A 55,604-nucleotide genomic window follows, 5' to 3' on the forward strand; every position below is an offset into this window, starting at 1 on the left:
ATCTGGCCACCTGACTCTACACCAGAGAACACACACAGGAGAGAATCCGTATAGCTGTGATCAATGTGGGAAGAGATTTGCTACATCTGGCCACCTGACTCTACACCAGAGAACACACACAGGAGAGAAACCTTATAGCTGTGGTCAATGTGGGAGGAGTTTTAGTCGATCTGGAGATCTGACAGTGCACAAGAGAATACACACAGGAGAGAAACCTTATAGCTGTGATCAATGTGGGAAGAGATTTACTCAGTCACACAGCCTGATACACCACCAGAGAATACACACAGGAGAGAAGCCTTATAGCTGTGATCAATGTGGGAAGAGATTTGCGACACCTGGCCACCTGACTCTACACCAGAGAACACACACAGGAGAGAATCCGTATAGCTGTGATCATTGTGGGAAGAGATTTGCTACATCTGGCCACCTGACTCTACACCAGAGAACACACACAGGAGAGAAACCTTATAGCTGTGGTCAATGTGGGAGGAGTTTCAGTCGATCTGGCGATCTTACAGTGCACAAGAGAATACACACAGGAGAGAAACCTTATAGCTGTGATCAATGTGGGAAGGGATTTGCTACATCTGGCAACCTGACTCTACACCAGAGGACACACACAGGAGAGAAACCTTATAGCTGTGGTCAATGTGGGAGGAGTTTTAGTCGATCTGGCGATCTGACAGTGCACAAGAGAATACACACAGGAGAGAAACCTTGTAGCTGTGATCAATGTGGGAAGAGATTTGCTACACCTGGCCACCTGACTCTACACCAGAGAACACACACAGGAGAGAAACCTTATTGCTGTGATCAATGTGGGAAGAGTTTTAGTCGATCTGGAGATCTGACAGTGCACAAGAGAATACACACAGGAGAAAAACCTTATAGCTGTGATCAGTGTGGGAAGAGATTTACTCAGTCACACAGCCTGATACACCACCAGAGAATACACACAGGAGAGAAACCTTATAGCTGTGATCAATGTGGGAAGAGTTTTAGTCGATATGGAGATCTGACAGTGCACAAGAGAATACACACAGGAGAGAAACCTTATAGCTGTGGTCAATGTGGGAAGAGTTTTGTTCAAGCTTGCCATCTGACTGAACACCAGAGAACACACAGGGTTGAAATCTCATAGCTTTGACCAGAGATAATCTGATAAATGATCTCTGATCAAATATTAGAAAATACATACATGAAGTAGTTGTTTCATGATTTCAATTAATTAATGTCACAATGTAGAATTTTTAACATTGTAGTAGGAGTATTGTAATGATTTCACAATGTAGAAGCCTAAACGTGTGCCCACTTATGAATTGATAGCAACATGTTATGGATATTAGCCTCATGGGGAAAAATCCAGGCTCTGAATTGGAAGAGTACTATTTATGTGATTTAACAAAAATTGACAAACAAAAAAATAGTTTGGATCAAATCAAATTTATTTATAAAGCCCCTCTTATATCAGCTGATATCTCAAAGTGCTGTACAGAAACCCAGCCTAAAACCCCAAACAGCAAGCAATGCAGGTGTAGAAGCACGGTGGCTAGGAAAAACTCCCTAGAAAGGCCAAAACCTAGGAAGAAACCTAGAGAGGAACCAGGCTATGAGGGGTGGCCAGCCCTTTTTTGGCTGTGCCGGGTGGAGATTATAACAGAACATGGCCAAGATGTTCAAATGTTCATAAATGACCAGCATGGTCAAATCATAATAATCACAGTAGTTGTCGAGGGTGCAACAGATCAACACCTCAGAGGTAAATGTTAGTTGGCTTTTCATAGCCGATCGTTAAGAGTATCTCTTCCGTTCCTGCTGTCTCTAGAGAGTTGAAAACAGCAGGTTTGGGACAGGTAGCACATCCGGTGAACAGGTCAGGGTTCCATAGCCGCAGGCGGAACAGTTGAAACTGGAGCAGCAACACGGCCAGGTGGACTGGGGACAGCAAGGAGTCATCGTGCCAGGTAGTCCTGAGGCCTGGTCCAAGGGCTCAGGTCCTCCAAGAGTGAGAAAGAAAGAATTAGAGAGAGCATACTTAAATTCACACAGGACACCGGATAAGACAGGAGAAGTACTCGAGATATATCAAACTGACCCTAGCCCCCTGACACAAACTACTGCAGCATAAATACTGGAGGCAGAGACAGGAGGTGTCAGGAGACACTGTGGCCCCATCCGATGATACCCCCGGACAGGGCCAAACAGGAAGGATATAACCCCACCCACTTTGCCAAAGCACAGCCCCCACACCGCTAGAGGGATATCTTCAACCACCAACTTACCATCCTGAGACAAGGCCGAGTAAAGCCCACAAAGATCTCCGCCACGGCACAACCCAAGGTGGAGCGCCAACCCAGACAGGAAGATCACGTCAGTGACTCAACCCACTCAAGTGATGCACCCCTCCTAGGGACGACATGAAAGAGCACCAGTTTGCCAGTGACTCAGCCCCTTTAATTGGGTTAGAGGCCGGTTCCCCTCTCTCCCAGTGGAGAGAGGGGAACCGGCCAGGCAGAGACAGCAAGGACGGTTCGTTGCTCCAGAGCCTTTCCGTTTACCTTCACACTCCTGGGCCAGACTACACTCAATCATATGACCTACTGAAGAGATGAGTCTTCAGTAAAGACTTAAAGGTTGAGACTGAGTCTGCGTCTCTCACATGGATAGGCAGACCATTCCATTCAAATGGAGATCTACAGGAGAAAGCCCTGCCTCCAGCTGTTTGCTTAGAAATTCTAGGGACAATTAGGAGTTGTGTTACACTTACCACGTTGGTGACCCACTTGAATCAAAATGCAACACTTCAAAATGTGGCGTGCTGTTTTCTACAAATTGTCCTCTAACCAGGGATGTACTCCCAGGGATGTACTCCCAGATTCCGTGTGGTTTTTGAGCTGTTAGTTTTAACAGGACGTGCAACCTCATCTCTCTCCTCTCTCACAATTTTTTTTAGCATGATATCGATGAGTGATGGCAAATAAGTGTTGCATTCCCTTGTTTAGCGACCCCTAAATTTAATGCATCGCTCCCAAATGTAGCTGACTCTTCTGCAGGTTGTCCCCTAACCAGGGAGGTAAAATATATCTCCCATTTCCATGTGTTTTTTTTGTTGTGTCAGTTTCAACAGCACGTACAACCTAATTTCCCCCCTAATCGATATCAGTGATTTATTGCTATTTGTCAAAACAACAGCGTTTCTGGTGCTTGTGCAGTTTATAAGGAGCTTGTTTAAAAAATACAAGTAATATGATTATTGTGGCAGATGTTTGTGTAAATAGCACATGTTATGTTTAGGTTTTCAATTTATCCACAAACTGTTCCTGCATATTGGTTATTGATTTGGACACGTTAAAACTGTGTTTTGACATTGGGCTATCCCACCAAGCAAAATTATATTGAAAAGACGTTGAAAATATGACTATGCAATCAAATATTTCATATTTACATTTCATGTAACATTTGGTAGTGATATTTATTCATGCAACCAACATGACAATTTTTTGGTACAATTATATTGACATTGTTGCCCTGTTTTTAGAATATCAGGGTTAATTCTCACATGTGCCAAACCAAATGTTCTAGAGCATGATATTGGGGACTGGGCCCAGATCCAACAACATGCCTATCTAGTGAACCCTGAAAAGAGAGAGAAGCTCCGCAGTGAGGTGGAAAGTTATTACGGATATCGCAGGAGTTTCCTCTTGAAATCAGTCCGTGGTAAGGAAAACTTGGTTGCTGATTATCCCTGGGGTGGGCAGTCAGAAGGATTTGTGTTTTGCGTTGAGCCAGCGTGTTTATTTGGAGTTTTATCTCTTATTCTTTTCCGTATTGAAACTGCACTGTTGGTTAGGGGCTCATAAGGAAGCATTTCACTGTTGTATTCGGTGCATGTGACTAATACAATTTGATCTGAGTTTTGTTTTGGCTCGTTCCAAGAGGACGAGAGTTCTAGAAGCAAGTGAGTTGTAGGAAGACGAGAGTTCTAGAAGCTAGTGAGTTTTAGGAAGACGAGAGTTCTAGAAGCTAGTGAGTTGTAGGATTCTATAGAAAGAAAAAGGAGAAAAAAATAACATGATTGTTTATTATTATTTAGGAATAGGTGTTTTTTCTTGTTTTTAATTGTTGACAGCCAGTAGACACCATGTTTATATTGGTGAAGGTGAAGCATTGTAGTTGATTATAATGTGAAATGGAAGTTGTTTTCTGTTGGTGGTGAGCAAACGTGTCCAACAAAAATATAGGATATGTTTGTTGTCTTAAGGGGGAAGGTGATACAGGCTTTGGTTTTTCCATTTATGTTTTGAGGTTGGACTTTAGCACGTCTAGCTCGTTAGCACGTAGGACGCACTGATTGGTGTCACCTCGTTAGTCAGTATGTGTTACACCTGTGCTGGCTTGTCCATCTCGTTAGTGAGAAGGTTTTTCACCTGAGCTGGTCCAGGTTCTATTTAAGAGTGTCTGGCCCAGTGCTCCAGTTGTCTTGATAGATGTGACAAATCAACACCTTTAGAGAGTCAACACGTTTGCTTCCTGTTTTTAAGCTTGTTGTGGGTTTTTCTTTTGTTTGCCTCTTCTTGGGCAGATTTAGTGGGTCTCATGGTGGGTGTCTTTTAGGTCCCAGTTGTTGTTACTAGTCAACTTTCAGTGGACACTGAGAGCAAAACTGCAACATTATGTTATTGTACTTTTATTGTATCAAATGGTTGTTTTATGTAACAGAATAGAGGGTTCTTAGAACTATTGTGTCTGTGTTCTACTGAGGATGGGCTTCTGGGAGAAAACACTGACAGGAGATTTACAATGTTTTTGGGGTGATTTAAAACCTAAAGAGGCAGTATTCCAGATTATGAGTTAATGTTTCTGTTCTATATGTTACCAGGGAGAGATGACCCCAGGGCCAGACCCTGGTTTCTACTCAGAGTACTGTTTTTACAGCAGATGCTGTCTGCTGAGAATTATAAGTATCTTTCATACAAATCTTAACCTTGTGACCCGTTCTATACATCTGTTGTTGGTCATGTAGGTTGAAAGGGGTTTATCTTAGCTATAAAATACCTTTTGTACTTTTGTCTCGTGGCTCTCAACGAATCATCTGGGGGTGATTTGTTGACCAGCCAATATTATTGTAGAGCACTCAATTGATTAACTTTATGTGTGTGTGTTGTATTGACCTGCTCCCTTATTAATAAGTGAATAAAGATTTAGTTTAAGAATAAATCTGACTTGTGTGATAAGTTTGTTTCTCATTTGATATTAAAGAAATTAACAACCACATTTGGCAATGTGAATCTTGACTTGGTGACCGCTCCTGACGACCTGGGTAAATCGTCCTCGATCCTTTAGGGGTTCTTCAATTTGAAACTGTGGGGGAACCCCTAAAAGTTATTTGAAAAACCTTTTGTGAGAACGTCTAAGTTCTTTGACGAACCCCTTATCATGGTTCCTCAAGGAACCTTTTGGGGTTCCTTTTTTAACTCCCTGTCCACCCTCCCTCCATTATAAAAACATATAATAATATTGACAATATTGACTTAAATAATGAATTGTTTATTTAGTGGCACCACAAATGTGAATTCATATTTACAAAACAATTTACCAAACAAAACAGATTACAAAACTGCAACATTTCTGCAGACATGTCAGACCATAATAAATCATACATTTACCTCATATAGTGCTTTTCATGACATTTAAAAAATATATACAAATGTGAATTAATATTTACAAAACAATTTACCCAACAATTTTTTTTTAAAATGATGATGTACAATAAAAACAACATACATTAAAAATGAATCATAGGTAAACTAACAACATTGTAGACTTCATAATAAATGCAGATTTTTCAGCTTTAGTGTGTATATCATATTCACCTAGTTATGTTAGGAAGTTTGCCATCTTTATGACCGGCCCTGGTAACTTCACCCAACTTCTCCTATCCCCAGAACACAGTAACTTAATAACATAAGTGTTTTTCTGACATTTTGAGAAATTTAAGGGAACATTTTTTTTTTAAAATACAGCCGAAGCAGAGCCCCAAGTCCCATGGGGACGTCCTCGAGGGCGTGGATGTTCTCCCCATCAAAGGCCAGCGGGATTTCACTCTCATGGTGAAATGGATTTCCACCGATGTGCAGTAAAGGAGTGAAGAGCGGTGAAATCTGTGTCAACAAAAGTAAGAAAAGATTAATACACATACAACTAACAAAGACCATAACAAATGTTCAGCTGTAGTTTTATATAAGCGTGCACACCTATGTTTATGAAGAAACAGATGAATGGTGCATAAGCATACCATGTCACGGACATAAAGGCCACTCGGGTCCTGAAGAGGTAGGGCAAGAGCAGAATCGCTGCTGTGGTCTCCAGTCCTAGTAAAGCATTGATCTTACTACACTTGCTAATTTTATTACAAAATACATTAGAGAAAGGGAAGGAATAAGAGCAAATCCCTCTTCTGTATTTTCCTTCAGGGACTGTCAAAATAGCAGGATGATGTCCTCACCCCTGCCTCGCCTCTCTACCTCTGCTAGTCATTGAATTCTCTTTTTGTCTATATCCATTCCATGGCCTTGATTCATTTCTGAGAAGTTCTGAAAAGATAATTAAGATAATTAACGCGGACATGTAACGTTTCCAAAATGGGACAGTATTGTCCATGTAACGTTTCCAAAATGGGATAGTATTGTCCATGTAACGTTTCCAAAATGGGATAGTTTTGTCCATGTAACGTTTCCAAAATGGGATAGTATTGTACATGTAACGTTTCCAAAATGGGATAGTATTGTACATGTAACGTTATGCCCCCTTGTGAGTTAATAGTATTGCATGCTGTAGCAGGCTATATAAAGAGAAAGACCTCCATTGACGGTTCAGTTCGTTGTAACATCTCGTATTGTTGATTTCAAAATTTTTCATCTTCAACAAATGCACTAAATGTAAACTTTTTCATACTAAGATGGAGCATGAGTCGATTGGTTGGTCATTGGTTTCATTTATTTTTGCAATATGTTCAAACCAAGCTTGAATAATACAGCACATTTCAGACATGGATGCAACGCAATGCATTTCACAGGAAGAATAAATAAAACATACACAGCAAACAGAACTGAAAGACTAATGACTAACAAGAACTGGATGCTACAACCCAAAATATAAGCTTGTTTTACTACATTGTTTGTTACATTCCCCAGCAAGAAAACCATAAACGTCACTTAAAAAGAAGAGGGAACTAACAAAGTCACTGACAACAAAAACTAAACAGGTTTTAGGAGGGATTCTGAATGACACTATGATGGTGTCCACTGAAAGTTGACTAGTAACAACAACTGAGACATAAGACACCCACCATGAGACCCACTAAATCTGCCCAAGAAGAGGGAAACAAAAGAAAAACCCTCACCAAACTTACAGACAGGAAGCAAACCAAAAAGGTGGTTAAAATAATTTATTACAATCAATACCATTCATACTATTACAAAATCATAATTCTCATTCATTCTTAATTAATTGTATTTACAAAAACATCAAACAAAAACAAACCTCAGGGGAGCATCGTCCCTCCCCGTCATACCTAACCAATACCTAACCCTTTCCCTATCTCCCCTTCCCTAATCTATCCCCTTACCAAACTCACTCTAACACTCCCAGCCCTAAACCCCCTTTCCACCTCTCCCGTGCCGCATGCTTCCCCCACTTCCTCTCCTCCCTCTTCATCTTCCCCCTCAAATCACATTCCACCCTTCTCACTATCCCTTCCACCCCCCAATCTCTCCCTGTCTTGACTAAATTCTGCCTGGCTTCCCACAGTCCCTTTTTAAAGAGACTCATGAGAAGCCAGAGCAGAAACCTGTCCCTATCCGTTCCCTTTGCTCTCCCTACGCCTCTCTCTAGCCTAGCCCATGTCAAAACAATGGGGATCTTGGACAGGTGGGAGATTGCACCAAACTATACCGGTACAAGATGGCACGTACCGGCAAGCACTTATGGAGGCCCAACCAATTCAGGTCCTTGAGCCTATTGTCCAGGCCCCGCGCCTGCACTCCCTCCCAGACCACTGACGAGATGCCCGCTACAGGCGCAGGACTCCCTGCCTGCCTGACCTCCTCGTACAGGTGCCTGTGGTCTAAACCTACTCGGGCAACTTCAACCTCGGGGTGCGCACGCGGCCAAAATGCCACGGCAGCTGTTCCGCCCGAGGACCCGCGTTAGACCACACCATTACGCTTCTCGCCTTATACGAGAAGAACACCCGCAGGAGGTAACCGGACGGGTGTATAACCGGACGAGCAAGCTCCGTCAACAAGAAAGAAACAAAAATGGCGTCCAGCTTGAGGGGGAAATGTGGTACCCCCCTACCTCCCTCCCCGATGGGACAGATCATGCGTGCCCTGGCGACCCACTCGCACCTGCCACTCCACATAAACTGAAACACAAGCCTCACTAGAGGCCTCCTCAGACAAGCCGGCAATGGATAGATGTACGCCACATACAAAAGAGACGGCAACACATCCACCTTTAGGACCAGGACTTTGCCCATAAAAGACAAATACCTAGCCTTCCACATTGCTAGCTTCCTCTGTACCACTGCGATACGCATGTTCCAGTTTAGCGTCGCTGAGCCGGAGGTCTCAAAATGAACCCCGAGAATCCTCAGGGCCCCTTCACAGAGAGATAACCCCCCAGGCACATCCGTTCTACCGCGCCATCTTCCGAAAAACTTGACGGAAGACTTTGCATGGTTCAGAACTGCTCCCGACGCTCGGGTGAAATCCCCAAAGATGGCAAGGGACCTTGTCAGGCACGAGTCCTTGCACAACAGCAAGGAAGTGTCGTCGGCGTACTGCGTCATCTTAACACGCAGCCCACCGCTTCCAGGGATCAACAAGCCTTCCACCCCTGTGTCTGCCCTAATGGCAGCCCCCAGAGGCTCCATGTACAGAACGAAGAGGAGAGCCGAGAGTGGGCATCCCTGCCTGACCCCAGACGAGAGGTCAAAAACGTCACCTAAGTGACTATTTACACTAACTCGACACCCCGCTCCGACATATAAAGTACGAATCCATCCTATAAACTTCTCCCCAAATCCTAATCTACCTAACACCCTGAATAGAAAAGATCTATTCACGCGATCAAAAGCTTTCGCCTGATCTAGCGCTGCTACCATTAAAGGCAGCCCTCTATCTTCAACCCAAGCGATGGAATCCCTGATCAACTGTAGGTTCCATCTTATAGAGCGGCCCTCTACCCCGCACGTCTGATCCTCGTGGACGACGTAGGGAAGGGCTGTGCGCAACCGGTCTGCTAAAACCTTTGCAAGAATCTTGTAATCTACGCACAGCATGGTCAATGGCCGCCAGTTGCCAAGGTCAGTTGCTTCCCCCTTCTTATAAAGAAGTGACAGCACACCAACAGCCATTGATCCCCCCGGGACCCCCGTCTCAAGGATGGCCTTCAAGACTTCGAGAACCACTGGTCCAAGCATACCCCAAAACTTGAGGTAAAACTCAGCCGGCAGCCCATCCATCCCAGGCACCTTCCCTTTTCCCATCCTCCTAAGAGCGCTCTCAACCTCTTCTAGTGAGATCTGGGCCTCCATCACGTCTCTAATGTCCTCTGGCAACCGCCGGGACAAGTGTTCTAAAAACACATTTCCCTGCTCTACATCTATTTCCCTTTCCTTAAATAAACCTTGGAAATGATCAGTTGTCACCCTGACCATTTCCTCTGGTTTACTTACTATACTACCATTTTCTTCCCTAACTCCCTTCATTACCTTCCTACTCTGTCTGGCCCTAACCGACTTAAAGAACATAGCGGAACAAGTCTCATTATGTTCTAGAAAGCCACTATGCGCACGCTCCAGGAAAGCTCGAGCCTTCTGCTCCTGCAGCTCCCTGAGCTGCGCCTTTAGGGCTGCGAATCTCTCCCAGTCAATCGACCCGCCGAGGTTGCCTGCCTCGTACTCGAGTTCAATTAACCTTTGGATACGATCCACCTCCCTCCTTTCCTCCCTTTTTTTCCTTCTACAATATCCTATTATAAAAGCCCTTATCCTCCCCTTGACTAAATCCCACCACTCTAACACCCCCTCGCACATGGACCGGAGGCCGTCAAGCCTCCGAAAGAAACAAAAAAATTTGTCAACGAAAGCCTGCTCCTCCAGTATATCCCGATCTAACTTCCAGTACCCCCTACCGAAGAGGCAGACTGGCGACCCCACCTGCAGGAACACCCCGTCGTGATCCGTGAAGAAAACAGGCAACAGCCGCCCAGACAACTGACTCAAAGACCTGGATACAAAAATGTAGTCGAGCCTCCGCGCAACCCCCCTGGAGTTGCGCCATGTAGGACCGACCATTGCCGGAGTAGTGTGCAGGCCACCATCAACCAGACCATGGCAAGCCATTAGCCCAGAGATGGCACCTGCACTGCTATCACCGCCTAACCCTAAATCTATATTAAAGTCTCCTCCTATCACCAAGTGCCTGTTTGTAACACACAGGGGCGCCAGACAGTCCACCATCTCCCTCCTGTCTGCCGCCACCTGTGGCCCATACACCCCAATTAACCTATATCTAGCTTCTCTAAACTTAACATCTATCCCCAAAACTCTACCCTGCATTATTACAAAAGTGTTCTCTATTTTAACCTCTCTATGCCCACACAAAATCCCTACTCCTGTTGAGTGCACCCCTCCTATGCCCCAAAAAGATTCCCCCTTATCCCACTCCCTCTTAAATCTACACACATCCCCACCATCCCTCAGGTGAGCCTCCTGTAAAAAACAGAAATCAAACCCCACACCCTCTAAATAACAAAAAACCGCCCTCCTTTTAACATTATCCCTTAACCCCCTAACATTTAGACTAAAAAAAGAAACAGAACTATTCATTTAATTATTTACAACAAATAAAAACCCCAAAACCCAAAGAAAAACCAGGAGACTCACCCGATGCTCCCCTGGTCCATCTCCACCGGCGGGGACGTCCTCTCCTCTCCTGACGCCCCCCCGTCCTCCATCCCAACCCATGATCCAGGCAGTGTGTTGGGTCCTCCCTCCCCACCCACCATCCCCCCCTCCCTGTTTGCCTCGGGGCTGCATATAGGGGACCCCATCTCCCCAAACAGGAGTTGGGATCCCTCTAGCAAACAACCCACCGACCCCTCACTGGAGTCATCCACTAAAATGCAAGGGGCTGAGGCAAACCGGGAGGACAAATTACCCTCCCCTCCCCCTCCACACCCCCCTCCCTCTCACTTCCTGCCAAGCTCCCCCTCTTTATCCCTTTCTTCTTTGGTGAAGGAGGTAGCGGGGAGACACAACGTCCCATCCCCACTAACCCCTCCACCAAATCCCTCATTTCGACCTCGAGGAAGCCTGGCAGGCTGTCCCCCCACTCCTTCCCCCCATCTCCCCCCCCCTCCCACCCCCTCCCCTCCCACATCCACTCCTCCCTCCTTCTCCTTCACTGTCCCCGTTCCCTCTTCCACTCCTTCTCGTACCACTGTCCCCGTTCCCTCTTCCACTCCTTCTCGTACCACTGTCCCCTTCTCCCTCTTCTCAGCTCCTCCACCTTCTTCTTCTTCCGTCCCCTTTTTCTTCTCTCCTTCTGTTCCATTCTTTTCTTATCCTCGCCTCTTTCTTCTCACCTCATCCTTCTTCCCATCTTCTTCCTGCGCCGTCTTTTCCCCTGTGCCATCCATGCAATCCGCACGCGTCCTTTCTTTCCTCCCCCCATCCCCCGCTCCCCCCCCAGCTGCAGACGCGTATGACCTGTGACGAGCCGGGCAATCACGCCACAGGTGTGCTCTTGAGCCACACCCGTGGCAAGCCTTGGGCTCGTCACACTCCTTGGCCTCGTGCTCTTCCGACCCACAAAAACGACATTTCTTGGCGCTGCACGAGGCCAGGATATGGCCGTAGGCCATACAACGCCTGCAGAACGGGGGCTGACGTGCATAGTAGAGTGTTCCCCTGTCAGCCCCCAGGGAGAACATCGCCGGAGGATGGAGGTAGCCATCCACACTCTTCGGGGACTCCCTGAGTAACGCCTGGAATCCTCTCCTCCCGTTCCAGAAACCCAGGGAGTCCCTGAGGTACCTCGCTGAGGAGACATTGTCCATGTACCTCCCCAGAAAGGCCCTCACCTCTTCATCTTTCACATGCGGATTGTACATGGTTACGGTGACCACCCTGAAGTTGTTCTTCGCCAGGCTGGTCACCGCATAATGGCACAGGGGTCCCGTTTTCTCCGCTTCCTTTGCCATCTTCATTACTTCATCATGTTTTTCTTCTTTGTGAAACGTCACATCGAAAGCCTTCTCATTCGGGTTCCCTTGAAGGCAGAGCACTTCCTTCACCTCTATCCTGAGGCATCCCATCAATATGGTCCTTCCAAAAGTTTCCCTGCCCCAAGGTTCCATCTCCTTTTCAGTCCATGAAAATCTTACGGTATTTGCTATACCAATCCCCGGAACCGACCAGGTTTGCTTGTTTGTATTCATTTTTTTTTTTTTTTTTTTTTTAAGAAAAAAAGCTCTCTTCAGAAAGAAGCTACAACCTGAAGTGAAAACATCTTTAAACCAAAACGGTGGAGCAACTGAAGGTGTTGACTCTCCACATCTATCAAGACAACTGGAGCACTGGGCCAGACTCTTAAATTGAACCTGGACCAGCTCAGGTGAAACGCCTTCCCACTAACAATATTTACAAGCCAGCACAGGTGTAACACATACTGACTAATGAGGTGACACCAATCAGTGCACCCTACCTGCTAACGAGCTATACCTGCTAAAGTACAACCTCAAAACATAAATGGAAAGACCAAAGCCTGTAGCACCTTCCCCCTGTAGACAACAAATATATCCTATATTTTTGTTGGACACGTTTGCTCACCACCAACAGAAAACAACTTCCATTTCACATTATAATCAACTACAATGCTTCTACAATATAAACATGGTGTCTGGCTGTAAACAATTAAAAACAAAACAAAAACACATTTCTAAATAATAATATAAAATTGTAGTATTTTTTAAATCATTTTTCTTTCAATAGAATCCTAAAACCCACTAGCTTCTAGAAGTCTCGTCCCCTTGGAACGAGCCCAAACAAAACTCATCTCCAATACGGAAAAACGTGCAGTCAAAATAAATTGTGATCCATGGCAACGCACTGGCTAAATGCAAAACTTGTTGACTGCCGACCCTTGAGAGAATCAGCAACCAACTCCTGCAATATCCGTAGTAACTTTCCACCTTACTTCTCGCTCTCTTTTTAGGGTTCACTCGATGGGCATGTTGTTGGATCGGGCCCAGTCCCCAATGTCATGCATTTGGGTTAGCACATCTGAGAATGAATCCTGAAATTCTAAAAGCACTTAATGGTGAGGCATGGAATAATAAAACATGTATATTTTGTCAGGCTGAATGTTTGAAATATGAGTAGGTGATTTGAGTCATGCTTCTTCAGTAGTGGAACAAAGACAATTAGCACTATAATGTTGTCAAGAAATACTGGAGTGATGTCAGATTGTTAATCAAATTGATTAGAGACCAATTTATTATACTGCTTTCATGTGTGAAAATATAAACATCTGCAACAATTACTATATTACATGTATTTTTTTAAACAAGCAGCTTTTTCAACTAGTAGAAAACAGCTAGCTACATTTTGAAGTGCTACATTTTGATTAAAGTGGGTCACCAACACAGTAAGTGTAACACAGCTCTTTTTTTGTTAGTCACTTTTTGTTAAATAATACTCTTTCAATTCAGAGCCTGGATTTTCCCCGAGGCTAATATCCATATCATGCTGCAATCAATTGAACAGGGCAAACGATAAGGTAGAACATCATTAAAATACTCCTACTACAATGTTAAAACATTCTACATTGTGACATCATTAAAATACTCCTACTACAATGTTAAAACATTCTACATTGTGACATCATTAAAATACTCCTACTACAATGTTAAAACATTCTACATTGTGACATCATTAAAATACTCCTACTACAATGTTAAAACATTCTACATTGTGACATCATTAAAATACACCTACTACAAAAAATCTACATTCTGACATTATTTCATTGATATCTTGAATCAACTTCTTCATGTATGTATTTTCTGATGTTTGATCAGAGATCTTTTATCAGTGTATCTCTTGTCACATTGATCACAGCTATGAAGTTTCTCTCCTGTGTGTGTTCTGTGGTGTTCAGTCAGACCGCTAGATTGAACAAAACTCCTCCCACATTGATCACAGCTATAAGGTTTCTCTCCTGTGTGTGTTCTCTGGTGTAGAGTCAGGTGGCCAGATGTAGCAAATCTATTCCCACATTGATCACAGCTATAGGGTTTCTCTCCTGTGTGTGTTCTCTGGTGAACTGTCAGACCTTTAGATGTAGTAAAACTACTCCCACATTGACCACAGCTATAAGGTTTCTCTCCTGTGTGTGTTCTCTGGTGAACTGTCAGACCGCTAGATGAAGTAAAACTACTCCCACATTGACCACAGCTATAAGGTTTCTCTCCTGTGTGTGTTCTCTGGTGTCGTGTCAACTGGTCAGATCGAACAAAACTCTTCCCACATTGATCACAGCTATAGGGCTTCTCTCCTGTGTGTATTCTCTGGTGCAGAGTCAGATGGTAAGATCCACCAAACCTCTTCCCACATCGATCACAGCTATAGGGTTTCTCTCCTGTGTGTGTTCTCTGGTGTCGTGTCAGCTGGTCAGATTGAACAAAACTCTTCCCACATTGATCACAGCTATAGGGCTTCTCTCCTGTGTGTATTCTCTGGTGCAGAGTCAGATGGCAAGATCCACCAAACCTCTTCCCACATTGATCACAGCTATAGGGTTTCTCTCCTGTGTGTGTCCTCAGGTGTTGAGTCAGAGAGCCAGATGTTGTGAAACTCTTCCCACATTGATCACAGCTATAAGGTTTCTCTCCTGTGTGTGTTCTCTGGTGTAGAGTCAGGTGGCCAGATGTGGCAAATCTCTTCCCACATTGATCACAGCTATAAGGTTTCTCTCCTGTGTGTATTCTCTTGTGCACTCTCAGATCTCCAGATTGACCAAAACTCCTCCCACATTGACCACAGCTATAAGGTTTCTCTCCTGTGTGTGTTCTCTGGTGTAGAGTCAGGTGGCCAGATGTAGCAAATCTCTTCCCACATTGACCACAGTTATAAGGTTTCTCTCCTGTGTGTGTTCTCTGGTGAACTGTCAGACCGCTAGATGTAGTAAAACTACTTCCACATTGACCACAGCTATAGGGTTTCTCTCCTATGTGTGTTCTCTGGTGTCGTGTCAGCTGGTCAGATTGAACAAAACTCTTCCCACATTGATCACAGCTATAGGGTTTCTCTCCTGTGTGTGTCCTCAGGTGTTGAGTCAGAGAGCCAGATGTTGTAAACCTCTTCCCACATTGACCACAGCTGTAAGATTTCTCTCCTGTGTGTATTCTCTGATGAATTGTAATGCCCGATGAGGTGAATCTCTTCCCACAGTCAGAGCAGCAGTGAGTTCTCTTCACTGTGGGTCTCTGCAGGTGTTTATTGAGGTGTTCTGATCTGGAGAGACCCTTCTCTCCCTCTTCAGCATCATGAGGTTGTTGAGGCTCCCCAGAGGATCCACGATAGTCCCGTATCTCTCCTGTGTGAACAACAAAGTCAGACAGATGATTAAAGGCCCACAACAGCAGAAGTCCACTGTAAAAGGTGATGCCAACAGCGTAGCTATGATGTTGTACAGCAATTGACGTCTGTAATGAATGTTAACATTATTTGACAATTGTCTTAAAATTAGCAAGAAAAGTCATAATTTTTCTTGTTTTCACATTAGTAGTAACATCGATGATTGTAGGCTAGAAATAGGATATTCATGTTGTTGAAACTCTAAACAGTGTGCCAGACGACTTTTGTTCTCCAAGGCCCCCTTCTGTGTTTGTGGCACGAGGGCAATTTGATTGCAGAAACTCCTCCCTGCTAATGAGGAAACCGATAGTTATGGATGTACTATATCTGCCTGGAACAAAAATGGCGAGCAAAGATTTTAGTTTTTCACAATGTATTCTGCATTTGGGTGTTGTCAATAAAGTTACGATTTAATTTTTTATTTCACCTTTATTTAACCAGGTAGACCAGTGAGATATACTTCCTGTACTACCTGCTGGAGCGCGTGATATGGGTGGGTGTTGCTATGGTGACCAGTGAGCCGAGTTAAGGCGGCCTAGCAAAGACTTATAGATGACCTGGAGCCAGCGGGTTTGGCGACAAATATGTGATAGCAAACTGGATGCAGTCTGAGTAGAGTGTTGGAGGCTATTTTGTAAATGATATCGCCGAAGTTAAGGATAGGTAGGATAGTCAGTTTTACGAGGGTATGTTTGGCAGCGTGAGTGAAGGAGGCTTTGTTTCGAAATAGGAAGCAAATTGTAGATGCTTAATAGGAGTCTGGAAGGAGAGTTTACAGTCTAACCAGATACCTAGGTATTAGTAGTTGTCCACATATTCTAAGTCAGAACCGTCCAGAGTAGTGATGCTAGTCGGGCGGGCGGTTGCGGGCAGCGATCGGTTGAAGAGCATGCATTTAGTTTAACTTGCGTTTAAAAGCAGTTGGAGGCCACAGAAGGAGTGTTGTATGGCATTGAAGCTTGTTTGGAGGTTTGTTAACACATTGTCCAAAGAAGGGCCAGATGTATACAGAATGGTGTCATCTGACTAGAGGTGGATCAAGGAATCACCCGCAGCAAGAGCGACATCGTTGATATATACAGAGTCGGCCCGAGAATTGAACCCTGTGGTAACTCCATAAAGACTGCCAGAGGTCCGGACAACAGGCCAGGTTGATGAAGACGGCTGCACAGTACTGTCTTTTATCGATGGCGGAAATTATATTGTTTAGTACCTTGAGCGTGGATGAGGTGCACCTGTGACCAGCTCGGAAACCGGATTGCACTGCGGAGAAGGTACGGTGGGATTCGAAATGGTCAGTGATCTGTTTGTTAACTTGGCTTTCGAAGACTTTAGAAAAGGCAGGACAGGATGGATGTAACAGTTTGGGTCAAGAGTATCACCCCCTTTGAAGAGGGGGATGACTGTGGAAGAGAGGTTGAACAGACTAGTAATAGGGGTTGCAACAATGGCGGCAGATAATTTTAGAAAGAGGGTCCAGATTGTCTTGCCCAGCTGATTTGTACGGGAACAGGATTTGCAGCTCTTTCAGAACATCAGCTATCTGGATTTGGGTGAAGGAGAAGCTGGGGAGGCTTGGGCAAGTAGCTGCGGGGGGTGCGGAGCTGTTGGTTGGGGTAGCCAGGAGGAAAGCATGGCCAGCCGTAGAGAAATGCTTATTGAAATTCTCGATTATCATGGATTTATCGGTGGTGACAGTGTTTCTTAGCCTCATTGCAGTGGGCAGCTGGGAGGAGGTGCTCTTATTCTCAATGGACTTTACAGTGTCACAAAACTTTTTGGAGTTAGAGCTACAGGATGCAAATTTCTGTTTAAAAAAGCTAGCCTTTGCTTTCCTAACTGACTGTGTGTTTTGGTTCCTGACTTCTCTAATAAAGTTGCATATCACTATTCGACGCTAGTGCAGTAGGCCACAGGATGTATTTGTGCTGGTCGAGAGCAGTCTGGTCTGGAGTGAACCAAGGGCTATATCTGTTCCTAGTTGTACATTTTTTTAAAGGGGCATGCTTATTTAAGGTGGTGAGGAAATTACAATTAATGAACAATCAGGCATCCCCTACTGAAGGGATGAGGTCAATATCCTTCCAGGATACCCGGGCCAGGTCGATTAGAAAGGCCTGCTTGCAGAAGTGATTTTGTCTACAGATTTAGGGTTGTTCCTGGTGGGTTCCTTGAAAATGTGTGTGAGATTGAGGGCATCTAGCTTGGATTGTAGGACGGCCGGGGTGTTAACCTCACTAGGGTAGGGGGCACTATTTTCACCTCCGGATGAAAGTAAACTTGGTAGATTTGGATAGAAAACACTTTAAATTTTCCAAAACTGTTAAACTAATGTCTGAGTATAACAGAACTGATACGACAGGCGATGTTCTATGTTCTGATGGCTAGCATCTGATGGAGGTTCTAGCTATAAGGTCTAACAAAAACAGCAGATCCATATCATATTGGGTGAGGCAGGTTGCCGGAAGGTATATTTAATTTAAAAATGAAAAGGATTGAAATATATTGCAATATATACAAAAAAAATGAAAAAAACATACCATTTACAACAAACACGTCTTAATGCTACGCCATCTTGGATTACAAAATGACTCAGTTAAAAACCATTGGATCTAGCAAACTCAAACTATTTAGTATTTTTGTGCCCATGAAAACTGTTTTCCCAGCGTAACATAAGGAACCACTAAATTATATATAGTTCGAGTGCATTTCAGAATACAAAAAAAAACTGTCAGACAGAAAGATCCCGTATTTAAGTTGAAGTTCATCATTTGACAAGAGCAATGTTATGACTATAACTACTGTTCCCTGAAGGAGGGAAACTAGGTGCAACATACTAATAAATCCACACGTTATGACTATAACTACTGTTCCCTGAAGGAGGGAAACTAGGTGCAACATAGTTTTGTCAATTTATTCATTGTCTTTCATTTGAAACACTCCTGTCAATGTTGAGTAAGGACGCACACCTGATTACCCATTTAGAAGTAGGATTAATCTATCTGGCCTGCACACAAATGTAGGCCTATAAATGTGCCCATTTGGGGATGTCCGATAGTATTTCTGATTGTCTTAACGCACCAACACTAATGAGTTGTGGAGCTTCTCAAAGTAATGCTTTATTCACCTCAAACAGCAAGTAAACAAAGTCTAATCAGAATCAATTGCAAATGACAGTTCCTCAAAGTATTTTTGTAAAATATTTCTAGCTCTCGCCCTTTCAATAACCACTCGGCATAAAAGGGAAAAATGTAATGCTCTGATCCAGTGGAAATGTCATAAAAAACCTGATTTACTTCTTATCCTTTTCACAAATAGCCTACACCTACTGTGTCTGTCCAGAACTCATTGGAGCAGGAAACTGAGGGCCTAGAATATTGTATACAATGGTGCAAGCTTGCTATATGAGTTTCCTGACCCAGTTGATAGTTGATACAATGTTTCAAGTTTGTTGTAGACAGGCCATTTGCAGCCAATGTGATTTCTTGGATATTTATTTTAATCAGGATATTTTCTACCTGCAGAAAGCAATGTTTTTATTTGAGATACTATTATAAATTAAATGAAACTGTTCCACGAAAATGTGCATATGAAAATCATAACTGGCACACAGATTGGGAGAAATCGTCAGATAAATTGGCACTCCAACTGGAAAAGGTTGCATACTGCTGGTGTAGTCTATTACTAGTCTATCTGTAGTCTATTAGTCCATTACTGCAAACTTCAGGAGCAGAACGGCAGAATTTACAAAGTCCAGCAGCGGAGGGGGGGCTCCCTCCGGTCAGGTTCTGTTGACGAGCGGCTCCCTCCGGTCAGGTTCTGTTGACGAGCGGCTCCCTCCGGTCAGGTTGTGTTGACGAGCGGCTCCCTCCGGTCAGGTTCTGTTGACGAGCGGCTCCCTCCGGTCAGGTTGTGTTGACGAGCGGCTCCCTCCGGTCAGGTTGTGTTGACGAGCGGCTCCCTCCGGTCAGGTTGTGTTGACGAGCGGCTCCCTCCGGTCAGGTTGTGTTGACGAGCGGCTCCCTCCGGTCAGGTTGTGTTGACGAGCGGCTCCCTCCGGTCAGGTTGTGTTGACGAGCGGCTCCCTCCGGTCAGGTTCTGTTGACGAGCGGCTCCCTCCGGTCAGGTTCTGTTGACGAGCGGCTCCCTCCGGTCAGGTTCTGTTGACGAGCGGCTCCCTCCGGTCAGGTTATGTTGACGAGCGGCTCCCCCCGGTCAGGTTGTGTTGACGAGCGGCTCCCCCCGGTCAGGTTGTGTTGACGAGCGGCTCCCTCTGGTTATTACTTTTGGCACTCCTGGTTATGACTGAGTAATTTGTGTGTCTTAATTATTTAATTAAACAGAATGCTTCACTTCACTAGGGTAGGGGACAGCATTCGGTATTTTGGATGAAAAGCATGCCTAAATTAAACTGCCTTCTACTCAGGCCGAGAAGCTAGAATATGCATATAATTAGTAGATTTGGATAGAAAATATAAAGTTTCCAAAACTGTTAAAATAATGTCTGTGAGTATTCTTTAGGCATTGTTTCAGGCTTTTACTCTGAAAAATGAGGGAGATACGGCACTTTCAATGAGTGGACAGCGGACATTTTCAGCCATGAGCCCAGCGGGAAGCTTTTGTGTGGTTGAAATATTATTGAATATTTATGACAAGAACAACATGAGGATTGATTTTAAACATCATTTGACATGTTTCTACGAACTTTTATTGTACTTTTATAAACATTTCGTCTGATGTTGAGAGCGCGTGTAGCCGATGTGAAATGGCTAGCTAGTTAGCGGTGGTGCGCGCTAGTGGCGTTTCAATCGGTGACGGCACTTGCTCTGAGACCTTGAAGTAGTGCTTCCCCTTGCTCTGCAAGGGCCACGGCTTTGTGGAGCGATGGGTAACGATTCTTCGAGGGTGACTGTTGACGTGTGTTAGCGCCCAGGTCGGGGCGAGGGGACGGGCGTAAAGTCTAATACTGTTAGACGCGCATTGTGACTTTTGATTACTGAACGAAACGCACCAACAAAACTGAGGTTTTTGGACATAAAGAGGGACATTATCGAACAAATTGAACATTTATTGTCTAACATGGAGACCTGGGAGTGCCACCAGATCATCAAAGGTAAGTGGCTAATTTTAATGCTGTTTTTGACTTTTGTGACACCTCTCCTTGGTTTTCTGTGGCTAGGCGCTGAGGTTTTTGGACATAAAGAGGGACATTATCGAGCAAAACACATTTATTTTGTAACATGAAGTCCTGTGAGTGCCATCTGATGAAGAACAAAGGATAGTGATTAATTTAATCGCTATTTCTGACTTTTGTGAGCCCTCTCCTTGGCTGGAAAATGGCTGTATGGTTTTCTGTGACAAGGCGCTGAACTAACATAATCATATGGTGTGCTTTCGCCATAAAGCCTTTTTGAAATCGGACACTGTGGTTGGATTTACAAGAAGTTTATCCTTAAATTGGTGTATAATACTTGTATGTTTGAGGAATTTTAATTATGGGATTTCTGTTGTTTTGAATTTGGCACCCTGCAATTTCACTTGCTGTTGTCGAGGTGGGACGCTACAGTCCCACTGGTGCCAGACAGGTGAAAGCATCAGACAAGTTCAGTACGTATATTTTATTTTATAAAAACACATGGGGCGATTGGTAGAAAGAACAGATGACTCTTGGTTGACCAAGATGTATTTTAGTTGGGAACAGCACTAGAATATGATTTTGGGGGTCCCAGGTGGCACAGAGGATTCTGCATCTCAGGGCTTGAGGCAACCGGCCGTGATTGGGAGTCCCATAGGGCGGCGCACAATTGGCCCAGTGTCGTCCGGGGTAGGCAGTCATTGTAAATAAGAATTTGTTCTTAACTGACTTTCCTAGTTAAAGGTTACATTTAAATTAAATAAAAAAATTGTGGTTCATGACAAACTATTATTTACAAATCCGCCAAAACACCAACTTTCAGAAGGGTTTAAAGCAAAGGTTTCAAACCAATTCATGAATGTAATTGAATCTAGGTATGTCTTGTCTTTAATGTAAGGGCATGAAAATAATTGGCTGAATATTATACAATGACTTATCAACAGCTATAATAATTTGCCCCCACGGGGAATCTTTAGTGGCAATTCTAGAATATACTATGGAGCCTAGAAACCTGGTTAAACTATCATTATGACATAATGCATGGCCAGTCCTTGTATTCATAGTGTATATAATTCAGGGGGAGGCCCTGAGCTGAACTCAAACCTGGGTCCAGCGACTGTCAAGCCAACACCGTATAACTGTTACGCCAAGATGTCTGAACTCCTTGACGAGGTCGCTAGGTGTTGGGTTACAGTTTCTACAATCGCGTTCTCTATGTATTTGAGAGTAATTACACTTCTCCTTACCCCACCCCTCAGCTGTTCACCAAACCAAGTCTCTGGGCAGCCATTTTGTTGCTGTTTAAAAACCCCACACAACCCAGCAATCTGCAGTTCAAACAATAACAAATCTATCATTCCACGACTGTTTTGGTAATAAAATTATTATGGGGTTGGAGAAATGTAACTACAGACAGACCTATGGATGCAAGGACTGACCATCCATGATATCAACATTATAGTTTTAACCATGTTGAGGCTATACAGTGTTGATTTACATTGTTTCTAAACAGAGTAAAAAAAAGCTTATTTGGTGATCTGACGGGGTAAAACAGATGAACGAAGCTCATGAGGCATGTGTTATATTCCTCAAGAATCAATGGCTATAAATAAATAATTTAAAAGTCACAATATGGATGTAGCAATTGCAGATTTCCACTTTTAAAAAAAGAGGCACAAACTGCAGTTGTAGGATATCAGCATCTGTTTTTAAGAAAGTACTTACCAGTGTTAATCAGGGAACGGTTTCTCAAAACCATCTTATGGCTAAATTCATCGTTAGAACCATTGGATGCCTTAAGATGCGTTTGAGAAACCGGGCCCAGATATCCAGGTTCCACCTCTTCTCCCTCCTTTTTCGATGTAACAGTCATTTCTCCCTCCTTCTCTTTCACTCTGAACGAGTCCTCCTCTCCTTTTACTGTAACATCCTCCTCCTCTTTCACAGTAACGACCTCACTCTCGACTTCTTGTTACTGTGATATTTTCCTCCTCTTTAGAAGGAAAATCGCTTAGTGACCTCATGGTCGGGGATGTTAGCTAGCTAGGCTAATGCTAACTTAACCAGCCCGCTAGCTGAATAATAACAACACCGTAAATATGAAATTAAATCGGATAACTAAGTAGACGACAGAAGTGGGTTTAAAACACAGTGGCTAATATACACGAAAGCGTCTAAAGAGCTTTATTGGTTCGTCTATTTTGTCTAGCAAGCTACCGAGGTGGCTGACGAACTGTTGCTGCTGTTGAAAGAAGCGTTCCGTCCACTACATTATACGTCACACCAGCAGCATCACCTTCAAGTCTCAGACCGCCATCTGCTGACTGGTGGGTAACGCAGTTGAGTAACAAATTAGCCGAAACAATATAGCTCTTTAGACGCTTTCGTGTATATTAGCCACTGTGTTTTAAACCCATTTCTGTCGTCTACTTAGTTATTAGATTTAATTTCATATTTACGGTGTAGTTATTATTATTCAGCTAGCGGGGTGGTTAAGTTAGCATTAGCCTAGCTAACATCCCCGACCATGTGGTCACCAGGCTACTCTCCTTCTAATGACGAGAAGGATATCACAGTAAAACAAGAAGTAGAGAGTGGGGCCTTTACTGTGAAAGAAGAGGAGGACGCGTTCAGAGTGAAAGAGGAGGATGGTGTTACAGTGAAAGGAGAGCATGTAGTTTATGGCGTGAAAGAGGAGGGGGAGGAGATGACTGTTACATCGAAAAAGGAGGAAGAGGAGGAACGTGGATATCTGGTTCCGGTTTCCCAAACGCATCTTAAGGCGTCCAATGGTTCTAACGATGAACTCAACCGTAAGATGGTTTTGAGAAACCGTTCCCTGATTAACACTGGTAAGTACTGTCTTAACAACAGAGGCACAAACTCTGCAGTTGAACTGATGTTTGGTGTTACGGTGGAAATCTGCAATTGCTACATCCATATTGTGACTTTTAAATTATTTATTTACAGCCATTGATTCTTAAAGAATATAACACATGCCTCATGAGCTTAGTTCAACTGTTGTACCCCATCAGAACCCCAAATAATATTTTTTTTACTATAATGTTTAGAAACAATGTAAATCAACATTGTATAGCAGTTAAGAACAAATTCTTATTTTCATTAACGGACTAGGAACAGTGGGTTAATTGCCTGTTCAGGGGCAGAACGACAGATTTGTACCATGTCAGCTCGGGGATGTGAACTTGCAACCGGTTACTAGTCCAACGCTCTAACCACTAGGCTACCCTGCTGCCTCAACATGATTAAAACTATAATGTTGATATCATGGATGGTCAGTCCTTGCATCCATAGGTCTGTCTGTAGTTACATTTATCCAAACCCATAATTTTATTACCAAAATAGTGGTGGAATGACAGATTTGTTATTGTTTGAACTGCAGATTGCTGGGTTGTGTGGGGTTTTTAAACAGCAACAAAATGGCTGCCCAGAGACTTGGTTAACAGCTGAGGGATGGGGGAAGGAGAAGTGTAACCACTCTCAAATTCATAGAGAACGATATTGTAGAAACCTTAACCCAACACCTAGCGACCTCGTCAAGAAGTTCAGACATCTTGGCGTAACAGTTATAAGGTGTTGATTTGACAGTCGCTGGACCCAGGTTTGAGTTCAGCTCAGGGCCTCTCCCTGAATTCACTACACTATGAATACAAGGACTGGCCATCCATGAGGTCATAATGATAATTTAACCAGTTTTCTAGGCTATATAGTATATTCTAGAATTCATCCATGATGTCCTAATGATAGTTTAACCTGGTTTCTAGGCTATATAGTATATTCTAGAATTCATCCATGATGTCCTAATGATAGTTTAACCAGGTTTCTAGGCTATATAGTATATTCTCTCATTTTGTCTGTCACAGTTGAAGTGTACCTATGATGAAAATTACAGGCCTCTCATCTTTTTAAGTGGGAGAACTTGCGCAATTGGTGGCTGACTAAATACTTTTTTTGACCCACAGTATGTCATGCAACAACAACCAAAGTGCTTCTTCGTTCATTACAGGTATATTTGTTGTTCGGTGAAGTTGTGGGCCAATATGGATAACAGTGTACAAACCCTCATTGTCAGGTTGATGGAAAAGCCAAAAATCATTTTACTGGTTGAAGTGTTTTTTGATTTGCGATGATGACACAAACATTATATTAAGCAGGACATTCAATCGATCCTTACAATTAACATCCAAAGTAGTGTGAAATGCTCTCATAAGCAACCTGGAAATGGAGGTTCCTTCCCTGAGTTTTCCCCCATTCACATTCAGAATACATTGTGAAAAACAAATCTTTGCTCACCATTTTTGCTCCTGGCAGATATACTACGTCCATAACTAGTGGTTTCCTCATTACCAGATATACTACATCCATAACTAGTGGTTTCCTCATTAGCAGATATACTACATCCATAACTAGTGGTTTCCTCATTACCAGATATACTACATCCATAACTAGTGGTTTCCTCATTACCAGATATACTACATCCATAACTAGTGGTTTCCTCATTACCAGATATACTACATCCATAACTAGTGGTTTCCTCATTACCAGATATACTACATCCATAACTAGTGGTTTCCTCATTACCAGATATACCACATCCATAACTAGTGGTTTCCTCATTACCAGATATACTACATCCATAACTAGTGGTTTCCTCATTACCAGATATACTACATCCATAACTAGTGGTTTCCTCATTACCAGATATACTACATCCATAACTAGTGGTTTCCTCATTACCAGATATACTACATCCATAACTAGTGGTTTCCTCATTACCAGATATACTACATCCATAACTAGTGGTTTCCTCATTACCAGTGTCGTGGCAGAATCAGAATTCTTTAGGTAACATTTATAAATAAGATGTTTTATTAATTTTCATAAGCATGCTTATGTGGATAAAGTTACTTGGGCCCAGAGAGGCGGAGAGGTCGGGTTAGTCTTATCTGTGAATGTGTCTGTAAACTATTCCTAAACCATGTGAGGGGATGGTGTGATTAATGGGGAACCAGTTAGGTGGCTCCACAATGTCTGTGCGCCAGTCACGTCTCTCTGTAAGCTTGTCCAGGAAGGGGTGTATTTGATATACGCCATTGGATGAGGTAATGTTTTGGGTTCTAAGTGGTACCAAGAACGAGATAAGAGCTTTGGTTTAGGAGACCAAACTGAACGATAATTTATAGCTAATGCTTTAAATTATGGGATACTCCTTTTTCTGGTAAAGGGTTATTTGTATAATGTCCCTAAGATCTGTTATTCATCATGTGAGTTTTGATGGGTGTGTCTTGGCTATAAATGATACCAAGGACTGTTTTGTAAGCACTCTCAGAGAATTCATTCATGACACTGAATTGATCTGAGAGTCAGAGGGCTATGGTGAAGCTCATATATTATTAAAAGATGGACTTTATGATAACTCTGACTTGTGTGTGGTTTGCTCCCTCATGATGTGGTAATACAGGAAATTTCCACGACACCAGATATACTACATCCATAACTAGCGGTTTCCTCATTAGCAGGGAGGTGTTTCTCTCGTGCCGCAATTTTAGCAACACAGGAAAGGGCCTGTATTGTAGACCAAAAGTCTTCTACCACACTACTTAGAGTTTCAACAACATGAATAACTTATTTCTAGTCTACAATCTTAATGTTACTACTAATGTGAAAATTTTAGACAAAATATGACTTGTTGCTCATTTTAAGACAATTGTCAAATAATTTTAACATTCATTACAGACATCAATTGTTGTACAACATCTTGGCTATGCTGTTGGCATCACCTTTTACAGTGGATTTCCGCTGTTGTGGGCCTTTAATCAACTGTCTGACTTTGTTGTTCACACAGGAGAGAGACGGGACTATCGTGGATCCTCTGGGGAGCCTCAACAACCTCATGATACTGAAGAGGCAGAGAAGAGTCTCTCCAGATCAGAACACCTCAAGAAACACCAGCAGAGACCCACAGGGAAGAGAACTCACTGCTGCTCTGACTGTGGGAAGAGATTCACCTCATCAGGCATTAAAATTCATCAGAGAACACACACAGGAGAGAGACCTTATAACTGTGTTCATTGTGGGAAGAGTTTTACTCAGTCAACCAGCCTGATATCACACCAGAGAATACACACAGGAGATAAACCTTATAGCTGTGGTCAATGTGTGAAAAGTTTTACATCATCTGGCTCTCTGACTCAACACCAGAGAACACACACAGGAGAGAGACCTTATAACTGTGTTCAATGTGGGAAGAGTTTTACTCAGTCAACCAGCCTGATATCACACCAGAGAATACACACAGGAGATAAACCTTATAGCTGTGGTCAATGTGGGAAGAGATGTACTTCATCTGGCCATCTGACTCTACACCAGAGAATACACACAGGAGAGAAACCTTACAGCTGTGGTCAATGTGGGAAGAGTTTTGGTCGATCTGGCCAGCTGACAATACACCAGAGAACACACACAGGAGAAAATCCTTACCACTGTGCACAATGTGGGAAGAGATGTACTTCATCTGGCAATCTGACTCTACACCAGAGAATACACACAGGAGAGAAACCTTATAGCTGTGGTCAATGTGGGAAGAGTTTTGGTCAATCTTGCTCTCTGACTCTTCACCAGAGAATACACACAGGAGAGAAACCTTATAGCTGTGGTCAATGTGGGAAGAGTTTTGGTCAATCTGGCCATCTGACATCACACCAGAGAACACACACAGGAGAGAAACCTTATAGCTGTGATCAATGTTACAAGAGATACTCAGATAAAAGATCTCTGATCAAACATCAGAAAATACATACATGAAGGAGTTTTTTTGTGATATCAGTGAATTTATGTCACAATGTAGAATGTTTTAACATTGTAGTATGAGTATTTTAAGGAATTTCACAATGTAGAACCCTAAACGTTTGCCCCAGTCAATTGATTTCAGAGTGATATGGATATTAGCCTTCAAATTGTAGCTAGCTGTTTTCTACAAATTGTCCTCTAACCAGGGATGTACACACTACTCCCAGATTCCGTGTGGTTTTTGAGCTGTTAGTTTTAACAGGATGTGCAACCTCATCTCCCTCCTTTCGCACAATTGATTTCAACATGATATCGATGAGTGATGACAAATAAGTGTTGCTTTCCCTTGTTTAGCGACCCCTAAATTTAAATGCATCACTCCAAAATGTAGCTGACTGTCTTCTGCAGGTTGCCTCTAACCAGTGAGGTAAAAGATATCTCCCATTTCCTGGTGTTTTGTTTAGTTGTGTTCGTTTCAACATCATGTACATCCTGATTTCCCCCCTAATCGATATCAGTGATTTATACATATGACTTTATGTTCTATATTATACATATATATTAACAAAGGGGTGTACATTTGGGTTTGAGATTTCATATTTACAATTCATGTAACATTTAGTAATCATAATTATTTATGCAATACACTGACAATTTTCGGGTATAATTATATAGAGGTTGCTGCCCTTCTTTTAGAATAGCAGGGTTCATTCGCTTTTAGAATATCAGGGTTTAGTACATTTGGGTGCCAACCTAAATGTACTAGAGCATGACTTTGGGGACTGGGCCCCGAAGGAGTGGGGGGACAGCCTGCCAGGCTTCCTCGAGGTCGAAATGAGGGATTTGGTGGAGGGGTTAGTGGGGATGGGACGTTGTGTCTCCCCGCTACCTCCTTCACCAAAGAAGAAAGGGATAAAGAGGGGGAGCTTGGCAGGAAGTGAGAGGGAGGGGGGTGTGGAGGGGGAGGGGGGGGGTTAAGAGAGTGGCGGGGGGGGAGGGGAGGGTAATTTGTCCTCCCGGTTTGCCTCAGCCCCTTGCATTTTAGTGGATGACTCCAGTGAGGGGTCGGTGGGTTGTTTGCTAGAGGGATCCCAACTCCTGTTTGGGGAGATGGGGTCCCCTATATGCAGCCCCGAGGCAAACAGGGAGGGGGGGATGGTGGGTGGGGAGGGGGGACCCAACACACTGCCTGGATCATGGGTTGGGATGGAGGACGGGGGGGCGTCAGGAGAGGAGAGGACGTCCCCGCCGGTGGAGATGGACCAGGGGAGCATCGGGTGAGTCTCCTGGTTTTTCTTTGGGTTTTGGGGTTTTTATTTGTTGTAAATAATTAAATGAATAGTTCTGTTTCTTTTTTTAGTCTAAATGTTAGGGGGTTAAGGGATAATGTTAAAAGGAGGGCGGTTTTTTGTTATTTAGAGGGTGTGGGGTTTGATTTCTGTTTTTTACAGGAGGCTCACCTGAGGGATGGTGGGGATGTGTGTAGATTTAAGAGGGAGTGGGATAAGGGGGAATCTTTTTGGGGCATAGGAGGGGTGCACTCAACAGGAGTAGGGATTTTGTGTGGGCATAGAGAGGTTAAAATAGAGAACACTTTTGTAATAATGCAGGGTAGAGTTTTGGGGATAGATGTTAAGTTTAGAGAAGCTAGATATAGGTTAATTGGGGTGTATGGGCCACAGGTGGCGGCAGACAGGAGGGAGATGGTGGACTGTCTGGCGCCCCTGTGTGTTACAAACAGGCACTTGGTGATAGGAGGAGACTTTAATATAGATTTAGGGTTAGGCGGTGATAGCAGTGCAGGTGCCATCTCTGGGCTAATGGCTTGCCATGGTCTGGTTGATGGTGGCCTGCACACTACTCCGGCAATGGTCGGTCCTACATGGCGCAACTCCAGGGGGGTTGCGCGGAGGCTCGACTACATTTTTGTATCCAGGTCTTTGGGTCAGTTGTCTGGGCGGCTGTTGCCTGTTTTCTTCACGGATCACGACGGGGTGTTCCTGCAGGTGGGGTCGCCAGTCTGCCTCTTCGGCAGGGGGTACTGGAAGTTAGATCGGGATATACTGGAGGAGCAGGCTTTCGTTGATGCATTTTTTTGTTTCTTTTGGAGGCTTGACGGCCTCCGGTCCATGTGCGAGGGGGTGTTAGAGTGGTGGGATTTAGTCAAGGGGAGGATAAGGGCTTTTATAATAGGATATTGTAGAAGGAAAAAAAGGGAGGAAAGGAGGGAGGTGGATCGTATCCAAAGGTTAATTGAACTCGAGTACGAGGCAGGCAACCTCGGCGGGTCGATTGACTGGGAGAGATTCGCAGCCCTAAAGGCGCAGCTCAGGGAGCTGCAGGAGCAGAAGGCTCGAGCTTTCCTGGAGCGTGCGCATAGTGGCTTTCTAGAACATAATGAGACTTGTTCCGCTATGTTCTTTAAGTCGGTTAGGGCCAGACAGAGTAGGAAGGTAATGAAGGGAGTTAGGGAAGAAAATGGTAGTATAGTAAGTAAACCAGAGGAAATGGTCAGGGTGACAACTGATCATTTCCAAGGTTTATTTAAGGAAAGGGAAATAGATGTAGAGCAGGGAAACGTGTTTTTAGAACACTTGTCCCGGCGGTTGCCAGAGGACATTAGAGACGTAATGGAGGCCCAGATCTCACTAGAAGAGGTTGAGAGCGCTCTTAGGAGGATGGGAAAAGGGAAGGTGCCTGGGATGGATGGGCTGCCGGCTGAGTTTTACCTCAAGTTTTGGGGTATACTTGGACCAGTGGTTCTCGAAGTCTTGAAGGCCATCCTTGAGACGGGGGTCCCGGGGGGATCAATGGCTGTTGGTGTGCTGTCACTTCTTTATAAGAAGGGGGAAGCAACTGACCTTGGCAACTGGCGGCCATTGACCATGTTGTGCGTAGATTACAAGATTCTTGCAAAGGTTTTAGCAGACCGGTTGCGCACAGCCCTTCCCGACGTCGTCCACGAGGATCAGACGTGCGGGGTAGAGGGCCGCTCTATAAGATGGAACCTACAGTTGATCAGGGATTCCATCGCTTGGGTTGAAGATAGAGGGCTGCCTTTAATGGTAGCAGCGCTAGATCAGGCGAAAGCTTTTGATCGCGTGAATAGATCTTTTCTATTCAGGGTGTTAGGTAGATTAGGATTTGGGGAGAAGTTTATAGGATGGATCCGTACTTTATATGTCGGAGCGGGGTGTCGAGTTAGTGTAAATAGTCACTTAGGTGACGTTTTTGACCTCTCGTCTGGGGTCAGGCAGGGATGCCCACTCTCGGCTCTCCTCTTCGTTCTGTACATGGAGCCTCTGGGGGCTGCCATTAGGGCAGACACAGGGGTGGAAGGCTTGTTGATCCCTGGAAGCGGTGGGCTGCGTGTTAAGATGACGCAGTACGCCGACGACACTTCCTTGCTGTTGTGCAAGGACTCGTGCCTGACAAGGTCCCTTGCCATCTTTGGGGATTTCACCCGAGCGTCGGGAGCAGTTCTGAACCATGCAAAATCTTCCGTCAAGTTTTTCGGAAGATGGCGCGGTAGAACGGATGTGCCTGGGGGGTTATCTCTCTGTGAAGGGGCCCTGAGGATTCTCGGGGTTCATTTTGAGACCTCCGGCTCAGCGACGCTAAACTGGAACATGCGTATCGCAGTGGTACAGAGGAAGCTAGCAATGTGGAAGGCTAGGTATTTGTCTTTTATGGGCAAAGTCCTGGTCCTAAAGGTGGATGTGTTGCCGTCTCTTTTGTATGTGGCATACATCTACCCATTGCCGGCTTGTCTGAGGAGGCCTCTAGTGAGACTTGTGTTTCAGTTTATGTGGAGTGGCAGGTGCGAGTGGGTCGCCAGGGCACGCATGATCTGTCCCATCGGGGAGGGAGGTAGGGGGGTACCACATTTCCCCCTCAAGCTGGACGCCATTTTTGTTTCTTTCTTGTTGACGGAGCTTGCTCGTCCGGTTATACACCCGTCCGGTTACCTCCTGCGGGTGTTCTTCTCGTATAAGGCGAGAAGCGTAATGGTGTGGTCTAACGCGGGTCCTCGGGCGGAACAGCTGCCGTGGCATTTTGGCCATGCGGCCAAGTGGCTGCGTGCGCACCCCGAGGTTGAAGTTGCCCGAGTAGGTTTAGACCACAGGCACCTGTACGAGGAGGTCAGGCAGGCAGGGAGTCCTGCGCCTGTAGCGGGCATCTCGTCAGTGGTCTGGGAGGGAGTGCAGGCGCGGGGCCTGGACAATAGGCTCAAGGACCTGAATTGGTTGGGCCTCCATAAGTGCTTGCCGGTACGTGCCATCTTGTACCGGTATAGTTTGGTGCAATCCCCCACCTGTCCAAGATCCTCTTGTGGCAGGGAGGAGACTGTGCGCCATGCCTTTTGGGACTGTGCCTTTGCCGGACTAGTCTGGGCTAGGGCACGGGTAATGCTAGGTGTGGTTAGGAGTGATTTTGTTTTGACATGGGCTAGGCTAGAGAGAGGCGTAGGGAGAGCAAAGGGAACGGATAGGGACAGGTTTCTGCTCTGGCTTCTCATGAGTCTCTTTAAAAAGGGACTGTGGGAAGCCAGGCAGAATTTAGTCAAGACAGGGAGAGATTGGGGGGTGGAAGGGATAGTGAGAAGGGTGGAAGGTGATTTGAGGGGGAAGATGAAGAGGGAGGAGAGGAAGTGGGGGAAGCATGCGGCACGGGAGAGGTGGAAAGGGGGTTTAGGGCTGGGAGTGTTAGAGTGAGTTTGGTAAGGGGATAGATTAGGGAAGGGGAGATAGGGAAAGGGTTAGGTATTGGTTAGGTATGACGGGGAGGGACGATGCTCCCCTGAGGTTTGTTTTTGTTTGATGTTTTTGTAAATACAATTAATTAAGAATGAATGAGAATTATGATTTTGTAATAGTATGAATGGTATTGATTGTAATAAATTATTTTAACCACAAAAAAAAAAAAATTGTTTGTGTCTTTATTCTCCGGACTAAAATGTCCTGTTGTTTGGACTGAGAACTTGTACACGCCCTGTGTGTTGGCGTGACCGGTTTTGTTGCGCCGGTGAATAAAATTGACAAACGACTGAACCCTGCTCTCTGCGCCTGATTCCACCCACCACTCCTAGTTTATCGTAACAGCTACAGTGCAGGCTAACTCAAATGAGCTGCTAAATTAACTATCTAGCCAACTTCAAATACTGTATAGATAGATAGCTAGCTAAGTGAATTAAATATCAGCAACTACCTAACTTCATATTAGCTAGCTATCTATTTATCACTGTTAAAAACAACTCCAAATGCATTTATAGGTAGCTAGCTAGCTAACAGCCATGGAGGAGGGTGAAAGGATAGCAGACCCAACTGTCAATGAGAGAGGAGGCTATTCTGGAAAGGGCAGGTACTTTTGTGTTGTTCCTGTTCCTAGAAGTGAGGACCGAGATAATAGTAACATAATATCCAGTGTGGTGTAATTTGACTATAATGAAGTGTGTTTCTTGTTAGGTTTTCTGTCCTCAGATAAAGAGCTCTATGAAAGCCAGACTACATATGAAGAGGTCCCAATGAAGAGCAGTGGTTCTCAGTCCTAGGGGACTCAAAGAGGGGCACATTGTTGTTTTTTCCTCAGCACTGCACAGCTGATTCAAATGATCAACTCATCATCAAGCTTCAAGTGGTATTTATGTATTCATTTGTGATGCTATCCTTGATATGATCCTGTTATTGTCACATGCCACACATGCACATATGTGTGCCCATGTATCTATCAATCCAATGTTATCATGATTTGTTATCATGGATATTATACTTTAGTAATCCACAATGACCTGGTGATGTAACAGTCTAATAATTACATTGTCTTCCATATTCCTACAGATACCTTGTAGCTGGAGATTCCTTCAAAACGATTGCCTACAGTTACCGTGTAGGGTACTGCAAGGTTGGGTGACCAGGGTCATCTGGGACTGCCTCCTGGAGGAATTCAGGTGTGTGAAGGCTACCTGTGTCCTGCATAACTTCATGATGGACACGAGGACCAGGAGGGGATCTGCAGCTCGCCGCTGTGTCCCAGAGGAGGAGTCTGCTGCTCTGCAGGATGTTTCAAGGATTGGGTCCAACAACGCAGCAAGAGAGGCAATCCGTGTGCAGGAGATCTTCACCTCCTACTTCTTCAAATAGGGTGCTGTTCCCTGGCAACACCATAGACTACACTATGCACAACCAAAGGCTCTTTTAAGAGCCATTCACATTGCAATAAGAGTATTCTTCCATTTACTTAGCTATGTTAACTGCAGTTATTCCATTCCCAGTTTCTCTCCCTTTGATTTCTACTTCTCAGGTGAGGGTGCTGTTTAGGTAAGGGTGTGATGTCTGTGCAAAAAACAAAACAGGCTATTTTAAATCACCCAATTTGAAAAAAATGTAGAACAATTAGACACCCGATAACCCACAACTACACACTCATGTATCAATCTGATTGTTGGATTGTGTTGTAGAGTAAGCAGGTTCAGGTGTATAACTGTGGCTCCTTCCACCTTCAAAGAATAGGCAAGAGGGCCAACCATGGAGAATAGTAAGACACTTCATTATTTCTATAACTACGCTATATTGTTTGTCCTTGTGGGTCCGTTCATGTTTTTCAGCATAAAGTACTCTGCAGCCACTTAGTGTGGTGTGGACACCAGGTGAGGCCTCACACAGATTCCTGTTGAACATATGGGAGAATGATGTACATATATGGAGGAACATAATACTGTAACACAAGAGAGAGATGTGTGGATAAATACAGGAGCCGGGGCTCTGGGAATGTGTGTGTTCCGCGGACCACTCCGGCTTGCTTTACGTTGTATAAAAAGGGTCTTATCATTATAATCTGACGGAAAGCAGATATGGGCGTTATTGGGCTGAACAAGCAGGATGCACGAATTGGGATGTAACTTCATTTGCATGTGGGATGGACTCATGTTATATGTGTATAAATCAGAGTGAGTGCTCTGAAAAAGGGTGTGTGTTCCGCGGACCACTCCGGCTTGCAATACGTTGTATTAAAAGTCTATTATTGAATTCACCAGTTCTTGTAAGCGTTATATTTGAACCGATTTTCCACGACAAACACAGGGTCAGTTTTAACTACATTATTTTCTCAATAAGTCTCTCTCTTTCACTTATTCCCTCTCTCCTCTTCTCCTTAAACCCTATAGGTTATATCAGCTGTTTAGGTGTACCCTTCCTGCATCTGAACTGGCTACATAGAGGACACAGCATGATCAGAGGTGAGAGGTCACTTGGTCGGGTCAACAGGAATTATTATTAAAGAGATGCTTTACATTGAAATACAGATAGAGGTGCAGTAGTCCCAGAGTTAATGATCCCAGGTCAGTTTATATTATACAGGAAGTATTATTAAAGAGATGCTTTACATTGAAATACAGATAGAGATGCAGTAGTCCCAGAGTTAATGATCCCAGGTCAGTGTATATTATACAGGAAGTATTATTAAAGAGATGCTTTACACTGAAATAGAGATGCAGTAGTCTCAGAGTTAATGATCCAAGGTCAGTTTTGCATTTCACCTCCTGATTGATGATTAACAATGTTAGATTAAAAAATAAATACACAAGGCTTAAACATGCTCACTCTCTCCATCTGTCTCTGGTCTGCAGGTATGTTTTGATGTGAGAGGATGCCAACCCCCAGTCCCATCATCGCCACCTCACCTGCTTTTAAGATAACAGTGTCTCTAGTCGGCCCAATGGTTATGTAATTGTGATGAACTGAGAGAACATTTATGTAGCACTGTGATTCATTAATCATGTGCTGCCTTCCCTGCTCCCACCTCTTTCCCTTTCTGTCTTTAACACCTCTCTCTCCACCTCCTCTTTCTTCCTCTGTTTTTATAATTCACAACAGATGTGCATTGATGGACAGATTGAACTTGTATTTATAACACTTGGATAATGAGCTTTTCAATAAAGCGCTTCACATTCTCTACTGGTTGAAATGAAGTGTAATGTGATGAAATACTCCACCTATCCTGTGTTTATTAGATCAATGCAGATGAAGGGCATTAGATGTTGAGATGAACCGGTGTTAAGAGTATTTACATGATGCATAGGAAGTGTAGTGTTTAACATTATATTTCTGTATATATGAATTAACTAGTTAAATCCTGTTTCTAGTCTATTAGTTACAATGTGTAACCATTGATGTCCCAGGACCAAGATTGGTAAACACTGTTGAAGTGTATAATTGTAATACATACATGCAGACACGGTGTCATTCAAAGACAGGAATTTGATCACCTCAAAGACAGTCATACCTAAACTGCACATTAATTTGCCAAGGTAGAGTACATGATCAGTGAATATATTAAATGTACAGGCTACAATGTGGGGATCTCATGCATGGTAATAACTACATGTATATTTGACTTGAATCCTTGGCAAAACATGATATTATATTCTAATCAATCCATAGGCTTCATTAATGTCATTCAGGCTGTTTTGAAGTTGATACAACTGGCTATGATAGCTGAGGTTCATAGCTAGGTTCTGAACTAATATGTATACCAAACATTTGGGTCCATACACAGATTGAATAGATAGCTAGCAACACATCCATGGGCATACAGGGATTTTAATCATCCACTGCATAATAACATACGTTATTTCATCTATCTGCATGGCAAATACAAATGTATACATTCAATTTGCAGTAAATTCTTCAGCCAGCTAGATTCTATACATCCACTTTTTCACAAAACGACCGCCTGGTTTGTGGGTTGTTTAAGGTGTCCCTAAAACAACCAGAGTGACAATTTCATACTCATGTCACAACACCCATAAAACTAGACCAGCTACCTGGCTAAATCACGATTTTCGTAAATGAACTATGATTAAAAAAAGCATAATCGTTTGTCTCTCCATTGACTAACATTCCTGTCAACTGTACATGTTTTTTGAATGATTCATTATGACGTTATAATCCCTTACATTTGCTTCCATCCTAGTATTTCTGTCCGCCATCTTTGATCCATTTCAGGTCTGTGTAGGGGTAACCCTCTGAGCATTTCTGTCCGCCATCTTTGCTGAAGAAAGTCCTACAGCCACTTGTGCAGCAGCAGCCTCCCCCGGTCCTAGTGCCGAATCGATATGAAGTTTAAGATGCGATGGAACGGTTGACGAAAAAAATTAATCACACAAAAATATATTGACTGATATTGATTTATTTAGGGGGGGTAATTAATATTTTAGCACTAGCGTCGTCTCTGATTCCAACCCTTTAACTTTTTGTCTGAAAATCAAATAAACATTTTACTCAACTGCGTTACCCACTCCAGTCAGCAGATGGCGGTCTGGGAATTTATGGTCATGCTGTTGGTGTGACGTATAATGTAGTGGACGGAACGCTTCTTTCAACAGCAGCAACAGTGAGTCAGACACCTCGGTAGCTTGCTAGACAAATTAGCCGAACCAATATAGCTCTTTAGACGCTTTCGTGTATATTAGCCACTGTGTTTTAAACCCATTTCTGTCGTCTACTTAGTTATCCGATTTAATTTCATATTTACGGTGTTGTTATTAGTCAGCAAGCGGGCTGGTTAAGTTAGCATTAGCCTAGCTAACATCCCCGACCATGCGGTCACTAAGCTACTCCCCTGCTAAAGGAGAGGGGGATATCACAGTAAAACAAGAAGTAGAGAGTGGGGCCTTTACTGTGAAAGAAGAGGACGCGTTCAGAGTGAAATACGAGGAAGATATCACAGTAAAACAAGAAGTAGAGAGTGGGGCCTTTACTGTGAAAGAAGAGGAGGACGCTTTCAGAGTGAAAGAGGAGGATGGTGTTACAGTGAAAGGAGAGCATGTAGTTTATGGCGTGAAAGAGGAGGGGGAGGAGATGACTGTTACATCGAAAAAGGAGGAAGAGGAGGAACCTGGATATCTGGTTCCGGTTTCCCAAACGCATCTTAAGGCGTCCAATGGTTCTAACGATGAACTCAACCGTAAGATGGTTTTGAGAAACCGTTCCCTGATTAACACTAGTAAGTACTGTCTTAACAACAGAGGCACAAACTCTGCAGTTGAACTGATGTTTGGTGTTACGGTGGAAATCTGCAATTGCTACATCCATATTGTGACGTTAAAATTATTTATTTACAGCCATTGATTCTTAAAGAATATAACACATGCCTCATGAGCTTAGTTCAACTGTTGTACCCCATCAGAACCCCAAATAATATTTTTTTTTACTATAATGTTTAGAAACAATGTAAATCAACATTGTATAGCAGTTAAGAACAAATTCTTATTTTCATTAACGGACTAGGAACAGTGGGTTAATTGCCTGTTCAGGGGCAGAACGACAGATTTGTACCATGTCAGCTCGGGGATGTGCAACCGGTTACTAGTCCAACGCTCTAACCACTAGGCTACCCTGCTGCCTCAACATGGTTAAAACTATAATGTTGATATCATGGATGGTCAGTCCTTGCATCTGTAGGTCTGTCTGTAGTTACATTTATCCAAACCCATAATAATTTTATTACCAAAATCGTGGTGGAATGACAGATTTGTTATTGTTTGAACTGCAGATTGCTGGGTTGTGTGGGGTTTTTAAACAGCAACAAAATGGCTGCCCAGAGACTTGGTTAACAGCTGAGGGATTGGGGAAGGAGAAGTGTAACCACTCTCAAATTCATAGAGAACTATATTGTAGAAACCTTAACCCAACACCTAGCGACCTCGTCAAGAAGTTCAGACATCTTGGCGTAACAGTTATAAGGTGTTGACTTGACAGTCGCTGGACCCAGGTTTGAGTTCAGCTCAGGGCCTCTCCCTGAATTCACTACACTATGAATACAAGGACTGGCCATCCATGAGGTCATAATGATAATTTAACCAGTTTTCTAGGCTATATAGTATATTCTAGAATTCATCCATGATGTCATAATGATAGTTTAACCAGGTTTCTAGGCTATATAGTATATTCTAGAATTCATCCATGATGTCATAATGATAGTTTAACCAGGTTTCTAGGCTATATAGTACATTCTCTCATTTTGTCTGTCACAGTTGAAGTGTACCTATGATGAAAATTACAGGCCTCTCATCTTTTTAAGTGGGAGAACTTGCGCAATTGGTGGCTCACTAAATACTTTTTTTTGACCCACAGTATGTCATGCAACAACAACCAAAGGGCTTCTTCGTTCATTACAGGTATATTTGTTGTTCGGTGAAGTTGTGGGCCAATATGGATAACAGTGTACAAACCCTCATTGTCAGGTTGATGGAAAACCAAAAAGCATTTTACTGGTTGAAGTGTTTTTTGATTTGCGATGATGACACAAACATTATATTAAGCAGGACATTCAAACGATCCTTACAATTAAACTCCAAAGTACTGTGAAATGCACTCATAAGCAACCTGGAAATGGAGGTTCCTTCCCTGAGTTTTCCCCCATTCACATTCAGAATACATTGTGAAAAACAAATCTTTGCTCACCATTTTTGCTCCTGGCAGATATACTACATCCATAACTAGTGGTTTCCTCATTACCAGATATACTACATCCATAACTAGTAGTTTCCTCATTACCAGATATACTACATCCATAACTAGTGGTTTCCTCATGACCAGATATACTACATCCATAACTAGTGGTTTCCTCATTACCAGATATACTACATCCATAACTAGTGGTTTCCTCATTACCAGATATACTACATCCATAACTAGTGGTTTCCTCATTACCAGATATACTACATCCATAACTAGTGGTTTCCTCATTACCAGATATACTACATCCATAACTAGTGGTTTCCTCATTACCAGATATACTACATCCATAACTAGTGGTTTCCTCATTACCAGATATACTACATCCATAACTAGTGGTTTCCTCATTACCAGATATACCACATCCATAACTAGTAGTTTCCTCATTACCAGATATACTACATCCATAACTAGTGGTTTCCTCATTACCAGATATACTACATCCATAACTAGTGGTTTCCTCATTACCAGATATACTACATCCATAACTAGTGGTTTCCTCATTACCAGATATACTACATCCATAACTAGTGGTTTCCTCATTACCAGATATACTACATCCATAACTAGTGGTTTCCTCATTACCAGATATACTACATCCATAACTAGGGGTTTCCTCATTACCAGATATACTACATCCATAACTAGTGGTTTCCTCATTACCAGATATACTACATCCATAACTAGTGGTTTCCTCATTACCAGATATACTACATCCATAACTAGTGGTTTCCTCATTACCAGATATACTACATCCATAACTAGTGGTTTCCTCATTAGCTGATATACTACATCCATAATTAGTGGTTTCCTCATTACCAGATATACTACATCCATAACTAGTGGTTTCCTCATGACCAGATATACTACATCCATAACTAGTGGTTTCCTCATTACCAGTGTCACGGTGCTGACTTTTGCCTAATACCTGCAGCAAATGCCTCTACCCAGTCTTCTGGCTGGGCAGAGTACTTTAGGATTTTAGTTACTGCGGTGTAACAAGGGCCTAGGCATGCGGCCCTACCAACCCTTCTATTTCTTCGTAATGGCCCTTCGCGTGAGTTGGGTTTGTTCCTTCGTTCACGTTGTCACTCCCTTATTTTCCGGTCTAGTATGAGGTCTTGGATAGATATACTCCTATTTAAATATTCTGAGTGTTATGGATTCCTCCTATAATTCCTTACCTTCAAGTCTCTTTTACCTCTGTATATATCAATACCTAATAACGTCTTCTATTGGGTATTATGCTCGTCAGCTAGTAGTCACTTGGAAACTAGTATTGTTATATATTTTGACTCTCCTAAAAATATATTATTGTCCACACAATGACATTTTTTAATTTTTAATTTTACCTTTATTTTACTAGGCAAGTCAGTTAAGAACAAATTCTTAATTTCAATGACGGCCTAGGAACAGATTTGTACCTTGTCAGCTCGGGGATTCGAACTTGCAACCTTTCAGGTTACTAGTCCAACGCTCTAACCACTAGGCTACCCTAGTGCCCCAAATATTCTTTAGTGCAATCACTTTAACCAATTCAATGGTTCTACAGTTTCCTAATACATCAATAATGCTCAATCAATCCTTAATGCTTTAAGCTATGCCAGATAATATTGCAAAACTTTAAATGCGTTAACACTTCTAACAATATTGACTAAATAGCAAAAATAGTTCAATTACCTTTAATGCTCCGCCCCCTTGGTCACTTTCCTGTAATTGGTATTCTCACAGCACTAACGCTAGATTCCCAATTCCAATATCTCTATACACTTCCAACTCTGTGTATGGACTCAATATATTGTAACCGGTACTTGGCTGTGTCCTTGTATTGCTAATCACATCTGTACTTGATGTCTCACTGTGTGACTGCCGCTTTGTCTGTGATCAAGAGGTGTCAAGACCCCTGTGTTTCAAATATGGTTCTCGTCTAACAAAAAGCGTATAGTGCAATAGTAAATTTACCTATGAGGATTCTCCATATGAAGTCTGTCTCATATGTCAGTGAGGATCATGCCTCTCTTATGATCTCTGTTCTCTTTATATACCTTTTTACAGGGGAAGTTCTCAAGTTTCTGGAGCTGTGGCTAAACCACACTTTCACTGCCCTGCTGCTTGCACCGGCCGCTTACTCGGGGACTGTAGATTGCTTACACTGAGCGCTTACTCGGGGACTGTAGATTGCTTACACTGAGTGCTTACTCGGGGACTGTAGATTGCTTACACTGAGTGCTTACACTGGGACGGTAGATTGCTTATTACGTCATCTTAGACCTGTGTCTAAATGGAAGCTTCTTATTCTAAATCTAGGTCATGCACTACTAACTCCTATTCTGCTGCTTCCGTGTTACTGTTGGCTGATTCTACTTAATGATACCAGCTGGTTGTTTCTACCACTTGAGGCGGCGTAGGTGGCATGTCAAGCGTCAGCTGGGAGAAGTCTATGATAGGTATCTCCTCTGCTTCCCCCTGTTGTCCAGTTTCTGCAGGTGTGGTCCATGGTTCCATGAGGTCCCGTGAATGCCCTGTGTTGCTGTCCCCATTGCTTGATGGAGTGGGCAGATTCTTTTCATTCAACTTGTCACACCAGATATACGACATCCATAACTAGTGGTTTCCTCATTAGCATGGAGGAGTTTATGCAATCAAATTGCCCTCGTGCCGCAATATTAGAAAACACAAAGGGGCCTGTATTGTAGACCAAAAGTCTTCTACCACACTGCTTAGAGTTTCAACAACATGAATAACTTATTTCTAATCTACAATCTTACATGTTACTACTAATGTGAAAACAAGAAAGACAAAATATGACTTCTTGCTCATTTAAGATTTTAACATTCATTACAGACATCAATTGTTGTACAACATCATGGCTATGCTGTTGGCATCAACTTTTACACTGGATTACCGCTTTTGTGGGCCTTTAATCATCTGTCTGACTTTGTTCACACAGGAGAGAGACGTGACTATCGTGGATCCGCTGGGGAGCCTCAACAACCTCATGATGCTGAGGAGACAGAGAAGAGTCTCTCCAGATCAGAACACCTCAATAAACACCCGCAGAGACCCACAGGGAAGAGAACTCACTGCTGCTCTGACTGTGGGAAGAGATTCACATCATCAGGCATTAAAATTCATCAGAGAACACACACAAGAGAGAAACGTTATAGCTGTGATCAATGTGGGAAGAGATTTGCTACATCTGGCAACCTGACTCTACACCAGAGAACACACACAGGAGAGAAACCTTATAGCTGTGGTCAATGTGGGAGGAGTTTTACTTCATCTGGCAGTCTTACTCTACACCAGAGAACACACACAGGGGAGAAACCATATAGCTGTGATCAATGTGGGAAGAGTTTTGTTCAAACTTCCCATCTGACTCAACACCAGAGAACACACACAGGAGAGAAACCTTATAGCTGTGGTCGATGTGGGAGGAGTTTTAGTCGACCTGGAGGTCTGACAGTGCACCAGAGAACACATGCAGGACAGAAATCTTATAGCTGTGATCAATGTGGGAAGAGTTTGACTTCATCTGGCGGTCTGACTCTACACCAGAGAACACACACAGGAGAGAAGCCTTATAGCTGTGGTCAATGTGGGAGGAGTTTTAGTCGATCTGGAGTTCTGACAGTGCACAAGAGAATACACACAGGAGAGAAACCGTATAGCTGTGGTCAATGTGGGAAGAGTTTTGTTCAATCTGGCCATCTGACTCAACACCAGAGAACACACAGGATTGAAATCTCATAGCTGTGACCAGAGATAATCTGATAAAAGATCTCTGGTCAAATATTAGAAAATACATACATGAAGTAGTAGTTTCATGATTTCAATGAATTAATGTCACAATGTAGAATTGTTTTACATTGTAGTAGGAGTATTGTAATGATTTCACAATGTAGAAGCCTAAACATGTGCCCACTTATGAATTGATATCAACATGTTATGGATATTAGCATAATGGGGAATAATCCAGGCTCTGAAATGGAAGAGTACTATTTATGTGATTTAACAAAAATTGACAAACAAAAAAAGAGTTCGGATCAAATCAAATGTATTTATAAAGCCCTTCTTATATCAGCTGATATCTCAAAGTGCTGTACAGAAACCCAGCCTAAAACCCCAAACAGCAAGCAATGCAGGTGTAGAAGCACGGTGGCTAGGAAAAACTCCCTAGAAAGGCCAAAACCTAGGAAGAAACCTAGAGAAGAACCAGGCTATGAGGGGTGGCCAGCCCTTTTCTGGCTGTGCCGGGTGGAGATTATAACAGAACATGGCCAAGATGTTCATAAATGACCAGCATGGTCAAATCATAATAATCACAGTAGTTGTCGAGGGTGCAACAGATCAACACCTCTGGAGTAAATGTCAGTTGGCTTTTCATAGCCGATCATTAAGAGTATCTCTTCCGTTCCTGCTGTCTCTAGAGAGTTGAAAACAGCAGGTTTGGGACAGGTAGCACATCCGGTGAACAGGTCAGGGTTCCATAGCCGCAGGCAGAACAGTTGAAACTGGAGCAGCAACACGGCCAGGTGGACTGGGGACAGCAAGGAGTCATCGTGCCAGGTAGTCCTGAGGCCTGGTCCTAGGGCTCAGGTCCTCCGAGAGTGAGAAAGAAAGAATTAGAGAGAGCATACTTAAATTCACACAGGACACCGGATAAGACAGGAGAAGTACTCCAGATATATCAAACTGACCCTAGCCCCCTGACACATAAACTACTGCAGCATAAATACTGGAGGCTGAGACAGGAGGGGTCAGGAGACACTGTGGCCGATGATACCCTCAGACAGGTCCAAACAGGAAGGATATAACCCCACCCATTTGCCAAAGCTCAGCCCCCACACTGCTAGAGGGATATCTTCAACCACCAACTTACCATCCTGAGACAAGGCCGAGTAAAGCCCACAAAGATCTCCGCCACGGCACAACCCAAGGGGGAGCGCCAACCCAGACAGGAAGATCACGTCAGTGACTCAACCCACTCAAGTGACGCACCCCTCCTAGGGACGGCATGAAAGTGCACCAGTTTGCCAGTGACTCAGCCCCTGTAATAGGGTTAGAGGCAGAGAATCCCAGTGGAGAGAGGGGAACCGGCCAGGCAGAGACAGCAAGGACGGTTCGTTGCTCCAGAGCCTTTCCGTTCACCTTCACACTCCTGGGCCAGACTACACTCAATCATATGACCTACTGAAGAGATGAGTCTTCAGTAAAGACTTAAAGGTTGAGACCGAGTCTGCGTCTCTCACATGGATAGGCAGACCATTCCATTAAAATGGAGATCTACAGGAGAAAGCCCTGCCTCCAGCTGTTTGCTTAGAAATTCTAGGGACAATTAGGAGTTGTGTTACACTTACCACGTTGGTGACCCACTTGAATCAAAATGCAACACTTCAAAATGTGGCGTGCTGTTTTCTACAAATTGTCCTCTAACCAGGGATGTACTCCCAGGGATGTACTCCCAGATTCCGTGTGGTTTTTGAGCTGTTAGTTTTAACAGGACTTGCAAACTCATCTCTCTCCTCTCTCACAATTTTTTTTAGCATGATATCGATGAGTGATGACAAATAAGTGTTGCATTCCCTTGTTTAGCGACCCCTAAATTTAATGCATCACTCCCAAATGTAGCTGACTCTTCTGCAGGTTGTCCTCTAACCAGGGAGGTAAAATATATCTCCCATTTCCATGTGTTTTTTTGTTGTGTCAGTTTCAACAGCACGTACAACCTAATTTCCCCCCTAATCGATATCAGTGATTTATTGCTATTTGTCAAAACAACAGTGTTTCTGGTGCTTCTGCAGTTTATAAGGAGCTTGTTTTAAAAATACAAGTAATGTGATTATTGTGGCAGATGTTTGTGTAAATAGCACATGTTATGTTTAGGTTTTCAATTTATCCCCAAACTGCATATTGGTTATTGATTTGGACTGTGTTTTGACATAGGGCTATCCCACCAAGCAAAATTATATTGAAAAGACGTTGAAAATATGACTATGCAATCAAATATTTCATATTTACATTTCATGTAACATTTGGTAGTGATATTTATTCATGCAACCAACATGACAATTTTTGGTACAATTATATTGACATTGTTGCCCTGTTTTTAGAATATCAGGGTTAATTCTCACATGTCATAAACCAAATGTTCTAGAGCATGATATTGGGGACTGGGCCCAGATCCAACAACATGCCTATCTAGTGAACCCTGAAAAGAGAAAGAAGCTCCGCAGTGAGGTGGAAAGTTACTACGGATATCGCAGGAGTTTCCTCTTGAAATCAGACATGTCCGTGGTAAGGAAAACTTGGTTGCTGATTATCTCTGGGGTGGGCAGTCAAAAAGATTTGTGCTTTGTGTTGAGCCAGTGTGTTTATTTGGAGTTTTATCTCTTATTCTTTTCCGTATTGAAACTGCACTGTTGGTTAGGGGCTCATAAGGAAGCATTTCACTGTTGTATTCGGTGCATGTGACTAATACAATTTTGATTTGAGTTTTGTTTGGGCTCGTTCCAAGAGGACGAGAGTTCTAGAAGCTAGTGAGTTTTAGGAAGACGAGAGTTCTAGAAGCTAGTGAGTTTTAGGAAGACGAGAGTTCTAGAAGCTAGTGAGTTTTAGGAAGATGAGAGTTCTAGAAGCTAGTGAGTTTTAGGAAGACGAGAGTTCTAGAAGCTAGTGAGTTTTAGGAAGAAGAGAGTTCTAGAAGCTAGTGAGTTGTAGGATTCTATAGAAAGAAAAAGGAGAAAAAAATAACATAATTGTTTATTATTATTTAGGAATAGGTGTTTTTTCTTGTTTTTAATTGTTGACAGCCAGTAGACACCATATTTATATTGGTGAAGGTGAAGCATTGTAGTTGATTATAATGTGAAATGGAAGTTGTTTTCTGTTAGTGGTGAGCAAACGTGTCCAACAAAAATATAGGATATGTTTGTTGTCTTAAGGGGGAAGGTGATACAGGCTTTGGTTTTTCCATTTATGTTTTGAGGTTGGACTTTAGCACGTCTATCTCGTTAGCATGTAGGACGCACTGATTGGTGTCACCTCGTTAGTCAGTATGTGTTACACCTGTGCTGGCTTGTCCATCTCGTTAGTGAGAAGGTTTTTCACCTGAGCTGGTCCAGGTTCTATTTAAGAGTGTCTGGCCCAGTGCTCCAGTTGTCTTGATAGATGTGACAAATCAAAACCTTTAGTTGCACTACCGTTTTGGTTTGCTTCCTGTTTTTAAGTTTGTTGTGGGTTTTTATTTTGTTTGCCTCTTCTTGGGCAGATTTAGTGGGTCTCATGGTGGGTGTCTTTTAGGTCCCAGTTGTTGTTACTAGTCAACTTTCAGTGGACACTGTGAGAGCAAAACTTCAACATTATGTTACTGTACTTTTATTGCATCAAATGGTTGTTTTATGTAACAGAATAGAGGTTTCTTAGAACTATTGTGTCTGTGTTCTACTGAGGATGGGCCTCTGGGAGGAAACACTGACAGGAGATTTACAATGTCTTTTGGGTGATTAAAACCTAAAGAGACAGTATTCCAGATTAAGAGTTAATGTTTCTGTTCTATATGGTACCAGGGAGAGATGACCCCAGGGCCAGACAGCAGATACTGTCTGCTGAGAATTATAAGTACCTTTCATACAAATCTTAACCTTGTGACCCGTTGTATACATCTGTTGTTGGTCATATAGGTTGAAATGGGTGTATCTTAGCTATAAAAGACCTTTGTACTTTTGTCTCGTGGCTCTCAACGAATCATCTGGGGGTGATTTGTTGACCAGCCAATATTATCGTAGAGCACTCAATTGATTCACTTTATATGTGTGTGTTGTATTGACCTGCTCCCTTATTAAGTGAATAAAGATTTAGTTTAATAAGAATAAATCTGACTTGTGTGATAAGTTTGTTTCTCATTTGATATTAAATTAACAACCACATTTTGCAATGTGAATCTTGACTAGGTGACCGCTCCTGACGACCTGGGTAAATCGTCCTCGAGGGATCCCTCAAACTTGGAATCTCATGGAGACCACACTTTGGGAACGGAGCAGATGGACCCACCTTAGACCTGAGAGGCAGCGAGCAGATTCTATACACCTAGTTTTTTTAAAAGTGAGTTTTTAGAAAATCCTCGTAGGCTCTGAGTGTGTATTCCTATGTGAGGGGGCACCTTGGAGGCGTAAACAGGGCCCAGTCAGGATCTGAGTGTGTACTCCTGTGTGGAGGTGTAAACAGGGCCGAGTCAGGATCTGAGTGCGTACTCCTGTGTGGGGGTGTAAACAGGGCCCAGGCAGGAGGCTCAGAGTGTGTACTCCTGTGTGGAGGTGTAAACAGGGCCCAGTCAGGAGGCTCTGAGTATAAATGTATGAGTTGCTTTATCCTAGGAACTAACCATGAGATAGAAATGTGAAAATATTCCTGCAGTTAACAATATTGTTGAAAAACTAATTGATTAGGTATGTTTGGGAATAGCATTGTGTGACTGATATGAGAGTTGTGTGGATGTGGAAATGAGTCTTAATCTGATGTTTGGATAGTAACATATAGAAATATGCTTAGTCAGATTATTGAAAATTAGATAATAAACGGGATGATATTTTAGAAAGCAGCGGAAGGTCTATAGTTCCTGGGAGGTTTAGAGAACAGTTGAGGATCCCGTGGTCTTTGTCTGAGAAACAAAAGTTATTTTTTTTATTCTGCTGGGATTATGTTTGGAGAGCTGCTGTGTAGCTATGGAGAGTCCTTGAAAAAGCCAATTGAATGATTTTCGTGAGTAGCTAAGAATTTATTTTTATATGGATTCTGTGAATATATGAACATATTATGAATTGTATGTGTGTTTAATGATTACTAGAGATTTGATAAAGTAAAACTCGGAATATAATTAGATATAATTTAAGCAACCCGTATGTAGACAAACGTAGGTTTTAAGTTGGTATCTTTAATGGATAATTTGATAAAGATGAGGTTTAAGCATTATTAAACAGTCTGCAAAGTCTGTGCAGTTGTCTCAGAAACTGATGGGAGTGTGTCCACTTACGTACGGTAAGTTACCCTAAGGATGAAACTATAAAACTGCCCTTAAGGCCTGTGGGGGTCTTCCCAGTATGAGAGGAGTTGCTAGATTTATTGAATAAACCTTTTTTCCATCAAGTTTGAGTGAACCAAAGTGTCTGACTAACTGTTGATGTTGAAGGAGCGTCCCATCCACTAGATTATACGTCACAGTGGCAGAATCACCTGAAAGACACACATCGCCATCTGCTGACTGGAGTTGGTATCGCAGTTGAGAAAATAACTTTCAGACAAAAAGCTAAAAAAGTTATTTGAAGAACCTTTTGTGGGAACCCCTATATGTCATTTGAAGAACCCCTTATCATGGTTCCTCAAAGAACCTTTGGGGTTCATTTTTTAACTCCCTGTCCACCTTCCCTCCATTATAAAAACATATTATAATAATATTGACAATATTGACTTAAATAATTCATTGTTTATTTAGTGGCACGACAAATGTGAATTAATATTTACAAAACAATTTACCCAACAACATTTTTTTTAAATGATGATGTACAATAAAAACAACATACATTAAAAATGAATCATAGGTAAACTAACAACATGGTAGACTTGGTAATAAATGCAGAATTTTCAGCTTTAGTGTGTATATCATATTCACCTAGTTATGTTAGGAAGTTTGCCATCTTTATGACTGGCCCTGGTAACTTCACCCAACTTCTGCTATCCCCAGAACACAGTAACTTAATAACAGAAGTGTTTTTCTGACATTTTTGGGAAATTTAAGGGAAATTTTAAAAAATACAGCCGAAGCAGAGCCCCAAGTCTCTTGGGGACGTCCTCCCCATCAAAGGCCAGCGGGATTTCACTCTCATGGTGAAATGGATTTCCGCCGATGTGCAGTAAAGGAGTGAAGAGCGGTGAAATCTGTGTCAACAAAAGTAAGAAAAGATTAATACACATACAACTAACAAAGACCATAACAAATGTTCAGCTGTAGTTTTATATAAGCATGCACACCTATGTTTATGAAGAAACAGATGAATGGTGCATAAGCATACCATGGCACGGACATAAAGGCCACTCGGGTCCTGAAGAGGTAGGACAAGAGCAGAATCGCTGCTGTGGTCTCCAGTCCTAGTAAAGCATTGATCTTACTACACTTGCTAATTTTATTACAAAATACATTAGAGGAAGGGAAGGAATAAGAGCAAATCCCTCTTCTGTATTTTCCTTCAGGGACTGTCAAAATAGCAGGATGATGTCCTCCCCCCTGCCTCGCCTCTCTACCTCTGCTAGTAATTGAATTCTCTTTTTGTCTATATCCATTCCATGGACTTGATTAATTTCTGAGAAGTTCTGAAAAGATAATTAAGATCATTAACGCGGACATGTAACTTTTCCAAAATGGGATAGTATTGTCCATGTAACGTTTCCAAAATGGGAAAGCATTGTACATGTAACGTTTCCAAAATGGGATAGTATTGTACATAGAGTGTAAAGCCATGTTGGCTTTATGGAAAATATATACAATATATGGGAACAAATATAGTTGAGGGAAATAATCCAAACCTTGTTGTGCCTAGTTAGGACACAACGTTATCTAGCTAGATAACGGTACTGTACTGTAGCTCATACAACGCCGACGATCAAACCCGGCTTTCTAAAATTTACGGTAATTAACTATAGTAACGTTACGGAAGATATTCACAGAAAACCATCATTGTCTTCGTTATTCATTATTAGTATGTTATATTATTATAGTTATTATTTCTAGACATATTCAGAGCCAAACATCAACCCAACTTAACCTTTTTAACTTGTTGTCGCATCCAAAGATGTCACCGTCGTTTTCAGTTGTAATTGCGAAGTTCCCGGAAAAAGTCCAGCAACAACGGAGGTTCCTCGATGAACCCACCTTCTAACAAGTTCTTTGAAGAACCTTTTGGGGCTGTTTTTCATTGACCAAGAACCCTGCGGTTCTTAGGGGATCTGAGAACAACTCCAGTTGAACCCTTCATTTTTAGAGTTGTAATCGGATCTCTTTACTCTCAGATTCAAAACATGATGATTAGCATCAACGAAATGACGTTGAACTGGGCAGTCAGCTGCTGCTGCTCCAATACAGTATGAGGTGAGACGGTGAACTGATGTTGAACTGGGCAGTCAGCTGCTGCTGCTCCAATACAGTATGAGGTGAGACGGTGAACTGATGTTGAACTGGGCAGTCAGCTGCTGCTGCTCCAATACAGTATGAGGTGAGACGGTGAACTGATGTTGAACTGGGCAGTCAGCTGCTGCTGCTCCAATACAGTATGAGGTGAGACGGTGAACTGATGTTGAACTGGGCAGTCAGCGGCTGCTGCTCCAATACAGTATGAGGTGAGACGGTGAACTGATGTTGAATCATAATAATTAAGTTAATTAAAATTAATCAGTGAAACTGTTAAAAAAATAGTGTATGTCATATTAAATATATTAGGCTGTTATTATCATATAGAAACATCATGGAATATTGGACATCATATTAGCATCAACATACATTATTATTTCATTCAATTTCACATTATACGGATATTTCATTTTTTCAAGTTCAGAAGTCAGAACCCATCACCTGCTATGTAAAAGAGACAGAAGAATGCACAATGGTCAATGTTATCTGGGATCCTTGGGACATACCTACCCTCAACCCTACCTTAACCATTGTAAATGTCAACTTCAACGGGCTAGTGACTTCCCAAGGATCTATCTCTACCTGAAAATACATGATCTATGTGATTAATAGTTGGTATTCAGCAGTCATAAAGCCTTATTTCCTTTAATAAACTACTAAAATAGTGATTTTGTCAGACAGCAGCTCTATACTTTATTGACTGACTGATCCATTCATCCTTCCATCCCTCCTCAGCCTTCCTCTCCTCTGAAGACCCAGTGAGGGTGGAGCTCAGTCAGAGAGCTGTTGAGGGACTGGTTAGGAAGAACACTTCTACAGCCAGAGGTGAGAGGTCACAGATGGTAAATATTTATGTCCCCTTGGCGGTTCATCACGTAAGCAAAAGGTAATATGTTCCATCATCCATGTTTATTTACGTTAGTGCAAATTGACCACTGATATTGGTGTAATTTCCCACCCCTTTTGGCTGTATGAAAGTTAATTTCCCCTCAGGCACATGCATTTGTTCTTTGCTATTATGGTCATTTGTGTAGAATGTACTTTTCCCCACTCATTCCCCCCACCTCTTTACGTTGCTTGTTTATATTCAGTGGCCTGACTGCATCCAGACTGTCAAAGGCCCATCCTGGTAGATCTGAACCTAATGCAGTTTGGAGTGATCAGATGACAGAAGTCACATTTAGGTGCCAGGTGTAACTGAGGCTGTAGATGCTCCATATCCATTACTTTGAGTGTTTTATATAATATGACTAAATGTGTTTCTGTGTTGCAGGGGCAGTCAAGAAATGGAACGGCAAGGCCACAGAACATGACATAAGCAGAGCTGTGGGAGACCACCTCAAGCCCCTGGTAGAGCCGGGGGTGGTGTTTACCACGCCACCACGCCTTCAGCAGGCTGGAAAAGTGGGATTGATACTGTTTTTCATACTAAGAGGGACCAAGAGTCTGATGATTGGTCAGTCTTTGGGTTCATTTGTTGAAATCAAATCAAGCTTTATTTATACAGCACATTTTAGACATGGATGCAACACAATGGATTCACAGGAAAAACACAAAATGAAAATAAACTAAAATATTTAGTACACAACAAACAGAAGATTAACAACTGAAAGACTAATGAACATTAAGGAAATTCCATTGATTGAAATATTAATTGGATGGAATATCCAACCCAAAATATTAGCTTGTTTTTTTAGGAGGGGCTCTGAAAGACACTATGGGGGTGTCCACTGGAAGTTGACTAGTAACAACAACTGGGACATAAGACACCCACCATGAGACCCACTAAATCTGCCCAAGAAGAGGGAAACAAAAGAAAAACCCACACCAAACTTACAGACAGGAAGCAAACCAAAAAGGTGGTTAAAATAATTTATTACAATCAATACCATTCATACTATTACAAAATCATAATTCTCATTCATTCTTAATTAATTCTATTTACAAAAACATCAAACAAAAACAAACCTCAGGGGAGCATCGTCCCTCCCCGTCATACCTAACCAATACCTAACCCTTTCCCTATCTCCCCTTCCCTAATCTATCCCCTTACCAAACTCACTCTAACACTCCCAGCCCTAAACCCCCTTTCCACCTCTCCCGTGCCACATGCTTCCCCCACTTCCTCTCCTCCCTCTTCATCTTCCCCCTCAAATCACCTTCCACCCTTCTCACTATCCCTTCCACCCCCCAATCTCTCCCTGTCTTGACTAAATTCTGCCTGGCTTCCCAAGTGTTCTAAAAACACGTTTCCCTGCTCTACATCTATTACCCTTTCCTTAAATAAACCTTGGAAACGATCAGTTGTCACCCTGACAATTTCCTCTGGTTTACTTACTATACTACCATTTTCTTCCCTAACTCCCTTCATTACCTTCCTACTCTGTCTGGCCCTAACCGACTTAAAGAACATAGCGGAACAAGTCTCATTATGTTCGAGAAAGCCACTATGCGCACGCTCCAGGAAAGCTTGAGCCTTCTGCTCCTGCAGCTCCCTGAGCTGCGCCTTGAGGGCTGCGAATCTCTCCCAGTCAATCGACCCGCCGAGGTTGCCTGCCTCGTACTCGAGTTCAATTAACCTTTGGATACGATCCACCTCCCTCCTTTCCTCCCTTTTTTTCCTTCTACAATATCCTATTATAAAAGCCCTTATCCTCCCCTTGACTAAATCCCACCACTCTAACACCCCCTCGCACATGGACCGGAGGCCGTCAAGCCTCCGAAAGAAACAAAAAAATGCATCAACGAAAGCCTGCTCCTCCAGTATATCCCGATCTAACTTCCAGTACCCCCTACCGAAGAGGCAGACTGGCGACCCCACCTGCAGGAACACCCCGTCGTGATCCGTGAAGAAAACAGGCAACAGCCGCCCAGACAACTGACCCAAAGACCTGGATACAAAAATGTAGTCGAGCCTCCGCGCAACCCCCCTGGAGTTGCGCCATGTAGGACCGACCATTGCCGGAGTAGTGTGCAGGCCACCATCAACCAGACCATGGCAAGCCATTAGCCCAGAGATGGCACCTGCACTGCTATCACCGCCTACCCCTAAATCTATATTAAAGTCTCCTCCTATCACCAAGTGCCTGTTTGTAACACACAGGGGCGCCAGACAGTCCACCATCTCCCTCCTGTCTGCCGCCACCTGTGGCCCATACACCCCAATTAACCTATATCTAGCTTCTCTAAACTTAACATCTATCCCCAAAACTCTACCCTGCATTATTACAAAAGTGTTCTCTATTTTAACCTCTATATGCCCACACAAAATCCCTACTCCTGTTGAGTGCACCCCTCCTATGCCCCAAAAAGATTCCCCCTTATCCCACTCCCTCTTAAATCTACACACATCCCCACCATCCCTCAGGTGAGCCTCCTGTAAAAAACAGAAATCAAACCCCACACCCTCTAAATAACAAAAAACCGCCCTCCTTTTAACATTATCCCTTAACCCCCTAACATTTAGATTTTTAAAAAAAAGCTCTCTTCAGAAAGAAGCTTCAACCTGAAATGAAAACATCTTTAACCAAAAAGGTGGTTAAAATAATTTATTACAATCAATACCATTCATACTATTACAAAATCATAATTCTCATTCATTCTTAATTAATTGTATTTACAAAAACATCAAACAAAAACAAACCTCAGGGGAGCATCGTCCCTCCCCGTCATACCTAACCAATACCTAACCCTTTCCCTATCTCCCCTTCCCTAATCTATCCCCTTACCAAACTCACTCTAACACTCCCAGCCCTAAACCCCCTTTCCACCTCTCCCGTGCCGCATGCTTCCCCCACTTCCTCTCCTCCCTCTTCATCTTCCCCCTCAAATCACCTTCCACCCTTCTCACTATCCCTTCCACCCCCCAATCTCTCCCTGTCTTGACTAAATTCTGCCTGGCTTCCCACAGTCCCTTTTTAAAGAGACTCATGAGAAGCCAGAGCAGAAACCTGTCCCTATCCGTTCCCTTTGCTCTCCCTACGCCTCTCTCTAGCCTAGCCCATGTCAAAACAAAATCACTCCTAACCACACCTAGCATTACCCGTGCCCTAGCCCAGACTAGTCCGGCAAAGGCACAGTCCCAAAAGGCATGGCGCACAGTCTCCTCCCTGCCACAAGAGGATCTTGGACAGATGGGGGATTGCACCAAACTATACCGGTACAAGATGGCACGTACCGGCAAGCGCTTATGGAGGCCCAACCAATTCAGGTCCTTGAGCCTATTGTCCAGGCCCCGCGCCTGCACTCCCTCCCAGACCACTGACGAGATGCCCGCTACAGGCGCAGGACTCCCTGCCTGCCTGACCTCCTCGTACAGGTGCCTGTGGTCTAAACCTACTCGGGCAACTTCAACCTCGGGGTGCGCACGCAGCCACTTGGCCGCATGGCCAAAATGCCACGGCAGCTGTTCCGCCCGAGGACCCGCGTTAGACCACACCATTACGCTTCTCGCCTTATACGAGAAGAACACCCGCAGGAGGTAACCGGACGGGTGTATAACCGGACGAGCAAGCTCCGTCAACAAGAAAGAAACAAAAATGGCGTCCAGCTTGAGGGGGAAATGTGGTACCCCCCTACCTCCCTCCCCGATGGGACAGATCATGCGTGCCCTGGCGACCCACTCGCACCTGCCACTCCACATAAACTGAAACACAAGCCTCACTAGAGGCCTCCTCAGACAAGCCGGCAATGGATAGATGTACGCCACATACAAAAGAGACGGCAACACATCCACCTTTAGGACCAGGACTTTGCCCATAAAAGACAAATACCTAGCCTTCCACATTGCTAGCTTCCTCTGTACCACTGCGATACGCATGTTCCAGTTTAGCGTCGCTGAGCCGGAGGTCTCAAAATGAACCCCGAGAATCCTCAGGGCCCCTTCACAGAGAGATAACCCCCCAGGCACATCCGTTCTACCGCGCCATCTTCCGAAAAACTTGACGGAAGACTTTCATGGTTCAGAACTGCTCCCGACGCTCGGGTGAAATCCCCAAAGATGGCAAGGGACCTTGTCAGGCACGAGTCCTTGCACAACAGCAAGGAAGTGTCGTCGGCGTACTGCGTCATCTTAACACGCAGCCCACCGCTTCCAGGGATCAACAAGCCTTCCACCCCTGTGTCTGCCCTAATGGCAGCCCCCAGAGGCTCCATGTACAGAACGAAGAGGAGAGCCGAGAGTGGGCATCCCTGCCTGACCCCAGACGAGAGGTCAAAAACGTCACCTAAGTGACTATTTACACTAACTCGACACCC

At 43.3% G+C, this 55,604-nt stretch overlaps 3 protein-coding genes across 3 annotated transcripts; 2 read left to right on the forward strand and 1 right to left on the reverse strand.

The window, feature by feature from the left end:
* Nucleotides 1-34: 34 nt before the first annotated feature.
* On the forward strand, nucleotides 35-1,144 carry LOC139395377 (zinc finger protein ZFP2-like; the record flags this gene model as incomplete). The annotated part of the gene is made up of 1 exon (XM_071142945.1): nucleotides 35-1,144. A coding segment is annotated over one exon (1,110 nt), but the record flags the coding sequence as incomplete, so codon positions are not given.
* A 4,852-nt stretch (nucleotides 1,145-5,996) lies between these two features.
* Nucleotides 5,997-24,107, reverse strand: LOC139395372 (zinc finger protein 180-like). Its single transcript, XM_071142941.1, has 7 exons — nucleotides 24,092-24,107; nucleotides 22,569-22,811; nucleotides 15,431-15,668; nucleotides 14,843-15,262; nucleotides 14,265-14,506; nucleotides 7,352-7,368; nucleotides 5,997-6,164 (listed from the first exon to the last, which is right to left on the reverse strand). Exons 1-7 carry the CDS (start codon nucleotides 24,105-24,107, stop codon nucleotides 5,997-5,999), a joined length of 1,344 nt encoding a protein of 447 aa, XP_070999042.1.
* Nucleotides 24,108-26,588: 2,481 nt separating this feature from the next.
* Nucleotides 26,589-27,723, forward strand: LOC139395371 (zinc finger protein 180-like; the record flags this gene model as incomplete). The annotated part of the gene is made up of 1 exon (XM_071142940.1): nucleotides 26,589-27,723. A coding segment is annotated over one exon (1,080 nt), but the record flags the coding sequence as incomplete, so codon positions are not given.
* Between the last annotated feature and the right edge of the window lie 27,881 nt (nucleotides 27,724-55,604).

This window comes from Oncorhynchus clarkii, unplaced genomic scaffold (genome assembly GCF_045791955.1).
Source record: "Oncorhynchus clarkii lewisi isolate Uvic-CL-2024 unplaced genomic scaffold, UVic_Ocla_1.0 unplaced_contig_389_pilon_pilon, whole genome shotgun sequence".
In the NCBI taxonomy this organism is placed as follows: Eukaryota; Metazoa; Chordata; class Actinopteri; order Salmoniformes; family Salmonidae; genus Oncorhynchus; species Oncorhynchus clarkii.

Coding starts and splice junctions, on each gene's coding strand:
- LOC139395372 (XM_071142941.1), bottom strand. Junction 15,669..22,568: donor CCGTTCCCTGATTAACACTG/GTAAGTACTTTC, acceptor TTGTTCACACAG/GAGAGATACGGGACTATCGT. Junction 14,507..14,842: donor TGTGATCAATGTGGGAAGAG/GTTTGGTGGATC, acceptor ATGTGGGAGTAG/TTTTACTTCATCTAGCGGTC.